Source organism: Lathyrus oleraceus, chromosome 1, assembly GCF_024323335.1.
Source record: "Lathyrus oleraceus cultivar Zhongwan6 chromosome 1, CAAS_Psat_ZW6_1.0, whole genome shotgun sequence".
NCBI classification, from domain to species: Eukaryota; Viridiplantae; Streptophyta; class Magnoliopsida; order Fabales; family Fabaceae; genus Lathyrus; species Lathyrus oleraceus.
Genome location: NC_066579.1, coordinates 448,978,155 through 449,045,598, shown reverse-complemented (window position 1 = coordinate 449,045,598; position 67,444 = coordinate 448,978,155). Strand labels below are relative to the sequence as shown.

Below are 67,444 nucleotides of genomic sequence, written 5' to 3'. Positions count from 1 at the left end.
TCATATTTTTTGAGATGCGAGAAATGGTGACTCTGTTGGAGACTATGCTCCAAGCAAGATAGAGTTAAGCCTAAATTAGTTAAATTTACGATGAATGTTAACCTTGTTTATTTTTTTTCTCTTGTCTTCTTATCTTTATTGTTATTGCCTTTGCTTATCTATTATTGGTTCTCATGATACTTTGGAGATCTGTGACTATTGATACTTTGTGAGTTAGGCTTTCCACCCCGAGTATGAGGAAAACCATATGATTAAGATGGTAGTTGTGTAGTATTGACTTGCGAGACATCAAACTTGTTGGGTTGATACGAGAACCCCACTCAAATGAAATCCTTTGGAAGTATTATTCTCTTATGATTGGTCGTTCTGGCGGTAATATTTTCAACATCGATCCATGATTCTGAGGACCTTTTTAGAACCATGGAGTCTATGGTTGAGTAGTATGGGCCCGTGAGTCTTATGAATTGTTGGGTCGATACAAAGACCTTACTCATAATAGATTCTCTTGGAAATATGATTGTCGAACGATTAGTCATTACAACGGCTATATTCCCTAAGAAGGATCCATGACTATGGGAACCTACCACCTTATAGCATACCCCTTGGTAATTTCAGTAATCAGAGACACCTATATTTTCCTCCCGTTATTACCTTGGCTTACATGATATACCAGTGATTCTGAATCATGCATTGCATCACCATTATCATAACATTTAGCATTTTCATTTTTCAGGGGATCTATATAAGGGACAATTGTTACAAGCATTCAAAGTTATGGGTTCAGAGAGAAAGACTACATAATCATTCAAGTATAAGGATCATAAACTCGAAGGGCTAAAATAACTAAGTTCTAGATTACCCCTTATTAGCAGAGATAAATCTAGGGCCAAATATGGAAACCTCTTGGCTTTGCTCAGCACAAAAATTGATCCTTGGGTTCTTTCGACTCTATCTCAATTTTATGATCCTCCTTTGAGGTGTTTTACCTTCCATACATGGGGATCCCAATGAAAGACAAGTCTATGTTCCATGGTTTGAAAGAGCTTCTGAAACCAGAGGTGGTAGCTATTAATTTACACATGACCAAGCAAGGTGTGATGGCAAATGTATGGCCCAAGGGCAACACTGTGGGTTTCACTAGCAAGTTCTTGATGACGAAAGTATCAACCTTTGAAGATGAAGAAAATTGGGATCCCATCAAGGTAGTGTTGGCACTACTCATTTATGGGGTCATTCTGTTTCCCAATATTGTTGACTTTGTTGACATACCAGTTATTTGTGTGTTCCTGACTCAGAATGTGACACCAACATTATTGGCATAGTTCTACTACTACCTTACCCTTAGACATGAGAAGAAGGGTAGGACAATCTTGTATTATGCTTTATTACTATACAATTGGTTCCTATCCCATTTTCCAAAAGAATGAGACTTTATGGAGAACAAGGCTAAACTAAAGTGGTCTCAAAGGGTGATGTCCCTCACAACCAATAACATTGCTTGGTACTCTCGCGAGTATGATGGTGTTGGGATTTTCCTTATTTATGGAAACTTTCCAAATGTTCCACTCATAGGAACTAGAGAGTACATCAATTATAATTTATTGTTAGGACTAAAAGAACTTGGATATTCTATGGTAGATAAACCAGAGGAAAGGTCGGTGGAAGGATTCATCATATACGAAGGGGCTGAAGAATCTGATATGATAAATATGATTAGAAGATCATGGAAAAATGTCCATTATAAGGGGAAGACCAAGAATAATTTAATTTCTAAGGAGCCATATACATAGTGGGTTCAAGAAAGAGTTCTCACAGTTAAGCATCCAAGTCCTTACGAGTGTACCTTGCGTTCTAGCCTACCAAAGCCCACACATATCCCTATAGAGAAGGAACAAAAACTCAAAGCCATCATCGTTGGGTTAGAAGAAGAAAATAAAAGGTTGTTGTTAAACCTTCATCAAGTTACTGAGGAAAAGAATAAAATGAAGTGGGAACTCGGACGGAAGAAGATATAACTTGAGGAAAATGTGGAAATGGTTGACAAGGAAGAGTATAAGAGGAAAATGGTCAAATTGGGCATGGAGAAATCCGACCTTTTCATGGATACCATTAAGAATTAATTGAAGCGGAATGAGATGGACTGCCAAGAAAAGGGGCATTGGTATAAACTTTCCACGAAGGGAAAAAAAAGGAAATGAGAGAAGTGTTAGGAGCACATATATAAAACCTAATTATTTCTCTCTGTAACTCATAATCTAGAGTAGAGAAAGAGCGCCAATTCAAAGAGAGGGCTCTGGTAGCTTCTCAAGTTTCACCCGAGGTTTGGGAAAATAAGCGCCAGGAAGTGGAGAACACCAGGGCATGGGCCCAGCATTTGAAAGACAAATTTGAGGTCTTGCATGGGGAAAGATTGACATGGTTGGGTGAAAGGAAACATATGAATGTGAACTTGGATACTTACGAGAAAACCATATGTTTTCCTTACAAAGATATAGATGAATACCGCGTAAAATTCACGAGTCTGGTGGAGTTCTATAAAGGCTGTCTAGAGACATGCCCTATAAGCTAAGGGATGTCCAGATACATATCTTGTATTGGATTAGAAGTTTGTATCTTTGTACTATGTACTTGGTTGGAATGAATGAATGATAAAGTTTAGCCTTTTTGCACTAATCTTGGGTTCCTCTTTATTTTTTGTTCTCGTGCTCTTTTGAATGCTCACTAATAAAAACATTTATAGTGGTTCCCTAAAATTAAAAACATAAACATAAAAAGTTTTATTTTCATCCACATGCATTCAATGCGCATCATGCATTTCACTTAAAAAAACAAGACTTACATGCCTTCTGCCCTTTGTTCGGACAATCTGACTACTTAACACATATACGAAACACGCACTAACTTCAAAATGACGCTTGAACATATAAAGGATAATCAAGAAACAATGAGGTCAAACATTGACTCGATAAAAATGAAGATATATCCTTTGCTCGAAACCATGGTATCCTTGGCTCATAAGGAAAGTGACGTTGGAATTAATGTTGAAGCCAGAAGAATTGTTGCTCAAATTGGTTCGTCTTCGCTTAACATTCCTGGAGTAACCAACCCTGAGTTTGGTTTTGTTCGTCCTGAAGAAGGTCATATCCCTATTCTTATACCAACAGTCAATTTGGAAACCCTGAATCATTATGATGTGTCTGCTTGACATGGATCTGTGACAGATGATGAAGATTAATATGATGTTTTCTTTACGCCACAACCACTAAGGCCTGCTATTGGAGCTCTTCCAGACCCAGTTGTTGAGAGACTACGTACTTTGGAGGAAAAATTCAAGTCTTTAGAGGTTCACACTACTCCCTGCTTGGATGTTGTTGATATGTGTCTTGTACCAGGACTAGTGATTCCTCATAAATTCAAAGTTCTAGATTTTGATAAATATAAGGGGATCAATTATCCTAAGACTCACCTAAGAGCTTACTGTCATAAGATTGCAACCCATATCAACAAAGATCAACTATTAATCCATTATTTCCAAGATAGCCTTAGTGGGGCATCCTTGGAATGGTACATGCAATTGGAGAAAGGACGGGTCCAGGCCTGGAGAAACCTTGCAGAGGCATTTCTTAGACATTATCAGTATAATATTGATTTGGCGCCTAATTGCTCTCAGCTATAAGATATGACTCAATATAGTAATAAATCATTCAAAGAATACGCCCAGCGAAGAAAGCTTGCAACATGTGTCGAACCTCCTATCCTTGACAAAGAGATAATTGACATGTTCATGGGGACATTTCATGCCTAGTATATGGAAACGATGGTAGGATCCAATTTTCCAAATTTCTCCAAGGTTATTTCTATTGGAGAAAGAATTGAGAGTTAAGTGAAGAGGGGAAGATACCTTGTGCTGCCAGTGCCTCAAATTGAGGGAAGAAACCATACTCTAACATCCATTAAAATCCAATAGGCCAGGCCAATACCATAATGGAAGGAAAGGGAAATAGAGCCCAACCACATATTCTCGTTCATTACCATCAAGTTGTTGCAATTGCACCTTTGTCATATCCACATCAATAACCATATCAACAATCGGCTTACCAATAACAATAGTCATACCAACCACAAGGGTATAAAAAACAACACTGAAATCAACAATAACACGCTCCACAACAACGTCAACCTAACCAATAGAGGGAAGGAGGCCAGAAAGACAATTTGATCCTCTGTCACTCCCATATAGCTAAATCCTTCCTTATTTGTTAAAAGGTGGATCAATTACTTTGAAGGAGTTATCACCTCTGATTCTTCCTTGTCCACCAGGCTTCGATGCCAATGATCATTGCAAGTATTATATGGGTGCCCCGTGGCACATGATGGAGAATTACAAAGCTTTAAAACACAAAGTTCAAGACTTAATTGACTGCAAGGCAATCACATTCATGCCAGCACGCCCAAATATAGCAACAAACCCCATACCGGCGCATGCAGGTCGTCAATGAATGCCATTTAAGAAGTTGTTGAGGATAGGCATAAGGAGATCATCATACCAGTTTGAATATCCAGAACAACCTCCAACTTTAGAGAAAGGCTATCCCAGTAGCAAATCAAAGAAAAGCTTGTTTCCTCAATGAAGGCAATCATTATCCATATTACTATTTCCCATTCTTGTAATTTTTATTGTTTGTCCAAGTATTGTTTGCTTTAAACATTATTGTTTGCATCTGGTCTTATTAATGAAATAATTATGTATGTTTTGAATAAGTATTTTCATACTCGCTCTTCTTTTTTGATTTATTGCAAAGCACAAACAAAAAAATTTCTTCACTTTACTCTCTTTATAAAACTATTATTTTAGCAAAGATTGGATGAAGGATGATGAGAATAAAATACCCATAATTTCTAACGGTGTTGCTTTTGGATAAAATCCGGCTAATGATGTACATGCATTATTTCAAATCCCCAAACACTAGGGAGATAAGGAGTTAATCCCTAGTTATGTACTTTGAGCCTAGAAGTTGGTGTTTCTTTCAGATCTAAAAACCCTTATGCTTAACTTGGGGCAGGGTAATTTATTCAGTTAACCTGACTACGCATTCGAATTGCAAGAAAAGACATCCCATCTAGGGATCAACCATATGCTATTATTCACACATATCATGAAGTTTCGAAGGAATCATACAAAATCCAAAGGTTATGATGATTATTCTTCAATTACCAATGACTTGGCAGTCACAATCCTTTCCAAACCAAAAAAATAAAAAAATAAATCCCGCTAAATCGAATACACAAAGAGGCGACTTAGGCAAAAATTAGGGTAATCCCGATGGATTAAATGCTTAAAAAAACAGTTCTAGAAAAAATTAGGGATCAAAAAGAAAAAAAAACAATCAAAAGAGATAGTGTAAATCCTCAGCATAAACAAAACATAAGATTAGGTGACCACATATCAAGAACCAAAGGGTCATCGACATCCATGACAAAATCAAAACAAGATGACTTCCATTTCAAGAAAATCTTGAATCTAGTGTCATCCTTTTGGTGTCGGTGATCTTTCAAGTCATTGTGATCTAACCATCGTTCTTTCGGTGATGGCGATCTTTGTCATTACTATGTTACCATCATTCTTTTGGTGATGTCCATCATACTTTTGGTAATGGGAAATCCTTGTCAGTTTGATCTAACCATCATCCTTTTGGTGATGGCGATCTTTTCAATCATTGTGACTTACTATCATTCTTTTGGTGATGAAGGTTTTTGTCATTGAGTGATTACTATTTTCCTTTTTTCAATGGAGATCTTAGCAAGCTTTGTTGCTGATCTTATCGTCATCCTTTTGGTGTCGATGATCTTTTTCGTTATGATCTCATCATCGTCCTTTTGCTGATGACGACCTTTACAAGTTATTCAATGTCCACTCGAGGGTCGACATTGATCTGATATCCCACCCCTAGTATATTGTTTCCCTTAAAAGCTCATTACACTTTCTTTCTCTTAAGACAAATTTTTGGTTTTTTCGTATCTAATTAACTTCTACCCTGAAAGTATCAACACCGTAATATTTCACCTTCTCGGGTTTAAGGCAATTAGATATGGGCAGCTTTCATACTCCAAATTTATCCTACCTTATTGGCATTTCATAGCATTTGTTACATGCATCAACATGACCATTTTATTTGGTTATGCCTTTGTCCATTAGTCAAAGTAACTCATCTACACTTGGTCCATGAAGTCAGGGGTCAAAGGTTTTTAACACCTTATTTAGTGCCTTTTTCATTTGGTCTTGTTATTTTTCATATGCATCCTACATCCTCTTTTTAATTTTTTGCATCCAAACAAAGTCAAGGTCATTATTATTTTCTTGATACATCTAGGTGGCCTTTGTTTTTAGTCTAATTAAAATTTAGTTTTTACATTAGATTTTAGTATCTTAAAAAAGGTAATAAAAAGAAGAAGAAAAACATCATTGTCATAAAGGATTTAATTACATTTAAGTTTCTTTTTTCATCTCTTTTGTTCTTTTTAAATATCCTTTTTGACATCATTCTAAACTTTACTTTAAATATTTGATATCATTTTATGTATTGTTTTTTAAGTATCATTTTAACATCATTCGGGGTCATCACTATCTTTCTATATTATCACTAATTCAAAAACATCTTTACAAATAAAGTTTAATTTAGTTTTACACTTTTATTATTTCACAGTAAATAGAAAAGTACAAGAGAGATAAATTACAATTTTTTTTATTAAAATTACAAATATCACAAAGTAATGTTGAGGAAAAAACAAAAAAATAAATCTTGGAGCTAGAGAGTGTCTTCACGCGTATCCCTTTAGTCAGCATGACATGTCAATGCTTCACCATCATCATCAATATCTTGAGAATGAAAGAGCACGAGCATCGTACTACATGACTAAATCATACATAGGCATGGTAGAAATAGGGTTCAGACAATAAAAATGCAAAGTTTGCCGCAACTACACCATACATATCACATGAAAATAGTAAATGCATACCACATACATGAAGTTAAAAGCAAGTGATTGAAATATCTCAGCAAAGAGGAAAACACGTTTCACAACACATTCATAAATAATCCCTTGAATTCAGGGATTTATTGCAAAACTCGTAATGGAAAAATTCTCTCCAAGGAAACCTCACCACATTCCCCAATTTTTTCATATGAACGATAAAACAATTATTGAATACATAACCAAATTCACATGAGTTTCAACCCACCTCAACCTCGTTTCCACTCCCTATAACTAGCACTCTTCACTCATTCATGAGAATAGGAGAATTAGACTACTAGTATGCAACAAAAATAATCCATGACCACCTACACTAAAAGACCACATACTCTAGAATCACTTAGAGTTTCTTCATTAAAATGCTGGGTTATTTGAGCTAGCTAACCTACACTACCAGATCAACAATTTTTTTAGCATTACTTAACACAGTGTCAACCGCAGAAGGGGAAGGAGAAACAATTGAACAAAGAAGCATCAAAAGTTAGGGATTACCCTGAAGTGTCATCCCTCTGAGTATTTTGAGTTGGTAAATGGTCTCATCCTTTAGCATCATTTGTTTGTGTTGGTCGGTATCTTATTTAACCGAGTTTGTTGTGATTGACTTCTGATTGATTTACCCCATCCATTTACATTGATTAATTATGTTTTCTTGCTTGAATTGATACTTGTTTGGGTGTGTATTTTCATTCGTGGTTGTTCTTGATCTGGTTTGTGAGGTTAGGGTTCAGATGTTAGAATGTCATATATAAGCTCATAAAACAAATTTTGAGAAAGGTGTGATTGAATTTGAAAAGAGGATGAAAAATAAAGGAGGGTTCATGTTTTAGGTTCTTAGATTTGAGGAGGTAAGTCACCGGAGGAGACGGTGGTCTCGCTGTCAGCCGCCACCTCTCTCCGACGAGGTTGGTCGGAGAAGGCAATTGGAAATCACCCTTTGCAGATCAAGGAAGTAAGAGAGAGAGAGAGAGAGAGAGAGAGAGAGAGAGAGAGAGAGAGAGAGAGAGAGAGAGAGAGAGAGAGAGAGAGAGAGAGAGAATAAGTACCATGAATGCTTAGTTTTTTCCATTTCATTTGTTTATTTCGTGTTCAATAGGTCAGCTGGACTTAGTGCCAAGTGGAGAGAAGATTGTGAGATACAGATAGGCAAATGGGACACCTTTCCACTGCGTGCTTTCCCACTGTTATTCCCTGTTATGTTTTTTGTTGGAACCTGATTGACTTTAATTGTTAGCCGACCAAGTTATTGATGACTTTCCATGCATGTGGAAGGAGTGACAGTTGGTATTTGTTTGAAATATTTAATTAATTAATGGATGATTATAATGATAATTAAACCTTTCAAAATTCACAAACCCTTGGTCTAATGCCAAGTTAATTTTATCTAAAAACATTTTCTTACCCCGATTCAACGCAAATTAAAACCTTGATCAACATCAAAAACATTTCTTTAATCAAATTAAAATGTCTAATCAAACTCCTTTTTGCAGTAACTTGGACGAAAAAGGAAAGATGGGTGTAAACTTTTTCTTTCCCTGAATGTTTGGGCAACGTTGTAGAGCTCTATGTCCAAACATTCCTCTTGCATCCTAAAACACGTTAACTATTATAATTAAGTTTGGTTCTCATATAATAGGAAAAATACTGATTGAGTTTAGATATTCCTCAATCTAGGATTATTTGGACATTAATGTAGAGCTTCCTGTGGGAATAATCGTCTTCCGTTAATGTATCATTACTTAATTTGCCACATATTTTTTCATAATATATGAGAGGAAAAATGATTGATTGGGTTTAGACCTTCCTCAAACTCTGATTATTCGAGCATTTCTGTAGAGATCTATGTTTGAATAATCGTCTTCCGCCTAAAAGATATTCAACACATTGAACCTAATTTCTCGCCCCTGCGCGATCAACAACTAAAACTCTTTTCAAGAGAACATTGTTTACTCCATTCTGATGTGAACACAAACTAGCGCTTAAGTCCCTACCGCGAGTAAATAAACAAATGTTTAACCATTGGAATACGATATAAACACGTGCTTAATAAAATAAACTAATAAACCATATCACTCTCCAAACTATGAAGCTTTAAGTTCCTCATTGTACCCGAGGATACGTAAGAGTGAGACTCACAATCTCGTCAAACACCCTAATAAAAACTTTTTTACAACTCCCTTTTATTTTCCTTTCGCACTTTTTATCATTCAAAGAAAACAATTAACATAAGCTAACATTCAATCACAAATTTAACTAAAAGGTTCTTGTCGAGTACAATAGGCTTGTGGGGTGCTAATACCTTCCCCTTGTGTAATCGACTCCCGAACCCGAATTTGGTTGCAACGACCATCTTCTTTCTTTTGAAAGGGTTTTATTGATATTTTCCCTTTTCTCTTTTGGAATAAATAAAGTTTGATGGCGACTCTGTTCGAATCATTTTTCAGTGACTTCGCGAAGGATCATATTTTTTTCGAGATGCGACATATTCCACTAAATTCAGTAGGAGAAATACTAGTTACTATTCTAACGAAACATTATGCCTGATTCATGTACCAATTCTTATTATTTGATTAAAATGTACCAATTAGGACCTTAAATCCTGAAACAAAAATCATACTCTTAAAATAAACTCTCTAAGTTTTTCCAAAGTATATTCATTTTCTTGATTCCAACTCCATTTGATATTTTAAATAATTATTCAAATATGATTTATGACTAATAGGAAACATGATTTTGGGCTGTTTTGATAAGATGTTATATGAATTTAGTTGTTAATGTTTTAGGACATTGACTCAATATTTTTAGAGTTGAGTTTGAGTTATTTGATAGGTTTAGAGTCGAGTTTGAGTTATTTAATATGTTTAGAGTTGAGTTTGAGTTATTTGATATGTTTAAATTTGAGTTTGAGACTTAAATGAGTTGAGTTTGAGTTATTAACATGTTTATAGTTAAGTTTGAAATGTTTAGAGTTGAGTTTGAGAAGTAAATGAGTTGAATCAAAGTTGTCCTTGAAATCTTAAAGGATATTCCTGTAACCTGATAACACGAAATTATACCATATTTTAGGACTTAATTCCATTAAATTCTATGACTATTTATTTCGGTTTACTGCATTTTATAAGATATTATGTGGTATTTTCTTCCTATTTGTCTCAGGTAGCCTATTTTGAAGCACAAGTAAAAATGGAAGAAAAGGAGGTGCAAAAAGGAGAGAAAAAGAACCAAAGGCCAAAGCCCAGCCCAAAGCGCACAAGAAACCAATGTTGTGCCTGTGACGGACGTCACAGGGGGCGTGACGAGCGTCACACAAAACAGCCTTGTGACGGACGTCACACATGGTGTAACGAGCGTCACACCATTCCACTATCTTTTTGGCGCAAGTAACGCCCTCAGAAGACTTGAAGAGACGTTGAGGAGTTTGTGTCCTATATCCACGCCATGCATTTAGCCACGTTGAAGACCCTGGGGAAACGAAAAGCAGTTACCAACACCAATATAAATAGCTACTTCAAAAACCTAAAAGGGTTCCTCGGTTTTTCCACGCTCACGCTGCCGAAGCTTTTCAAATTTTCTTTCTTTTTACGCTTCTGCAATTTTCTTTTCCAGCAACTTAACATTGTTTATTTGTTTATTTCTTTTGCAAGTTCTACATTCTTTTTCCCTTGCAATTTACCTTTCCCTTTTTAGCATTTAGATATTTTTCGCATAATAGTTTCTACACCGGAAACTATTGTGTAACTTTTTATCGGATCTAACCTTACGTTAGATTCTAGTTTTATTTCCTTGGTTTAATTTATTGTTTAATTGAAGAATCCAAGAACAAATCCTACCGGCTTGTGGTGGAGTGTTCAAGACTATTATTTAACGCATTCAGGTTCTTTAATCATTATTTAATGCTTTGTTTTATTATTTATTTATATTATCTGCGTGTGATGAGTCTGTTTATGCATGATATGTATTTCTGTTTGTTTAGCATGTCTGGCTAATTCGCCTAGATATCGGTATGTAAAGTAAGCGAAATAAGGGATCAAGACTAAGTCGGTCTAATTAAACTTAAAATTAAAATCAATCTTTTTACGGTCTCAATTTACAGGTTTAATAACAAGATTTTTTACAAAAGTAAAAGACATAAAGAAGTTAAAATCAATAGAGCGAGAGTTTGAGGTTTTAACTGGACAGTGTAAATTAGGCATTAATTCTAGATCAGGGCGAGAGCAAGTTTTAGAGTTAATTAAATTCTGACCTTTTCCAAAAAGTATTTTTAAAGATTGAATGTGAGGACGAGAGTTAAGCATTCGGGTTTAATTGTATAACCTAAGTCAACAGAGCGAGAGTTTGAGATAAGGGTGTTTAAAACGGTCAGTGTTTTCTTAAAAAGAGTTTCTGCAACTTTATTACTTTCAAAAAGTGGTTTTTGACTTAATTATAAGTGACAGCTACATTAACATAAAATCATGGTTTATTCAACAGAGCGAGAGTTTGAGATAAAACCTTTAATCAATAAAGTTAACTGAAACGATTTATTTTAAAAACCAAGAAACCGACAAAGAATTGAGTCCCTAATTACGACGAACTGCATACCGATATCCGTTTTATTAATATATAATCTAGATCTTAGTTTAGCTTTTAGCTTCGCCCCCCAAACAATCAACCATTATTCACCTTAGCTTTACGTAGTAACCCTAGATAACGGTATATCGATTCATAAGTCCCTGTGGGATCGATATCTTTTAAAACTACGCGATAGAACTGTGCACTTGCAGTTTGTACCCCAACTCGACTCATAAAGTCGAGCGATCAAGTTTTTGGCGCCGTTGCCGGGGAACTTTTATTTAATCGATATCGTAACTCTTCCATTATGCTGTAGAGACTAAGGTTTCTTTTTCTTCTATTCTTTCTTTCGTTGATTTGTATGCCACGCACTCGCTCACAAGGCGAACCGCTCTATTTACGAATCAACGATATCGAACTATATCTCCGAGTCTTACGACGAATTCGGGAATATCGTGCTGCAAACAATCTCCCTCCTATAGAACTTCCTGATTTCAAAAACCTTTTTCCTTCGATAACCGAGATGGCAGAACCAGCTCGTGCTCTTAGAGATTACGCCGCTCCATCGCAAGATGAGCCGCATTCAAGTATTGCTCCGCCCGCAATCGAAGCAAACAACTTCGAACTTAAACCTTCGCTGTTGCAGGCGGTGCAACAGAACCAATTCTCTGGAAATCCTACCGAGGATCCAAACCTTCATTTATCCGTATTTGTCCAATACGCTGATACTGTTAAAGCTAATGGTGTCACTTCAGAGGCAATTCGACTTCGTCTTTTTCCTTTCTCATTAAGAGATAGCGCTAGAAGATGGCTTCAATCTCTCCCTTCCAACTCAGTCACCACATGGAACGAGTTGAAGAAAGTTTTTCTTGCCCGATACTTTCCGCCAAGCAAAACAGCTATGTTAAGAGCCCAGATAAACGGATTTAAACAGAAAGACAACGAGTCTCTTTTCGAAGCATGGGAAAGATACAAAGACATGATGAGACTTTGCCCACACCATGGTTTGGAAGACTGGTTAGTAATTCACACATTTTATAATGGTCTCTTATACAACACAAGGTTAACAATAGACGCCGCTGCAGGTGGTGCATTGATGAACAAACCTTATGCTGATGCTTACCAGCTTATCGAGAGCATGGCCCAAAACCACTATCAGTGGGGAACCGAACGAACAACGGTGGAAAAACCTCAAACGAAAACTGGCATGTACGAGATAAGTAACCTTGATCACGTTAACGCAAAAGTGGATGCTTTGGTCCAGAAAATTGAAAGTTTAAACGTATCACCTCCAGCCGCCGTGGTTGCTATAACTCAGAATTGCGAGGTCTGTGGAATCCAAGGCCACACTCCTACGGACTGTCAACTCTTGACAGGAATCCAAGCAGAGCAAGTAAACTATGCTCAAGGAAGCCCCTACTCGAATACCTATAACTCAAATTGGAAGAACCATCCAAACTTTTCATATAAGAGTAATAACGCTTTGTACGCACCTGGACAGTCTCCAAATCAAGCCCCAGCTATACCTCCGGGATATCAGAAACCGAACCCATCCATGCCTAACAATAACGCCCCTAGGAAATCCAACTTGGAAATCATGATGGAAAACTTTATAGCTTCCCAACAACAAACCAATAAAGATTTCTTAAACCAGAATGTACACACTGGCGAACAACTTAAACAACTAGCAAGCAAAGTAGATGCCTTGGCTACCCATAACAAAATGCTGGAAACACAAATATCACAAGTAGCCCAACAACAAGCACCTACTGCTGCCCCAACTGGTACATTCCCTGGACAGCCCCAACCAAATCCGAGAAGCCAAGCTCATGCAATTATATTAAGAAGTGGAACGGAAGTGGAAGGACCGTCTGATCCAAGGATAGAAAACCAAAACCCTAAGAAATCAACTGAGGAAAGTGAACCTAAGGAAAAGGAAGAGAGTAATAAGGGAACCCTAGAAAAGAAGGAACCTTATGTACCTCCACCACCTTACAAACCACCTATACCTTACCCTCAAAGGCTTGTTAAAACCAAAGATGCGGGCCAATTTAGAAAATTTGTTGATCTCCTTAAACAATTAAACGTTACAATTCCGTTCACCGAAGCTATTACGCAGATGCCCTCATATGCTAAATTCTTAAAAGAAATCCTTTCTAATAAGAGGAAACTTGAGGATAGCGAAACCGTTACACTCCCTGCCGAATGTAGCGCTATAATCCAAAACATGCCCCCTAAACTCAAGGATCCAGGTAGTTTCTCTATACCCTGTCACATAGGAAAATTTGTCATCGACAAAGCCTTATGCGATTTAGGAGCCGGAATTAGCGTTATGCCTTTATCCATATGCAAGAAACTGGAAATGGGAGAATTAAGACCAACCAAAATGCCTGTGCAACTAGCAGATCGTTCCATCAAATATCCTGTAGGAATCCTTGAAAACGTTCCTGTACGCATAGGTCAATTCTACATTCCCACTGATTTTACAATTATGGACATTAGAGAAGATGATATTACGCCCATTATACTGGGAAGACCATTCTTAGCAACTGCCGGTGCAATCATAGACGTAAAACGAGGACGACTCACCTTCGAAGTAGGTGAAGAGAAAATTGAGTTCATTCTTTCCAAATTCTTGAAAGCACCTGCAATAGAAGATACATGTTACTTCATGGATATCATCGATGAATGCATAAAAGAAGCAGAGTTAGGAGAAGACAAATCATCCGACTGCCTTGTAGAAGACAGATCTAACCAATGTTTGGCAATAACACCGGATCCTACGCAATGTCTTAACAAACCAACCCCTGACCTGAAAACACTTCCCAAAAATCTGAGATATGAATTCCTAGACTTAGAACTCGAACGACCTGTGATAGTTAATGCAGATCTAGGGAGACTCGAAACAGAAAAACTCTTACATATCTTAAGGAAGTATCCAACCGCACTAGGGTACCACATCACCGATCTTAAAGGAATAAGTCCTTCTATTTGTATGCACCGCATCATGTTAGAAGAAGACTGTAAAACCTCTAGGGAACACCAGAGAAGACTAAATCTGATCCTGAGTGAGGTAGTAAAGAAAGAAATAACCAAGTTATTGGAAGCAGGTATTATATATCCTATATCTGATAGCAAATGGGTTAGTCCTGTGCACGTTGTACCAAAGAAAGGAGGCATAACCGTTATTGAAAACGAAAAAGGGGAAACGATAACTAAACGAATCGAATCAGGATGGAGAATGTGCATTGATTATAGGAAACTAAACAAAGCAACCCGAAAAGATCATTTCCCTTTACCATTCATTGACCAAATGTTAGAACGATTAGCAAAACATTCACATTTCTGTTATCTAGACGGTTATTCAGGCTTCTTTCAAATACCAATTCACCCTGATGACCAAGAAAAGACGACATTCACGTGCCCTTTTGGTACCTTCGCTTATAGACGAATGTCGTTTGGTCTGTGTAATGCCCCTGCAACCTTTCAAAGATGCATGATGGCAATTTTCGCCGACTTTCTCGAAAACATCATGGAAGTATTTATGGATGACTTTTCTGTATACGGACAAAGTTTCGAAGAATGCCTTGAAAACCTGGAAAGAGTTCTTGAGCGATGTGTAAAAGTAAACTTAGTACTTAATTGGGAAAAGTGCCACTTTATGGTACAAGAAGGAATTGTTTTAGGACACATCATCTCGAACAGAGGAATTGAAGTAGACAAAGCCAAAATAGAGGTAATCGAAAATCTTCAACCCCCAAGAACCGTGAGAGAAGTACGAAGCTTTTTAGGACACGCCGGTTTTTACCGACGATTCATCAAAGACTTCTCTAAGATAACTAAACCTTTAACCGGACTGTTAATGAAAGATGCCAAATTCATATTCGACGATAACTGTTTAAAAGCATTTCAAACGCTTAAGCAAGCATTGATCTCCGCACCCATAATGCAGACACCAGACTGGAATGAACCATTCGAAATAATGTGCGATGCTAGCGATTATGCTGTAGGTGCTGTGTTAGGACAACGCCAGGATAAAAAGCTTCACGTTATATATTACGCAAGCAGAACCCTGGATGAAGCGCAAATGAATTACGCCACTACCGAGAAAGAACTCCTAGCAGTGGTATTTGCGCTAGATAAATTTCGTTCTTACTTGGTTGGAGCTAAAATAATAGTTTACACTGATCACGCTGCTATCAGGTACCTCTTAACAAAAAAAGATGCTAAACCTAGACTCCTAAGATGGATCTTGTTGCTACAAGAATTCGACTTAGAAATCAAGGACAAGAAAGGAACTGAAAACGTAGTAGCAGACCATCTCTCTAGACTTGAGAACCTTGAACCGGAAAGAACATCAATTAATGATGATTTCTCGTATGACAAACTTATAGCTACTTTGGAAGAAAACAACTCCGACATGCAAGTAGGAACCACTTTAGCTATATCTGCCACACCATGGTACGCTGATCTCGTCAATTATTTAGCTGCCGGAATAGTTCCACCTACTCTATCTTACCAACAGAAGAAACGATTCTTCTACGACATAAAACACTATTACTGGGATGATCCCTTACTTTTCAAAAGAGGCCCCGATGGTATTTTCCGTCGATGTATACCCGAAGAAGAGGTAGAAAATATAATCCAACACTGCCACTCCGCTCCTTATGGTGGACACACAAGTACATCCAAGACCTGCTCTAAAATCCTACAAGCCGGCTTTTATTGGCCAACTATATGGAAGGACGTACATGCGGCTATTAAGGAATGTGACAGATGTCAACGCACGGGAAACATATCTAGACGTGACGAGATGCCACAAAAAGGTATTTTGGAAGTAGAGATCTTCGACGTGTGGGGAATAGACTTCATGGGACCTTTTCCATCCTCTTTCGGTAACAAATACATACTCGTGGCAGTTGACTACGTATCAAAATGGATCGAAGCTGTAGCATCCCCAACAAACGACACCCGAGTAGTAACTAGACTCTTTAAGAATATAATATTTCCGAGATTTGGCATCCCAAGAATAGTAATCAGTGATGGTGGATCGCACTTTATATCCAAGGTACTCGAAAAATTGTTATTTAAATATGGAGTGAGACATATGATAGCGACACCTTACCACCCTCAGACCAGTGGACAAGTGGAAGTATCTAACAGAGAAATCAAGCAAATACTAGAAAAAACGGTCGCCACTTCAAGGAAAGATTGGTCATTGAAATTACCAGAAGCTTTGTGGGCATACCGAACTGCTTATAAAACCCCCATAGGGACGACCCCATTTAAGCTCATTTATGGAAAATCCTGTCACCTCCCGGTAGAATTAGAACATAAAGCCTATTGGGCTATTAGAAATCTGAATCTAAACTATAAAGCCGCCGGTGAAAAGAGAATCCTTGACATAAATGAATTAGAAGAACTCAGAAGAGACGCCTATGAAAATGCCAGAATCTATAAAGAAAGAACAAAACAATGGCATGACAAACGTATGTCAAGGAAAATCTTCAAGCAAGGCGACGCAGTCCTTTTATTTAACTCTAGACTAAAGCTATTCCCGGGAAAACTACGATCCAGATGGTCAGGACCTTTTCATATCACTAACATCTTCCCCAGTGGAGCAATAGAAATCAAAGGCAAATCCACAGAACCGTTTACCGTAAACGGACAACGTCTAAAACACTATCATTATGCGGAAACCAATGGAGATTCGCAAATCCTACACTTAGACGAAATGCCCCCAGGACCTACAGATTATACTTAACAGTTTCTTTGTCGAGCTTGCGACATTTAAACAAAGCGCTTAGTGGGAGACAACCCACAATTATTTTCTTATTCTATTATTATCATTTTCCTATTTTTTTTTCTTTTTCCTAAATTATTCTTTTAATTTATGTTTAGTATTAATTCCTGATTTATTTTTAATTCAAAAAAAAAAAAAAAGAGAAAAATAATATATATATATAATAATAATTTTTTCTTCTTTCGGCATTTGGCCAAATCCTGACTAAAACTCATGTTTTCTTTTCTCTAGCTAACACTAACCAGATGGGACATTTTGATCGTATGAGTATCAAATTCAGAGGAATGGCTCAGAAACAAAAGTTTGAAGAACTAGCCACCAGAGAGATGCTACCTAGTTTATATGCTGATGATTGGGCTATGACTGCCCTTGGACTTAGACAGAGTGTCATGTATTTGCTGAACCAGATAGGATGGGAGACATCCCCTATCCTGAGACATTTCACCACCTACCGGAGACTCACACTAGAATTCCTTAGCTCATTTATCTATCTACCCAGCCATGGAAAAGGAATTAGCAGAGGTTTTATCCAGTTCAGAATGTTCAATATGGAGTACCAATTTAATATTAGAGACTTTACCAATCTTTTGGGTTTTCCTACCTCCTTTGACACATTCACAGTAAGCCAGGAAGAACTTTTTGAACATAGAGAACTTGAACACTTTTGGGGTAAGCTGTCTGGAAATGATGAGCCCGAAGAACATGAGTTTCTCTCTGGAAACATACACAACCCGGCCTTTCGCTATTTCCATAAGATCCTGACCCACACTTTATTTGGGAAGAAGCCAAATAGTACTTCAGTTTCACGTGATGAACTCTTCATCATATTTTGTGCTTCCCAGAACCGTCCAGTAAACGGTGCCACTTTTATGTTAGCTAATTTGGACCACCTTATCCAGGATGAGCGAGCACCCATTAGAATAGGCGGTTTGATAACTATGATAGGTAATGCTATTGGATTACGTCAGCCTATGCTTGACCTTAGCCCTTTTTGTGGCATTACCACTATGAGTATATCTTTCCTCTTCAACACTATGTTTATAGCGAACCTTGGGACTGATGAGTTTGAGCTTATTATTGATAACCAGGTTCTCTGCCTATTCACCATGCCCGATCCTAGGACTAGCATTCATAACCGCAGTAACTGGCTCTATAACCTGAACGAAACTCCCACTCCTGCTGGATCCACTGAATCCATCCAGGACTATGAGATTTGTGATAACTATGAGACTTATGATGACCAGATCCCTCATGCTGAATCTGACCCTCAGACACCATCCGGCTATTATGATATTGACCCTCCTCCTCAGCCTGTTCAGACCGAAGAATCAGCCATATCTGACCTCCGGCATCATATGCCCGAAACTGATTATAACACCGCCATTGAAGCTTTGATGTCAGAACAAGACGCCCTCAGAGGAGAATTTACTAACATGAGACACGAAGTTCTAGGATACATGAGCAGTATGACGAATCAGTTCCACGAGTTGCTACATCATGTTAACTCTTTTGCTCCTCCGGCCAGAGATCGTACAGAGGGATAGAATTTAGTCATTTTTCTAAGTTATTTAGTTTTAAGTTAGATTATTTATTAATGTTATTTGAATTCATGTTCACATTTATTTCTCTTTCATTTCATTGTTTATACATTATGATCATTTTATTGAAGCTGTTTATTTAATTTTATTATGCAAAAGCTATTATGCTCTACTGTTGCTACCTATGACTTATTATTATACAAAGCAGATTAAGCATGCACGATAAATTAAATTGCAGAATAAACCAATTATAAGCAAAGCAAAACAAAATAAATAACAAAAATAAAATCCACGCTACTGAAGCCTTGCCAAAATGGAATGTGTGACGAGCGTCACACAAATCCATAACGGACGGCACACCAAGTGCCTGTTACGAACGTCACACTCCTGTGACGAGCGTAACACCCTTCAGACTAGTGAACGTTAAGGAGCCGTTGGAGACGAACGTTACACCTTTTAACTTTTTACTTTCCCCATTAATTTCCATTCAACCACACTTAATTACTTTTCAACCACTTCTCCTTTCCAACTTCCAAATTCTTCTCCTATAAATACCCACCAAACCTCCCTTCATTCACCACAAACCATTCTCTCCTATCAAATACATTTCTTTTCTTTCCAAATCACCCCTTCAAGCTTCATTCATCACAATGGCGGGAAACCAGAATTTTGGAAATATCATCTTCCGATCCGAAGATGAAAATTATCAAAGGGAGCAATTCGAGCGTTTCCAACAGCGAGGCGTCGTTTCCACCAGGTACCCCGATTTAACTTGTTTACAACAATTAGGATTACTCCAAGGTATCGAATGGATGCTCCGTCAAGCCAACCTAACCTTCCTTTGCACTCATAATCAACCCACCTACCCATCCCTAACCTTAGAATTCTTAAGTTCATACGACTACACCACTCCCGCCGGTGAAGACGAATTTTTAACCGGTACCGCAACCTTCCGTATGTTCAACACCGAGTACTCCTTAACCCAAAACCAATTGAGTACCATGCTACATTTTCCCATAGAAGGTCTGCTACACCCCAGAATCCCTCCAAACTCAAACTGGAACACAGTTGGCGTTTTCGGCCTTTTTAAGAAAATTTCCGGTATAGATACCTACAACTGGGAAGAGCTCCTTCTCTCCCATATACATAACCCCACCGTCCGGTACTTTATCCGCATCCTGCAAAACACAGTTTTTGGAAGGCCAAACAACAGCAAGGTAAACTCAAAGGAACTATTTTTCCTCCAATGCGTCTTCGAACCGGATACTCAGGTAAACGCCGCCTCCTTTCTATTTCATCATATCCGCACCTTATGTGCTAGAGGCCGGCAACCTTTTATAATTGGTGGATTAATCACCACCATAGCACTTGGCCTAAACCTAGGGGATAAACTCCAAACTTTAGAATCTCTACCCCCCCTATCTATGGATATCAGCTACTGTCGATCCAGCCGCTTGATTAAGAACAGAGTAGGCGGAGGATATTATCTTATGGTGAACAACCAGGCAGTCCCAAGCGTTGTTCTACCAAATATCGCCCTAACTGATGTCACAAACCCCGACTGCCACCTCTATGATCTAAACGCTCCCGAAGCCACCGAGCCTTCACAAACAAACCCGCACACGGACGAGTTTGAAGCAATGGAGCAAGGTGATCATCCGCCTACACAACAGTCAGTCCCGCTCAACCCTTCCGGCAATACATCTGGCCCATCCTCCCAACGTCGTCGACGAAGAAGGCCTGCAACCAACGACGACATCATGGATGCTATTGAGGGTATGCAGGCACAGAATGTCGAGATGATGCAGATAATGCATCAAATGCAACAACAACAGGATGCTAGGAATGCCATAACCGACCAGCGGTTTACTGAGTTGTTCAGCAGGTTCGACAACTTAGACTTACGTCCGAGATCACCAGGTCCAAGAACCAGAGGCGGAAGACAACCTTAGTTGTAGTTTCTTTTTCCTTTCCATATTGTATTTCATTTCCTTAAAACATTGGGGACAATGTTTAATTTAAGTATGGGGGGGAAAACTTGTTCTTCCTATTTCCTTTTCAAGTATGTTATTTTCCCTTTCATTGTTATTTCCCTTTCTTATTATGAAAAAAAAATTATTATAATATATATTTATTTTAAGTCAAGTCCCTAGTGTGAAAAATTCTTATTATCTATTCCCCTCAATTTTCTTGAGCCATAACAAAAATTCAACACACTCAGTAAGTATAAAGGTCGCTTATTTTATAAAACTTGAGTGAAATCAAGACAAAAATTATTACCATAACAACGCTCTAAGAACCTCAACATGTTAGATCAGGATAAGTACCTATTATACCAATCCCTTGAACTTTTAAGTTTTATAGTAACCCCGAGTAGTTTATACGAGAAGTCAGCACCATCTTAATAGCAAACTACGTGGAGAGCCGATGAATATAAGTGAATGATCCCCAAAGTAACATAAAATATACGAATATATCAGGAAATACACTGATTAAATTAGGTGATCCTTACCAGATCATTTAATCTAAAGGTTGCAGATCATACAAAAAGCATAATATGAAAGATCCATTATGAGTTGGTTCAGTAGGTATCTGGTACTGAACTTGGTAGGGCGGACTACGGTTCGATCCCCCGCAATTTGCAATGGACTGAATAACGAAGTTATCCGACTTATGTACCAGAACTTCTAGCTAAAAGCGGATCATAATCACTAACCGGTTACTCCACTATGTGCGCGAAAAGATAAAGGGCTTAATGTGATTTCGCTAGAATGAAAACGGGTGAAATAAGAGTAAGGGAACTAGGATAGCTATAATAGGGTACTTGAACTGATTTGCACAAGGCAGGGTTATCTGAGGTTGTAACGGTAGTTGTTGATGTCAAGGTTAAACTCAAGTTGCTCCTAAACAAAATCCATTTGCAACCTATTACGAATTGATGTGTGTTTTGAAAACTTCATCTGGCTAAAATTTTTTAAAAAACGAGTTCTATACTGAATTTTGCTTGAGGACAAGCAAAGATCTAAGTATGGGGGAGTTTGATAACACGAAATTATACCATATTTTAGGACTTAATTCCATTAAATTCTATGACTATTTATTTCGGTTTACTGCATTTTATAAGATATTACGTGGTATTTTCTTCCTATTTGTCTCAGGTAGCCTATTTTGAAGCACAAGTAAAAATGGAAGAAAAGGAGGTGCAAAAAGGAGAGAAAAAGAACCAAAGGCCAAAGCCCAGCCCAAAGCGCACAAGAAACCAATGTTGTGCCTGTGACGGACGTCACAGGGGGCGTGACGAGCGTCACACAAAACAGCCTTGTGACGGACGTCACACATGGTGTAACGAGCGTCACACCATTCCACTATCTTTTTGGCGCAAGTAACGCCCTCAGAAGACTTGAAGAGACGTTGAGGAGTTTGTGTCCTATATCCACGCCATGCATTTAGCCACGTTGAAGACCCTGGGGAAACGAAAAGCAGTTACCAACACCAATATAAATAGCTACTTCAAAAACCTAAAAGGGTTCCTCGGTTTTTCCACGCTCACGCTGCCGAAGCTTTTCAAATTTTCTTTCTTTTTACGCTTCTGCAATTTTCTTTTCCAGCAACTTAACATTGTTTATTTGTTTATTTCTTTTGCAAGTTCTACATTCTTTTTCCCTTGCAATTTACCTTTCCCTTTTTAGCATTTAGATATTTTTCGCATAATAGTTTCTACACCGGAAACTATTGTGTAACTTTTTATCGGATCTAACCTTACGTTAGATTCTAGTTTTATTTCCTTGGTTTAATTTATTGTTTAATTGAAGAATCCAAGAACAAATCCTACCGGCTTGTGGTGGAGTGTTCAAGACTATTGTTTAACGCATTCAGGTTCTTTAATCATTATTTAATGCTTTGTTTTATTATTTATTTATATTATCTGCCTGTGATGAGTCTGTTTATGCATGATATGTATTTCTGTTTGTTTAGCATGTCTGGCTAATTCGCCTAGATATCGGTATGTAAAGTAAGCGAAATAAGGGATCAAGACTAAGTCGGTCTAATTAAACTTAAAATTAAAATCAATCTTTTTACGGTCTCAATTTACAGGTTTAATAACAAGATTTTTTACAAAAGTAAAAGACATAAAGAAGTTAAAATCAATAGAGCGAGAGTTTGAGGTTTTAACTGGACAGTGTAAATTAGGCATTAATTCTAGATCAGGGCGAGAGCAAGTTTTAGAGTTAATTAAATTCTGACCTTTTCCAAAAAGTATTTTTAAAGATTGAATGTGAGGACGAGAGTTAAGCATTCGGGTTTAATTGTATAACCTAAGTCAACAGAGCGAGAGTTTGAGATAAGGGTGTTTAAAACGGTCAGTGTTTTCTTAAAAAGAGTTTCTGCAACTTTATTACTTTCAAAAAGTGGTTTTTGACTTAATTATAAGTGACAGCTACATTAACATAAAATCATGGTTTATTCAACAGAGCGAGAGTTTGAGATAAAACCTTTAATCAATAAAGTTAACTGAAACGATTTATTTTAAAAACCAAGAAACCGACAAAGAATTGAGTCCCTAATTACGACGAACTGCATACCGATATCCGTTTTATTAATATATAATCTAGATCTTAGTTTAGCTTTTAGCTTCGCCCCCCAAACAATCAACCATTATTCACCTTAGCTTTACGTAGTAACCCTAGATAACGGTATATCGATTCATAAGTCCCTGTGGGATCGATATCTTTTAAAACTACGCGATAGAACTGTGCACTTGCAGTTTGTACCCCAACTCGACTCATAAAGTCGAGCGATCATAACCCTTAACCTTTTAATAAAAGTTGTTAGAGTTAATTATGATATTTTATTGTTGTTATGAACATGCCTTGTTGGGTATTGAAGTTGCTTTATGTTGTTTTAGTGATGTCGATGAGTAGTGATGAGAAATTAAATAATTTTAATTATTATATTGAGATTATGATGAATGTCTCACGAGGAGGAAAATTATTGAGTTTATGCTGAGATGTTTAGGTTTAGTGGAATCATTGATATGACCTTGCATTGGTGACAATTTATGATGAGTTTTAGGTTCAAGAGGAACCATCGACGTGGCCTTGTATTGGCAATCATTTGATGATGATGTGTTTAGGTTTGAAAGAACCATTGACATGTATGCCTTATGTCTAATGACGAGTATTGGAGTTGGAAGATGAGACGAGTATTGCATTTGTTTGTTGTTGCACTCATACATCATGTATACCGGAGATAGGTAAGACTTCGGTCCAATGACGAGTTAGAACTTTGGTCCATTGATGAGTGTCGGGTTCAGAGAGGAACCAATGACGAGTTTTAGGTTTAGAGAGGAACCAATGTTGAATGAATTAATCAATAACATACCTCTGACATCCAAAACCTTGATACCACATGCATTGATGTAGATTAGATGAATACATTACACACATAATTACATTTATGAATGATTATTGTTGTGGATGAATTATATGAATGATTATCTATGTTAATTATACTATCCTTGTTATTTTATGCAGTGTTAACATATGTGAATGTATTATAACTCCCTGTTTGTTCTTTGTGTTGTCTTTACGCCTATGATGTAGATACTCAGGTAGAAGAGATTTAGTTTATGCTTGTGTTGGAGGATGGCAAAGTGTCATTCTTCGTTGTTTATCATTTTGAGTTATTTAATTTTCGTGTGTCGCTCTGATAGTGTAACCTGGAATAGGAATACCATTTTATGTTTTGTATTCTGCGAGTTGTTAAGCTATTTATTTTATGACAATTGACGTTGTGTTGAGATTTATTTTCACTACTGTAATTGATTTTGAAAAAGATGTTATATTAAGAAAATGTGACACCCTTTTGAGCAAATTATTTTGTATATTTTATAAATTAAGTGTTTGAGGTTTGGGGTGTTACAATAATCGCCTAACTTGTTGGGCTTAATCCACCCAAACTCTTTGCCATTTGTCTAGCAGACGTGGGAGATGATATATCCCATTATATTTGGTTAGAAAAAGGGGCCAAAAGGAATAACCTCATTCTTTATGATAAAAGAGGAATAACCCATTCCTTCATATGATCTAGTAGTGAAGTGAAAATAACTTTCCTTAATCCTAGTCTAAAAAGGTTCTATAAATACCTCAACTTTATAATTAAGGGACATTCTGGTTATTCACCAAAGAATACCCCATAAACATAGTTTCTCATCCTCATGAGCTTGCTCTAACTGCATAGAAAAACCATCAGAACATGGTTCCTGACCCTCGTGAGTATGTCGTAACACCCAAAATATTTCATACACACACACACGCACACCATAACACAATTTTGAACAAAATAAAAACCATATATAAATCCTAAAAAAAATATTTTGAATTAAATAATTGTTATCTAATTAAAAAAATGTGAGCTAATATTTTTATCAAAAATCAACCGTGTATCTTTATTAAAAATATATGGACAATAGTAGCATTTGTGTGTTAGAACTTTTGTCGATAAATAAATAAATTAAAGTCTTAAATAGTCTTCTGGTCCCTATAAGTTAACGTGTTTTTGTTTTTCGTCCATGTATCCTTTTTTTCTGGATAAAGTCCTTAAATGTTGAATTTCATTTAGTTTTAGTCTTTAAAGTTAAAATTCGCAGGTTTTCTGCGGATTTTTCTTCCGATTTTCCTGTGGACTTTAACTTTAGGGACTAAAATCAAAAGGATTTTAGCATTCAAGAATTATTTCCAAAAAAAAAGATACATGGACGAAAATAAAAAACAAGCCAACTTACAAAGGACCAAAAGATTATTTAAGCCTAAATTAAATAAGATGGTTATCCGTAATTCGGTATGACTTTCCCGATTAGAGTTCAGGAGTTTAACGAATCAGACTTGAAAAAGCTCGAACAATAACCTAAATAGACTCTAATATTTTTATTTAAAATTTGAGTTTTTTTATCGGCTGTAGGTCCAACCAAGTTTCTCGACCCGTTTTTCTAACTATACGCATAAATCATATATTTTAGTTGTTGAGATAGAAACAACTATATATAATATTTTCTAATCGCTATTGTCATTTTGATATTATTATAAATCCAAGAGTGAATTATTCGTGAACCTTGTAAGATATACAAGTTGCAAGTTGAGTCCATGATAAAATTTTGGTATAAAAGATTGCAAGCTGAACTCGTGATAAAAGCTTGATGCAAATGATTGTAAGTTGAACTCGTGATAAAAATTTGGTGAAAAATTTATGATTTGAACTCGTGATAAAAGTTTGGTGAAAAATTTATGATTTGAACCTATGTTAAAATCTTGCTTTATAGTGGAATATCTCAAGGTTAGTTGGGGGCTAGCCCTAGGCCTCATGGTTTTGGACCGAACCATAAAATTCCACAAGAATTGGACCGGGGGGGGGGGGGGGTTGAATTATGTATCTTAATTCTTTTCTAATTTTGAAAATCAACTTTAGAATATGAACAAGTTCAGAGTCTGATATCAGAATGTTAATAGCAACGGAAGAATAATATTCAAAAGAAAGTAGTAAATTAACATACATAGTTTATCCTAGTTCATCTCATAAACAAAGAGTAATCTAGTCCCCATATTCATCAATATATTTTCACTATAACCAAACTGATTATACTTTGCTCAAGCAAACTAGTAAGATACTTTAACTACTCAACCACACCAGAAAGAGACTTTCGCTCAAGAAATCCAGCAAGAGACTTCTGCTCAAGCACACAACCAAAAGGCTTCCACTGCTCAAGCAAACTAGTAAGATACTCCCACTACTCAAGCAAACTAGCAAGATACTTCCTCTATTTTAAACAAACAATTTAGTAGAATAAATGACAACTATACTTTGTTGTACAATCAAAAGTATATAAGTGTTACAATAACCACAATGATTCTTAACACTTAAGATTTATAAGATATACAAAGATAAGAAATGTTAAGAGCTTATGCAATAAACATACAAAATATTTAGGCTCAAAGTTATTCTTGTTAGACTATTTGTGAGTTGTTAACCTTCCTTCAAATCTTCAGCTCGTTTTTATAGAGGTAGAAAAAGAATCGTTGGAAAGTAGCTTTCACAGGTGATCTTTGAAAAGAAGCAGTTCCAAGAGAGGGACGTTGGAAGATGAATCCTGTTAAGATCTTCAACCAATGTGTAATAACATAGTCCAATGATTCATTTTCATACTAGGTATAAAGCAGACATTGGGGTAGACTAGAGAAATCACATCATCTTTTCTTGAGCCTTTCACTAAGAGACTCTAGTTGACTTTTTCAATAAGTATGGTGTTGATAAAATAAGTCTGCTATAGAGATAGAGTACGGACCAGAAGCTGAGTACCTTAAGCTGAGGTCTCCAGAGTCTGAGTTGTCACAAGAGGCACGAATACCACAATCGGATGTTGTTCCTTCAGAAGTTGAACTACACATTCAGAGTTATCAGATTCCGATCCTTCAGAATTTGAGACATTCAACTTCTTTACATATGCTTTCATCATGATCAATTTTGAGTTGAATTTTAAGTTTATGATCTTGCACACTTGAACATATGTTAGTATACCCAAATGTTCTTTAACTACTTTGTTATCATTAAAACCCAAGGGTTGTGAACAATTTTTTTCCAATAGAACATGACAACTTTCATAAATTTTCAGCACCAAGGACTCCTCAACAAAATGGAGTGATTGAAAGGAAAAATTGACCCCTAGTTGAACTTGCTAGAACCATGTTAAGTGACTTTAATCTACCAAACTAATTTTGGGTGGGTGCGGTAAGCATGGCATGTTATGTAAGCGATCAGGTAATCATAAGACTAATCTTGAAAAAGACTTCATAATAACTCTTCAAAGGAAGAAAGCTAAACATCTTTCACTTTTATTTTGACTCTATCACCATCAGGTAGCCCCTTCATTTTGCCTTATACATACGAAGCTCCAAAAGCACTGAAGCTCCCTCCGAACACCTCAACATAAGGTTGCATACATGATTTAGTCTCATATGAAATTCTTAAGTAGAAATATAAACAAGGATAAACTCTAAGTACCGAGCTTCAGAATCAACAAGAATAAGAAAATATTCACATTCCAGCATACATGAATTCAAAAGTTTTTTGGGTGTAACCTTAGGAGAAACAAAAAAGGCCTTCAAATCCTACAAGAACTTGTACCCATTCCTTCAAATACTTGGCTATTGTTATCTATCTACAAATGAAAATAAATATTCCTATTAATAAAAAAATTTGAAAAGGAAAATTTTAAAAAATAAATCATATTCATGTACCTGAAATCGATGCTTGAAACAAACAGTTTTTGACTCTTTGAAACCACATTAATTCCTCTTCATTTTAACTCTATCACCATTAACTAGCCACTTCATTTTGACTTTATCACCATCAACTATCCACTTCATTTTGAGTCTTTGAAACTACATTGATTCCTTTTGGTCTAGAGTTTTTGTGAGTTCAGTTTGGAGTTGGCTTTCCAAATTTCTAAGCCCCTCACGGGCTCTACCATACTGTCTAGCTTTATGAATACATTGAGTATACTCATAATTTGGTTCTTTTTTTTTTGCACACTTCTTATTATATTCTTCTTCCACTTGGTAGCTTGAAGCCTAGTATTTTCCAGATTGTATTTAAGATTATCATCTAGGTTTATGTTGTAGTAAACATTTCCTCATAATTCTCCTCTAACACCCACACACACTCGAATTTGAACTTGTAATCAAATCTTATTTTTTATTCCTCCCTTAAAGTGATGAGCAGAGGATAATGATACAAAAAATCAACCGGAGTCAAAACTTTAACATTCACATATGGAAATTAGAGCCTTCAATTGCTGTTACATAAAACTTTGTCCAATTTCTCATAAACTCTTACTCAACCTTGATTAATATGGCCTTTCTAAGTGAACTTGTGACTCGTGGAATCAATGTTCATCATATTGTAAGAGTTGATCCTTTCCATGAATAAGCCACACCTCTTTCTAAAATTTGAGCTCCGACCCTCTTATCCACCACCTCCAAGATGTAATTGAAATATCCCCTAGTAGTCATCCCTTATTATTGACCTGAGATGCCATATGGTAAAGCTCATCCCATAACTCCTTTCTCCCATCTTCGCTAAGACTAGCGTACACCGTCGTCAGGAACCACTATTCTCCATCTCTTTGAGTCACCTTATAATGGATGAACTAGAAGTGATTATGGTAAGTTGTGATAGAGATCTTCTCAGTCTTCTAGGTTAACACTATTCCCCTAAAAAAACCTCTAACCTCCGTGTAATTGAAGCCATCAAACCCTAAAAGCTTAAATTATTTGCTAAGCTTTTAGGGATCTACTCGTGTTTCTACCACAACAAAAATGTTAGGATTAACTTCTCTGAGATAATTCTTATACACGCGAGGAAAGGATTTGTTAGCTACACCTTTACAATTCCATATGAGAATTTACATTGGTACTGATTCATAAAACAAAATCAATATAAGTAATGATTCCTTGCTCCCGACTATTCATTTTCGCAACCATTTCCATATCCAAGTTTTTTCCATCTTTGTCATCCTTGCTTTTCTGTTCCTAGTAAGATGCTTAAGTACCTTCGATATTCTTTGCAAGTGACAATTGATGTTCAAATTTTCGAGACACCACATCATTGTATGCTTTACTATTTTCTTCTATGACTTGGGCACTTAGCACCTTAGGGCCAAATTGCTCCAGATTATTTCCTTGCCTCCTCATTAAGCCGCATTCACTATGACTTTTTTAAGCCTGTTGAAATTCACTTTTTTGCCCATATTCAATTCTCGTATTAGTTCCCCTACACTTTTGCCGTCCCTCTATTTCTCTAGATTTATCCTTCATTTTCCACATTTCTCCTTTGTGATACCATGTGACCCTATTTTGAAGCTCGCTTGGACATTATGTTTTTTTTCTCTTTCCTTATGTCTCTCTTGGTTTTTTCTACGTGCTACTTATTTTCCTTCCCATTATTGTCCTTGTCATCACATGTAATCTCCTTCGTTTCTTTGCAAGTAGCATGCTCTACTTCCTCTACAATATTATAATTTCTTCTTCAATTGGTTCCACAACTTCATCTGTAGTGAGCCCTTGAAAATCCATGTTGAGTTTCTTCTGCCTTTCCGCCGTGATACATACTTTCTTTCACATCACAATTTCCTTCATTATCCAGTGATCCTTTGGTTTTCCTTGGGTGCCATTGTTTTTGCACCATTGTTCACGAACCCACTATCATAATAACCGTTTCTTCTTATCCTTTTCCTTTATGTACTCTATACATCAAATCATTTCCTTCCTTGTCCACTCTTGTTTGTTATTTCTCCAAGCATCCTACAATGTAATGTCCAAACCGACTAGAGGCAAATCATAATAAGTGAAATCTTTCATAGTCTACCTTGTAATTTTGTCACTTTACCCAAAACATTTCCAATATAGGTTTTGTCAAATCAACTTGGTTACAAACATGAGCATACTTTCCTCTATCCTTTGATAATGTGTTCTCATCCACTTTCACAGTATTTCTTATTCGATTACCAATGAGGGCCAACACACAATCATCATGATACCTAATGGGAGGCCTAGATATTCTAACCCATACATCGAGTTTCTCAATGGCTTCTCTATTTGAGAAAAAGTTTGTAGGACTTCGCTATTTGAGTAGAAGTTTGCACTCCATTCTTTGACGGATAGGTAATGATTATAGATAAGCCAATGACCCTTCATTATGGCATGCGTCCGATCCTCTGAGCTGGCGAAGGTGAAAAGGTAATACTTTCGCCTTAGGTCCACCATGTGCAAGATTCCTCTCCGCACCCGTAGTTGTTGCAGCTTGTTCCCGAAAGCTTTATACCATATTCTTATTCCTAGCATCTTGATGATAACTCCTCCTTTCCATGGCTTTGTTATTCTATGTTCATATTTCTCGAAAAATATAACCTATGGACAGTTGTCCTCCTCATGCTTCCTTTCTTCAATATTTAACCCTTATGCATCTTCTTTATCAAAGTCTTGTTGATTTCCCTTATTCTCATATTCTAATGTTTCACCCTCCACCATGTTCTTGTAGGATGTTATCACATTATCGAGTGATTCCTTCAATTTTGATGTTTCCAGAAAACTAGAGATTAAGAGTTCCCCTTTTCCTTTGACCCTTTTGGTGATGCACTCCTTCATACCATCTTCTTTATCTTGATTGTCGTGGTTTGCAGAGGCAAACTCCACCGAGGGAGACTAATCTCCATAAGACCCTAGCAGAGTGTAATAGCAATTTTTGATCATCCATGTTCTAAATTTACCTTTTATTTACATACTTTATCAAGTAAAATTATGAATATATATGCATGGATAGTTATCACATTTTGATGTTTTGGTTTTTACAATAATAATAATAATAATAATAATAATAATAATAATAATAATAATAATAATAATAATAAATTTATAAAAATATTTGTTTCATCTAATAATTTTAAAATCGATTTAATGAAAATTGAGGATGTTATAAGTTGCAGATGTTATAAGTTGCATATCGTATAAGTGTTTTAGAACCATCAACCACAAATATGTCAAAGATATTGATTTGTATTATGTTGTCATGGTGGTTTAAAATTAAAAAAATGGTATAGACCATTATTAAAATGTGACAAGTGACGCTAAGACTTTGTTTAGCTTAATGGAGAAGTTGTAAAGAAAGAAAGATGTGAGAAAAAATATGAAAAGAGAGAAAATGGTGAGAAAAAGAATAAATTTGTTATATTGTTTATTATAAGAAAAAAAGAGAAAAAACATTAAAGAAAGAAGTGCGTTCTTTTCTGGAAAAACAAAAATATCCTTAAATTGATCTACTTGTAAAATTGTTATTATTAAATTTTAATTTCTAAATTTTAATATGTGTAAATCATAATCTAATCAAATTTATTTTATAAATTGGTTTAATTTTATAATTTAATAATAATAATAATAATTATTATTATATTTTAAAAAAATATTCATTTTCATAAAATATAATTAATTGTGACTATTCACCATAATGATATTAAGGATATACGTAAATATAACTTTCAAAATGGATTACCCATCCTCAGCGGGCCGGACCTAGCAGGCCTCAGTCATTTAGGGATGAGTAAAAAAATCTTGTTGTAATATGGGCTTGACAATTACTACACGAACCCGATTTTAGATGAGTTTGAGATACTCGACTATAAATGAGTTTTTTTAAAAATAAAAATTTTATAATATTTATTATAAATAAAATTAAAAATTATATTATTTTAAACATAACACATATTTAAATACTATATTATCTTTTATAAATATTATAATATATTTTTAAATACAACAAATGTCTAAATTATATAAAACTTTACTCGAATATTTAACATAAGAGAAACTAATATAATACAAGAAAATAATGTTGATTTAAAAAATAAAGATTGAATATAATATAATTAAAATATATGGAGGTGAAAAAAGTCAATATGTTATTTTAAAATAAAATAATATATATTAATATAATTTTTTAAATTTATAATGGACCTAACAAGCTACTCATTGATCATATAGATTAATCTTAACAAGCAACGGACTTTATAGAACTGGACTAAAAAACCTTAAAAAATATGAACTTCAATTTTAAAGCTCAAACCTTTTCGTTCTTCGGTCCATATGAGTTTGAAAAAAAAATGACTTCCCATATATTTTTTCTCATGTATGAAGAAAAACAGAAAGACGTGAGACCTACCAAATTATATCACTCGTCTGTATTTCTCCAATCATCCAAACAAGGAGAAGTAATGTATTTCTCAACTTACTATCCCTCTTGTATTTCTCTCGCATGCAAATCATATAAAACAAACACACTATAGATGGACAAAAGGAGTTGAAAATGCATCGTTATATTGTTAATTATGGAAAGTACATTGTGAGAAGGTGTAAATATAAAATGTTAAAAGATCAATTAAGGACTAATGGAGGCATTGCATTTTCTTAAATAGAGGGTTGATTTACTTTAAATTAATATATTTGAATGATTATAATATACAAATGGTGTAAGAAAATTTACATCACAATAAAACTCTTAAATTTAATATAACAACATTATAATAAAATTTAAATTTCTACAAATTGAGTTTAAAACGGAACTAGTTTCTAGGATCTGCGTTCAAGTACGCGTAGTTGGGAAATTTACGTGATTGCGTAGCAGCGTGGGCTCGGGGACATGCAACATAACTGGCCCACGCTCCCCACTTTCAGCGCGTCGTCATAAATTTCCACGCGCCCACTTCCATTTAATTCACGTGCATCCATACTACTATTAATCTTAGTTTGACCACTCAAGCCACATGCTCAGCTTTTTCTTACAAAATCTCACACCCTATGCATAAAAACAACATGCATATTCAGAGAAGAAATATAATTTTATTTTCTCGTGATGCAAAAATGTTACTAGTGGTTATAGAGATTAGAGTGTTTTTAGCACCCTCCTATCAAATCATCAACATTCTTTTAAATATTTATTTAATGTTCCAACTCATATGGTTGGATTACACCTTTCAGAATAAATTTTGAAATACTGTATAGGTAGGTCTAAGTAGAGTTATTTCAAAGGTCGACAGACATTTTTGGTCTCACTGGGATTTTTTTGTCGCCACATGTCATGTTTTTACTCTATTTACTGTATTTCTTGTAAACACATGATATACTACTTCTAAATACTTATTTAATGAAACTATTATTAAAAAAAATAGCTAAGCACATCCATTTTTGTTATTTTTTTAATCAAACATCCAATTCATTATTGCATTAGATTTTTCACAAGTTATCTTTCGAAATTAAAATCATGAAGTTTATTTTTACGAGATAGACAAAAACCTTCAAAAATAAACTTATAAAGTGAATAAATTATTATATTTAAGTATATTTCATCTGATTCAATGTAATTTATCAACTTAATTCAAAAATAAATATTTTTAACTTGCCCTAAATTATCATATTTTTATAAATTAAATTATAATTTATAAATTAAATATTTAAGTATATTTCATCTGATTCAATGTAATTTATTTAAGTATAGATAATTCAAAAGTTTTTGATTTAGATGATAATGATCTTTTTTTTACTTCATTAAAGATTCTGAATTTGAATTTAATCATATTTTAAATATTTAACTGTATTAAATTTTTTAAGTGAGAATTTTGTGCAAAAAAAATAGTCAATTTCAATGATAGAGTCGGAACTTTTTAATAAAAGGAACAATTTATCTAAATATTTTTTCTATTTAACTTTAAATATTAAATTTAAGTTTGTGTAACTTTTTATAAAATAGTTATATTTAATAATAAATTAATATTATTGATCAAAATATATTTTTTAATTATAATTAACATATGTAAATTAAAATTTAGTAAATAAAAATATAGTAATGAATATATATTATATTAATACTCAAAAGTTATAATTATTTTGTGATTAAAAAAAATGAAAATATAATATTTTGAGACAAAATTCCACATTAAATTTTGAAAATATTTATATTCGTAAAAATTATCAACAATTAAAATTGTAGCAATTTTAAATATAACTCTCATGACACTATGCAAATTTTAAGCTTTATATAAAAAAATTGATATCACTATAATTTTAAACTTTTAAATTTTAATATAATATAATATATAATAATAGTTATTATTATATAATTAAAGAGAACTACAAAAACAATATTAAAAAAATGTTAAAATTTATGTTAAACTCATATTTAATATAAAATAACATGTATATGTTTTAATTAATATATATATATATATATATATATATATATATATATATATATATATATATATATATATATTAATATACAAAATAAAATTAATTATAAACAAGTATTAAAAGATAGTGGGGGCACTAACCCCACTTCCTTGTACTTGTCTCAGTCTCAATTTATAAAAAAAAATGAAAATATACTTTTAAATTATCATTCAATGTCAAATTATACATTTTTTATTTTGAATGAGTTAAATTTTTATCTCAAAACCAATGCAAACCGTAACACAAATCCCTTAATAAGTAACCTCACTTAGTGGGCCAAAAGTTTGGGATTTAACTAAGTAACACACCCGTAGGTCAGCCATGTATATACTCCAATAAACGTAACGTGAAAGAAAATTAATGTATAGCAAAAAATAATAGCTGAAACCAAAAGCACCCAATGTTTTGGTAATGTTAATGCTTTTTGTAGATTCCTTATATACCCTGCGAAATTGCCACATGTGAGTTGATTATGAATCCATAGACGCAGTTCTTTCCATTCTTGCACACGTTTCACACATATTATTAGTACCAAATTAAAAAAAAACACAAACATAGTTTTTTTTCGTAATGAACGAAAAAATAGCCAAGTCAAAGTATTGATTATTGGCGTAGAATATGATAGTAAAAGTTTGGTTGTGTTTTGCACAAACGAGATAGCATTAAATAAAATAAATAAAGAATGGTACTAGTACTACAAATAAGCTGAAATATATTTGCATATATTTGGTGGAAAAGTTGCAACAAAGAGATACAAAGAAGGAAAAAAGTTTAGAAAGAGAAACGAACGACGCCGAATATTTACTAGACTACAACACTTCAACCAACAACTACTCTTTTTAAAACCCATTCTTTTTTTCTCTCTCTATCTCTCACTTCAACACACACACTCTCTCTCTCTCTCACTACTATTCATTCTTTCTCTCTCTAGAAAAAAAACCCATTTCATTCTCTCTCTATTCTCTTCCGTTGTTGCGTATGATTACAGATCAGGCAGCACCAACCATTTAGCCTCTAACGGTTCTCTCATCTTTCCATGGCTTCTGCTCCTTCGTCGTCTTCTCCTTCTTCTTCCTCCAAACTATGCTTCAATTCTGACTGTAAAGACTTCAAGTCTGAAAGACCTAAGAAAGGTTGGAGATTACGTACCGGTGACCTAGCCGAACTCTGTGATCGATGCGGGTTCGTTTTCTTTCTTCCTCTCACTGTTTTGTTGACTTCTATTTTTTTTATTTGATTTTTTTATACTAAATAAATTAGCTTTTTAAATTTATTTTATCATAAAGCTTTTATTTTTTTATTCACTGTTTATTTTTTGTTTTTTTTGGGAATTTTGATTTTGGAACAATTTACACGTGGCGGGTTGCTTTGATAGATTGGGTAATCCTTATGCAAATTTGGTTAAAGTTTATTGATTAACTTTGTCGTGTTAATTTTCTTCTTCTTATGATTGAGTCGATTACGTAGTTCTGCATTACCCAATGGGTTTGTGTTGTAAATTATGGATTGGCTATGAAGGAAAAGAGACAAAGCTGTGGGTGGTAATGTGATTGAAATTGGATTGGCGGTTTTTTTATTCTATAGTGTGTTCGTTTGGGGGTAAGTTGAGTGTATATAGACCGGGCTAGTGCTTTTCAAGTTATGTGACTGTGGATTCATAACTGTTTCTTGTTAATATGTTGGCCTGGACAAAGGTTTTGTATGAGCAGTGTGGTTAGTTGAGTGTAGGCCTGTGGTGGCATAGTTGTAGGAGTAATGGCATGTGCCCTTTTGCTATGTGTTGGTGTAGTGTGGAAAGTTTCTTGGTGTTGCTAAGTTGGATGCAATGTGATCCATATGCATGCTATGGAGGGCCGTCTTTAAGGGCGTATAGGGTGCGCTACAACACATTGTCTCAATTTCCACGGTTAAATTATGACTAAAAAGTGCCTCATAATAGATTTGTCATAGTTAAACCAAGATTAAATAAGGCCCATAGTTGTTTTTAACGGTTGATCTGTAGCTAATCTACACAGTGCCTCCAAAAACTTAAGACGGCCCTGATGCTATGTTTGTTATTTTTTACTATTCTTAAAGTCCATGGATTGGTTCGAAACCCCCTTTTCCCCCCTTGCAACACTTGTAGTTGTATAAGATTGTCAACCATGGAGTTTGCAGCTTGATTTTGCTGTCAACTTCTGCACCTCTGGTTTGTTGTTGCTCATCAAATTATAGATTGCCATAAGATCCGTAATAATTTTATATTTGTGAATGTTGGAAAAGGAAATGATATCTAGAGAAAGAAAAAATATAGTTTAGTTAAAAAAATAGGGAACTTGATATAAAGATTCTTATTCAATGAATCTAACAAGAGGAAAGGTTCTCTTCACAAGGGATTTCTCACTGCACAACTGTCAAGTCTACTGAACAACTCGATTTCTAACTATTCTGCCCGCCTCTTCTACAACCCCTTTCAATCGTAACAGTTTGTAAGCTAATGCTTTAACTCATACAACAAGATTAGTTCACAGTTTGCAAATGTAGGTAACTCCTGTAGAGAGCACTTTCCATACCTTATCCCTTTTGTTGCCTCAGGCTCATTCTTAACATAGTTTGAGTTCATCATTTCTTCTTCTGGTTATGATGGCTCTGATCTATCATTTTCTATATTCACCTCAGAGCAGTTGTGTATGATCAGTTAACATGAATAAAATGCTTTTCTGAATACACATCTCAAATCAAACTCTCCCATACTCATCTCACGCCAAGCAGGTTCCCTAGATTTTCTGTAATTCTTAACCTGCAGTTGGATTGGATTATGTACAAATTGAGTGGACTCCTTAAGGTTCCTATGTAATATTTGGTTAAGTTTTTTTTGCTCTCAGTGCCTTAAGAGTTTTTTTAGGTTTCAATAATAAAAGTTGACTGAATTTTTAGATTAACCATTTGTTTTCACTGTCCGTCAATGATGAAAGGAAGAAAAAAATATTGTAATTTGTTGTACTACAAATTGATAACAAATGTCTTGATCAATAATTTGACCGGTCATATGTAAGTAATTGTGTTGGTTGCTTATCATATTTTTTTGTTCTGATATTGTTTTCTATTCTCACATGATGCATATGTTCTCCTTCAGTAAAAATTGATTGTTTCTGTGATACTTAGTTCTGCTTTTGAAGAAGGGAGATTCTGTGACATTTTTCACGCAAATGCTTCCGGTTGGAGGAATTGTGAGACTTGTAGGAAGGTGACCTATATTTATTTCAGTAGTTTAAAATGCTTGTTGATGCTACCTTGTTAGATGCAAATAGATTTAAAATAGGTCCCCTATGCTAAGTTAGAGTTTCTGAATTTTAACTAACGGCTAATCATTCTTTGCAGCGAATTCATTGTGGGTGTATTATTTCAAGTAACACCTTCGTGTTGTTGGATCCAGGAGGAATTGAGTGTTTTACATGTGCCCGCAAAAATATTATTTTGGTATGTTTCTATATCATTGTGAGGACATGTGGTCCCCTCCTTCTCCTGCTTGGGATTGAATCATCATGCACTGTGTAGCATGAATTTCTTGTGGGTTATATGCATCCCCTTTTTCCTCTTTTTCTAGTGAAATGAACTCTAGAAGTTTCCATTTCATAGTTAATGGAGAATAAGGGGAAGATCATTCTCATGTGAAATAAAAGTTTCCTTGACAGTTAATCTGAATAGAACCGGTTTATGCAAGAAATATGCTGAAAAATTGAAATAAATTGAGGATGAAATTCTTGTTTTGAATATTCTCAATAAGGCTTGTTATATTGAATATTGCATTTGTTACTGCTTCAGATATTATTTTATTTTCTTTCCTCGCTCTTCCGACTAAGTTAAGGTCAGACATGTCTGCTATGTTGATATTTTGTTTTGACATAGTCTTACATTGAATTTGTCCCTCTCTTTCCATTTTGGCTTCTTTTCTAGCCAATTTTACAATGGTGCCTTTTGTTTACTGCCCAAGATCTAAAAATCTTCTTTTCTAGCCATTTTTAGTTTATATCTTTAAATTGTAAATTCCATGGCAGGCAAATGGTTTGTAATTTCTGGTTATGCCATGATGCTTGGATTATGTTTTATTATTAAATCCAAGTTGGATGGAAGGTTTTTGGCATAGTGACTGCTCTTTATCTGTTATTTGTGTCTCAGCCATCTAATCTGCCATGGCCACAATCTTTATCTCTTCAAAATCGTTTATCGGAGAGACTTAGAGACATATCTGCCAAAAATTGGAGTCAGTTAGCTGGATCAGGACCTGTACCCTGGAAGCAAGCACCCAGTTTATTCAATTCAGCTTCTTCATCTGACCAGCATCCAGACGGGCACTCTGTCGTTGAGTTATCAAATAACTTTGACACAAATTACGGCGGCAATGAAAGGTTACCCACCTCATCCTTGGAAAAGAAAAATGAAGATTTTTCTGGAATATCGGCTAATTGGAATGTCAAACTTGGTTCAAGGGAAATGGTCCTTATGAATGGTAATACATGTGTAGACCTTCTCTCAACTGTTTACTTTTTCAGCTATCAGATATAGGAGGTAGATGAATGCATTAATAACTTGGAGATGGCTACATAACCGGATTCTGCGTTATATTGCAGGAATGAGGAATGACGACAAATCAAGTCCGTGTTTAAATATGTGCCAACAGCATCATTCCCTGAAGGAAGACTCATCTTCTCAGCCATTTGGTTTATCTGTACCTTATTCTTCCCCAAATGAAAGAAATGGTCTGATTGGGGTAACTGGAATTCATTCACAGCAAACTCCACCTCATCCAGGCAAGCAATTTAGTGGCACTATGCATTTAGCTCTTGACTCATCAGGTGAAGCTCAGGTTCGCAATGGGCGACCTCGAGCAGATGCCCGAGGAAGAAGCCAGTTGTTGCCACGTTACTGGCCCAGGTGTACTGAGCTGGAGCTACAACAAATATCTATAGAGTATCCTTCAAATCACATAATTATTACGTTGCTTTACATCTCTTTAATGCACTTTATTTATCAATTATGTATAAATCCATATCAGAATGTGTATCTTAACTAAACCCAAGCTCTAATTCTGTAATAACTCCCTTGTTCCAAAAAACTTTGAGTGCTAGTGATGCTGGGCGAATTGGGCGTTTGGTGCTACCCAAAAAGTGTGCTGAGGTTGGTCTTGAGATCCTCTCTTAAAGCTATTGATTAGAAAGTATATTTGGATTGAGTACGTGTTGTGTGGATGCTTTATGACTGTAGTAAATTGAATTTACGGTGATTAACAATTGGCTGTTTTCCTTTTGTAATGTCTGCATGTCATAAATCTGTTGTTCTGCCTTGTAATTACGCACACTGATAAGCACCTTGTCTGGAATGTAAATTAGTGTATACTGTCCAATGAGGTGCTAGTTTTGTGTCAAATTCATGTCATGATAATATTATACTTCTATCACCTGTATATCTAGAAAATAATAACTTTCAATAGATTGTAGAAACCGGGAAGGGTAAACTTGCATTTAAAAATTCATGAAGATTGTCTTTACCTGGAGCAGTAGAGAGTAGAAACCAAGAAAACATCAGAATGAGAATGCATGCATTAACCAATTCCACCTAAATGATCAATCTTTAATGTATTGTATGGAAAAGGATTGTTGCATTGTTTAATCCATGTAGCCAACTCTACCTAATGAGATAAGGCTTGTGGCAGTTTTTATCGTATGATTTATGACCAAATATAAATGTCCTAGGTTATTTATCATCTCTGGCAATTTTGGATTGTTCTATAGATTTGTGGGGTTTCTTCCAGGCTTTAACAATAGTCTTTTTATGTTCTGCATGGCATGGCCACCTTATTTTTTCATGAATATTTAATAAAAGGTTATACTTTAATAATATTATTATATTTGTTCAATGAGACAGACCTACTTCCCACCAATTTCTCAGCCTGAAGGGTTGCCACTTAAAATCCTTGATGCAAAAGGAAAGGAATGGATATTTCAGTTCCGCTTCTGGCCGAATAACAACAGCAGAATGTATGTTTTAGAGGGTGTAACTCCATGCATACAATCCATGCAGTTGCAAGCAGGTGACACGGGTAAGACACTGCCATGAAGGAAGTTCATTTGTTTGATGATTTATAGCTCTTTTTTTGTTTCCTTCCTGCTAAGTAAAACTTCAGGAGTCAGATTTGCATGAAGCTTCCTTATGGCCCTCGTTTAGGATCATAGATTTAGGTTGGAAAAAAGACAATGAAATAAAGATGGCATGCATAGTACTGAATATGTTATTGGTGTGTATTAATCTAGATACATCTTTTATAGGCTTATGATATTCTTAGTATCTCTAGCAACCTTATCTACTTTTTAAGGACAACAAATAGGCTCTTTATAAGGAAACAAAACAATCAACAAATTCATATGATATTCATAAGATATTCTCAGTATCTCTAGGTCAATGATAATTTTCCTTTTGTTGAATCCTATTTTCTTGCATGCCTTTTGTTTTCTCCCCTCCCATTTTATACTGTGCTGTACCACCATCTTGCTGCGATTGATAGTTTTGAGTTAGTGGTCTTGTATTGTGGCTGACCTGAAGTGATTTTCTCAGTAACATTTAGCCGGTTGGAGCCAGAAGGGAGGTTGGTTATGGGATTTAGAAAGGCTACAAGTGCCATACCACCTGATCAGGTAATATTTGTTTTGTATACTTATCTGGTGTACATAATTCGAGTGTGAATTGTATGGTTGAACGGAACTAACTTTAACCGGAACATGTGTTGATAATTAATGCATGAAATTGGTTAGAAATTGTATGGAATCAGCATTTGCTTTGATATAGGTTTTTATATGGTGACTGTTATGCTCTTTTATAGTTTCTAATTTCAATTTCCATATGCTATCTGGATTCTGCTCAGGTTTCTAAGGCTAATCTCATAGTTGTGGATATTTTCTAATAAAGGATAGTTAATGATTTTAATAAATCTTTTTTATTTTTGTTGCATGTTTTGTATATTTAATACATCCTATATCTATTTGCGTGGGTGTGGGTGTATTAGTTATTTTAATAACTCTTTTTTATTTTTGTTGCATGTTTTGTATATTAAATTTAATACATCCTATATCTATTTGTGTGGGTGTGGGTGTATTAGTTAGGTAAAAATTTGAGTGTCTACTGAAAAGATGGATATTTTTCTTTTCCAGGATAATGAAGCTAATAAGACTGGAAATGGATTTTCTGCACATGAAGTTAGTATCAAATAGCTAACTGCATTGTAATTGCTATTTTTTTTTTAAAATTTAAGTTGTCTCATACTTGGTTGCATCTGTTGCTTAGGTTGAATTGGGTGATCCTAGTTCTTGGTCAAAAATTGATAAGTCGGGATACATTGCAAAAGAAGCACTGGGGAGCAAATCTTTAATCTCTAGAAAGAGAAAGAACAACATATTGGGTTCAAAAAGTAAACGTCTAAAAATTGAAAATGAGGATATAATAGAGCTGAAGATTACATGGCAAGAAGCTCAAGGCCTGCTCCGCCCCCCTCCTAACCATGTTCCAAGCATTGTGGTGATTGAAGGCTTTGAGTTTGAGGAATATGAGGTGCCTTTTCTCATGCTCCGCTTCAGAAGTGGTTTTGACCTGCTAATTTTAATTGAACTTTTAGTGATGGGTGCCTATCAACCTAAACTTGCTTACTTAAAGTATACCGAAATTAAAAATAAATACTATTATCTTCGGATAGAGTAATTCTTTGAATCCATTGGTTATATAAAACTAACCAAATGATGATTACAATGTGTCCATGATGCGTGTAATATTGTTCTTCAACTATGCTGTCATATTTGAAATATAGCCAATTCTTCATGAAATACAGTCAAACCTAAGTTACAGACTGAGCAAACAGGGATGAAAGTGATGAAGGACAGTTGCTTTGTGCCGGTGAACATAGATATTTGAAATACAGTCAAACCTCGCCATCTTGTAGCCGGTGAACATAGATATTTTTATTTGTTCATGTCACTTCACTTGTACTTCGAATATTGGATTGAAATTATTGTCTTTGTTGCCATCTTTCTTGGTATTTTATTTGATTGAAAATTTTATGAGTATGATTATGCATTGTGGAAACCTTTTATGCTGAGAATGCTTTTACAGGATGCTCCAGTGCTTGGGAAGCCAACTATTTTCACTAGTGATAATATGGGGTAAATAACTCATCCAACACTATTTAGGCTTATTATTATGATCTTATCATTGTTGTTGTTATTATTAATTGATTGTGTTGCTCTTAACTAAGACTGTCACATTTTGATTTTTGAGTACTTCTGATGGGATGTTATGTATTTTTTTAATTGATGTGCGTATTTTATGGGGTAGTTTCTAAGAAAGACATGTTTTTTACACATAATTTATTTAAGTTCTCTGTATACACTGGGTGGTTTATTTTTTGTAATTAACCCAAATAAATAATTGCAAGCAATGTACTTTATTTTCCAGTGAAAGGATTCAGTGGGCTCAATGTGAAGATTGTCTGAAGTGGCGCAAATTGCCAGCATGTGCACTTCTTCCATCAAAGTGGACGTGTTCTGATAATTCTTGGGATCTAGAAAGGTACGAGAGTGATCCATTCTCATGTAAACATATCCTTCCACCTGTAGGACAAGATTGGTTAGGAGAAAATATGAGTGTACTTGGTGTTTGAAAATTTGACGACGTACCATACCATTTATCATGTCAAGATACATTGTTAAATTTCACGCTCTTCCAGTCTTCCTGTCAACTTATTCCATGCTTATTTGCACAAAGCACACCATTAATCTATATAAACATATATGCACTACATTAGTGCATTATTTTGATTTGCAAATCCTCTTTGCTGTCAGGTCTTCTTGTTCAGTCGCACAAGAGCTTACAGCAGAACAACTTGAGAATTTGTTACCCCCTTGTAATTCAGGTTTGAATTGTTTTATTTCTTTACTTTAACCAATGTCTCAGATTCCTTGTCATGGATTGTGTAATCTTTGATATAATAAATTGTTAAACAAGGGTATGAAAACTACTTGTTATTAATTGCATTTGTTTGGCTTGGCAGCTGTTTCCAAGAAAATGAAGGCTGCTAAGCAGGATCCTGATCATGCTGAAGCTTTGGAGGGACTTGATACACTTGCAAATCTAGCTATCCTAGGGGAAGGGGAGGCTCTCCCGGCATCTTCCCAGGCCACAACAAAACACCCACGACATAGACCTGGCTGCTCCTGCATTGTGTGCATTCAGCCTCCAAGTGGAAAGGGCCCCAAGCATAAGCAGACGTGCACATGTAATGTCTGTCTAACGGTGAAACGTCGTTTCCGTACCCTTATGTTACGGCGTGAGAAGAAACAATCAGAAAGAGAAGCAGAGACAACACGGAAAAAGATGCAGCAACAGAATTCCCAGCAATTGCCTTCATCCGAGATTATGCTTGATGATGATTCTTTGCATAATAGTAATAATACAGGTGATAGTAGCCCAAACATGAACAAGGAGGGTAATGACGGTTCTGATGATGATCCTCACCGGATAAAATCATCTGTGTCTCCGTTTAAAGGCAGAATTGACCTCAATATCCAGCCAGAGCGAGAAGAAGAATTGTCACCTGGTTCAGATTCTGGTGGTGTAATGAAGCTGCTCCACGATGCTACTGAGATATGCCTCAAGCAGCAGCAGAATGTTTTGAACTCTGGCACTGGAGATTCATCAGGTAGTCAGTCACAGCAGGTAGGAAATGTAGTGAGGGAAGAGAAGCTTAGCAATGGTGTTATCCACGGTAGCAGTAGTCATAATGCAGATAAGGAACACACTCAGTCTTTGTCTATGAACGTGTGAACGGCATAATTTGACATGTTCTTGCAAAGCTTGTTGAAGTGGGGAAATATTTTGCTGTAATTCATCCATTTCGGCATATCTTATTATTCGTGTTTGTACATAAAGAGGGGTAGGAGGAAAAGGAATTGGTGAAAAAACCAAAATATTCCAGAGTGGACGACATAGTGTTTTGTGTAGGGAAAATATGGAATGCAGCTGAATCAGGTAGTGGGTTGAAGCTATTTATTTTCATTTTGGGGGCTCACCGTGCCACCTGATTTTGACAACATTGAAAATGTAACTATGCTTAATTTGTTCTCCCAATTGATTTTTAACCCTTGAAATTTTTCTAGTTAGTCTAAGTTCTGTTGTCTGTTTCTCTTTATTTGAAGCAGAATTTTGCCCATACTTTTAGGCAAGCTACCTTTGCACCAAAGTTTGCTGAAATATATTGGTTGTCTTATCCATTGCCCAGTTCTTAATAAGTGTTTTTATCCTGATCCCCAAAAAAGCTTTAGTTAATTGTTTATACAAATAACCAGGTAACACAACAATCGGGCAAAATCATTATTTTTTTGTGAACTTGACTATCTTATTTCTATAAAACTGGCTTATAGGCTTTACAAAGCGAAAGGTATTCAAATTTTATAAAAATTATACTAGACAATGTTGGAGGTTGTGATGAAGTCAAATCAAAATGCTACAATTATGCATTACTCCAAGCCCTAAATAATGTAGGTGTTAATTTGAGATTAAATTTACTCCAAACCCTAGACAATGTAGGTATTGGAGGTTCTGATGAAGTCAAATCAAAATGCTACAATTAGGCGAAACAATGTGAGATTAAATTTACTCCAAACCCTAAACAATGTAGGTGTTGAAGGTTGGGATGAAGACAAATAATTAGGCGACTACGGGCATACATAGTAAAGATTTCTAACACACTCCATAATGCTCAGGTTTCAATGAGTCAGAAGTGTGAACAATGCGGTAAGTCCAACAAAAGATCTATGATAGATTTTTTATGACATCTAAGAATGTGAGTTTGATAATGCGGTAAGTCCAACAAAAGATTTATGATAGGTTTTTTTATGACATCTAAGAATGTGAGTTTGGTCTAATTCATTCCCATGCTCAGGTTTCAATGAGATTGAAGTGTGAACGATGCAGTAAGCCCAATAAAAAATCTAAGATAGGCTTTTGATATCATCTTAGGATAATTTCTTAATGCACTCGATATGCTTCTTACACATCCTACAGAATAACATAAATGTCCTCAAATTTCGGAGATGCATCTCCGGACCATCCAAAGGTCAGTGTTAATGTTAAAAAATTTCAAAGATGATTCTCCAAAATATTTTGGAGGTTAAATCACGACAAATCCTTCTCCTTTCTCACTTCTTATTTTCCTCAAAACACTTCTTCAATACTCTCAAATTTTTCTTTGCACCAACGCAAAACTCAACCATCAAGGCTTAAAGGAACTTCAATCATCATCTCTAACATCACAATTAACATCTGAAACATCAATTTCTTGTAAATTTTTTGAATTTTTGATAAATTTTTGAGTTTTTTTGTAAATGAGTATAAATTAATGACTAGAGTTAGAAATGAATAGAAATAGCATTTAAGATAGTTTAGACATTATTATATTAAATGTTTTCTGGTTGAAAATGATGATCAAAATAAGTTTTTTTTTACATTGCACGGGATACATTGACACCATTGACGCAATTTCCGAGTTGCAGGAAATTCCGAAGATGCATCTCTGAAATTTTTCAGCGTTTTAGTTTTCTAGTTTCCGGAGATGCATCTCCGGAATTTTCTGCAGTATTTTTTTGTTTGATTTTCTTGCTTGTGTTGTTTTCCAGCACACTAATGGTCTGTCTTACTTTAACTTATAGGCATAATGGCTGATAGACACGATAAATTAAGGCACGAGAAATTGTTCAACACACATCCATGTGAAGGAAGAAAGTAGGTTCCGGAGGCTCCTGGATCCTATGGTCAAGCAGAGCCATCTACTTCTAGGGTCCATGCTTCTCCTCATGCCACTCCATCTTCTTCATCCCATAGGAGACAAAACTCACCATATGACGGATCTCTCCTTCCATCCTCCCGCAGACGTCAGGTTTCACCAGTGCCACCTCCTACTGTAGATACTAATGATCTAGTGCCACCTCCTACTGTAGATGTTGTTGATATAGTTCCACCTCCTACTGTGGAGGCTGATGATCCAGTCCCATCTCATACTACTGATGCTGCTGATTCAGTGCCACCTCTGAAGGGTGAGGCTGCTGCGCATGCTAAGCCAGAGACATTTGGAGGATGCCTAGTTGATTTATCATTATTGCCTTTGTATCCAGACCATACTACTAGACATATCTAAGACGAAGATGTAACATTAGTTGAATTCATTATTTTTTTACGTTAATTTTAATTGACAAATTTCTGAAATTGATTAGTTTTGACAAATTTCAGGAGCGTGATCCACATAAGTTTCTTAACCACGGGAGGAAGATTGTTGCGTTGCCTCATCCGAATGAGGAATGGTTTCAGTCAGTTTTGTCCTTATCTGGTCTGAAGAACTTTTGCATGACCGATTATACTACGGTCAACCATAGGACGCTTAATGCATTCGTGGAGACATAGAACTCAGAGATTTCGTCGTTTCATCTCCCACACGGTGAGATGTCTATCACACTTGATGATGTCTCGTGTTTACGACATCTTCCGATCAAGGGGAGATTCCTAGATCATGAGAGGATAACCAAAGACAAGGCATTCGAGATGATGGTAGAGTATCCGGGGGATGATCCAGGGGAGGCGATGAAGTAGTTGGATAAGACCAGGGGTGTTCATGCTAGATTTGTATACCTGAAGAAGGTATATGAGGATGCGATCCTGAGTGCAGAACATGCTGCTGATGATGATGAGCAGGTGGCACTCCACAGATCACATGCATTGAGAGCATACTTGCTTTATTTGGTTGACACTGCGATTTTTATGAACAAGAGTTCCACCTATACAGACGTTGTCTACCTACGTTACTTCATGGAATTCGAGCTAATCCATGAGTATAGCTGGGGAGCGGCTTGTTTGGTCTACCCATATTCGAAGTTGAGAGAGGGTTGCATGTGGAAGACAAAGTAGGTCATTGGTAGTGTCACAGTACTTACATTAATAACTATTGATCTTTGAATGTTTCTTTATCATTTTTATTTCATCTTTGCAAAGCCATTACTGATGATTCATGTGTTTCAAACTTTTCATTTCATGCTTGGATCCTACAACAATTCCCGTGCATCTCTAGTTGGATGAATGTACTTGATTACATTAAGGATATGCCGCTCGCTACTGCTTTTATCCCGCTTAGAGGGAACCAAGCGACCAAGCCTTACAGAGTCTATCTTGACCATTTAGTTGCCGAGGATATGCACTTCAACAACTATGTTGATCACCGTAAATCATGACCATTTGACGAGATAGTGTTATACTCTGGATGGTTGGTCAGTGGATCGCGTCTCACTGCTCTTCATCTGTCCGAACATGTCATGCGGTAGTTCGGCTACACTCAGACCATTCTCAAACACCCTGTTGTCTTTGTTCTTCCTGCCTTGACACGTAGACAGATAGATGACATGTTTGATGATTATGAGAGTTATCTGGTACTAGAGGAGGCACATGCTACCATAGTTGAGAGCGACTAGACCTACGTCGAAGGGTACATCAGATGGTTCTTCAGGGTGTCACATGCGGTGCATGCTGCTCTAGGATATCCGTCGAGACAAGCTCATCAAGAGATATTAGAGGAGGAGTGAGCACATCTAGATCATTATGAGGATGTCTTACCTAGGTGTCATCACATAGTGGAAATTGCGCAGTCATACATTGACATATGTCACTTCCCTGACGAGTCTGGTGTGAGGCAGGTCCTAGATGCCATCATGACAGAGGCACATAGGGCGTTGTTGTACCGGAGATAACGCCGGGGGACGAGGGGGATTGATGACCGAGGAGGTAGACGAGATAAATAAGGTAATACTATGGTCAATATTTTTATTTTGACGGTCTTTCTACTTTATTGGTCTCGATTGTAAGATATTTTTGACATTTATTGGTATTTTATTTATGTAGGGTTTTTTGGACCATCTGGAATTATGTACGTAGATTTTTGGTTTTCGATTGTATGGAATGATTTAAATCTTCACTTGAATACTGATAAACAAAATATAACATGAAAGACCAAGTTATGAGACATTACAGAGATATATCTTTGGAATATTCACGGAGATGCATCTCCAGTCAAATTCAAGAGTATAATGACTTCTGAGCGGGATATATCGGATATTTTAAATTGTTACAGAGATGCATCTCTAGAATATTTCAACGTTCATTCAGAATTTGATGCGTCCGAAGATGAATCTCCGAAAATTAAAGATATTTAAATAATTTTGCATAGTGACTAAGAAACATAAATGATGCAATAATAAATTTTCTCATCTTAGAATATATGTGTTCAATCTAATTCATTCATCCAAAATCAATTTGTAAGGTGTGAACTACTAAAACTTTATAAATATTATACATGTCTTTAAGCAATATGTGATAAAATACACTTTAAATCACATAAAATACACTTTAAATTCAACACAATGTAGGGGTTAGAGGTTACAACGTAAACAAAAATAAATATCGCAATTAAGTAATTAGAACGGACAATAATTGAGGTAAATTTCCTTCGGTTTTCAAATATTTTATTACATATATAATTGTAACATTTTTAACCTTCTAATGTGAGATTTTGGATAATAATAATAATAATAATTATTATTATTATTATTATCTTAAATTTTTTTATTGGATTATATGAGAGCATTAATAAGTTTTATATATATATATATATATATAATGCTAAAGATAAAAATAAATATTTATTCAGATTTATAAACTTACTTTGTTCTTTAAGTTTTAGACAAGTTTCATTATTTCTGTTAAAAATATGTATAAAATATTTGATGCAATGATGACTCAACAACCCAAATTTCCTGTAGATTTCATCACCTAATAATAATCTTTTATGATAACTTTATGATAGAGATTTTATTAATAATTAAATGAAATTTGATAGATAATTTTAATAGTTCTATTTATACAAATTTTAATTTGAGCTCAAAAGTACCCCTTAAAAAGACAAAGTTGACTGAGAGGACAGGAATAAAAGTGAAGAAGTCATTAATAGAGTACAAGAAAAAACAGCACTGCCACGTGTTCATATAGGAGTAACCTTTGGTATATCCAACATCTAAACGCCTTTCTTTGATTAGTATTTTCTAGTTAATTTGTCTGGTCCCCGTTTCACATCAACCATGAACCTCTAATACATCCACCCCAAGAAGAAAAACATCTTGTTTTTGCTTCTTACCGTTTTGTTGGTAACAATTAGTTTTTTGTGCCTTTTGTGACCTTCTTGTTTCCTCTCCATTAGTAAAAATAATTGATCAAATCCAAAGAAGGATGAGGACGCATTAAGGAAACACAGAATTGTGTTACATGATCAAACAATCGATTCTTCTTTTGTCAGGTTTTTCTGTCACAGGATTTACCAAGTACCTAAGAAACCAATAAAAAAACAAGGAGAAAAAAGAAAAGAAAAAAACAGTGTTGGTCATTGTTCATTAAAAATTTGCAAAAATGAATGACTTGTTTTCAAGCTCCTTCAAGAAATATAGTGACTTGAAGGAGCAAGCTCACATGGATGATATAGAAGCAGGAAAAGAAAGCATCAACCTTGATAAATTCTTTGAGGATGTTGAGAATGTGAAAGAAGACATGAGGCTAGTTGAGAAGCTTTATAGAAAATTACAAGAGGCAAATGAAGAAAGCAAAATTGTCCATAATGCTAAAACAATGAAAGATCTTCGAGCAAGGATGGATCAAGACGTTGAACAGGTTCTCAAAAGAGTTAAAATCATAAAGGGTAAGCTCGAAACATTAGAACGTTCGAATGCCGCGAATAGAAAGATTGCAGGGTGTGGTCCAGGTTCATCGGCAGATAGAACAAGAACTTCAGTGGTTAGTGGATTGGGAAAAAAACTCAAAGATATGATGGATGATTTTCAAGGGTTAAGAGCAAGAATGCAACAAGAGTACAAGGAAACAATTGAAAGAAGGTATTTTACAATAACAGGTGAGAAAGCTGATGAAGACACAATTGAGAATTTGATATCAAGTGGAGAAAGTGAAACTTTTATGCAGAGAGCAATTCAGGAACAGGGTAGGGGTCAAATTATGGACACGATATCTGAGATTCAAGAAAGACATGATGCTGTTAAGGAAATAGAGAAAAACTTGATTGAATTACATCAAGTTTTTCTGGACATGGCAGCACTTGTTGAATCACAAGGACAACAACTGAATAACATAGAGAGTCATGTCGCACATGCTAGTTCTTTTGTTAGGAGAGGTACTGAACAACTTCACGAGGCTAGAGAGCATCAAAAGGATTCAAGGAAATGGACATGTTATGCCATACTTCTTGGTCTTGTTCTCATCATTGTGATCCTGTTTCCATTCTTGATGTCAATTCTACCTCACTTGATACTGTAGAATTAAAAGGGTCAGTCAAGTCACCATCATATCATTAAACAAAGAATCATACAGAGTATTAGATTTTCTGCATTCTGAAATGTGCTTGAGCTAGCAGCAGAAAATGGGAAATTGTTTGTTGAGGCATTTCTTCAAGCATTTCGTGTGCACAAAGATAAAACCAAGAAGCCATAGAACTGTGTTTTTCTGATTTTTCTTTTTTGGATTTCCATGGAACTGTAATAATATAGCAAGAGAACAAGTCCAAACATGACAATGACGGCATTGTAATAGAAAGTTGACACAAGATTTCTGTAATCTTGATCAGCTTTTTTTTTCTCCTCTTTTCTCTTTTTGTTGCTAATGCCTGTTTACTGACAATGGTAGAAGAACTTTGACATATCATATGCAGTGTCTTAAAAGATGATCCTAAAAAAACCCTGACAAATCTAGTATTAGATACCATAAACATAATATATGACACATTTTTAAGGATACTATGTTAAATGTGTGTCATAGAATTCTATAAAATAGTTATAAATAAATAAAAATGATAAAGGAAAAAGAGTATCATAAAGTATTACTATGGTAAAATTGCATTTCTGATTAAATCCTTAAATATATAAAATGGAAATCTTCTAATTTTAATCATAATTTATTTTAACTATTTTTTTAATCCTAACAAAAAAAATGATACGTAGCTTTAATTCATTCTAAACTCAAAGTTTTGTTTTCTAAACAAAAATGTATTATATACAAACTTCTTAAACATAAAATGTTTACAATAAAAGTAGCACAAATTTGAACTTATAAATCAAATTTCAAATTATCTTTTTACTGATAAATATTTTATATTGTGTTAAAATAAAATCATTTATATTGACTTAAAAAGTTAGAAATTAAAAGTAATGATCATTAAATAAGAATTCCTCATTCAACCATATTATATTATTAATTTAAAAATATTAATGTTAGTTATTAGTTGATAGTATAAATTATTTTATATTTGAATGCATATTTTATTTTCTCAAAAGTTATAGGTAAAAAAGTTTTGTAAAAAATGTAAGAAATACTCATCATATTTCAAAATAAGCATATTTTTCTTTACCAAAATCAAAGTATCTTTTTAACTTAAGAAATTTATCATAAATGAGGTCTAATATAAAATCAAAGCATATTTTATTTTACATTTATTCTTCTATTGTTTATTATTTTTTTAAATTCAAATATAACAGTTTTAAAAGATATATATTTTATTTCAACATAAATGAGGTCTAATATAATTACAGTTTTTCCTTGTATATGTTAGGTCTGGTTTTCTTCTCTCCTTTGAAGTCGGTTTTTCAATTCATTTTTTAATGGCGAGTCTGAATATTGAAGGGTTATCTATACAAGAGGAGGAAGACGATGGAGGATTTTGTTTCGATGTGGGGGAAGTAGGAGACGAATCATGCGACTTACAATGGTGCTTGGTGGGAAGGTTCTTGTGTGACAAATTAATTCACTTGAGATCGATGAAAGTAAGAGTAGCAGGTATATGGAGGCCATTGCAGTGAGTCACTATCAAACATGAAAAGGATGGGATGTTCTTATTTCACTTTGCCCACAGTCTCGACATGGAAGTAGCATTGAAGGGAGGACCATGGACTTTTGATAGTCATCTGCTTATCATTGAAAGGGTGAAATCGGGTGTTCATACAGAGAACACTCCACTCTTCCATGTTGATTTTTGGGTTCAAGTCCACAACCTTTCGTCAGGGCTTATGTTAGAGAAGGTGGAGAGAACTATGACTAACTTCATTGGTTCTTTTGTGGAGTATGATCGCTCGACTGTGTGAGTCGAGAATGGGATACAAACTGCAAGTGCACAGTTCTATCGCGTAGTTTTAAAAGATATCGATCCCACAGGGACTTATGAATCGATGTACCGTTATCTAAGGTTACTACGTAAATCTAAGGTGAAAATGTTTGATTGTTTGGGGAAGGGAGCTAAGAGCTAAACTAATATCTAGATTAAATATCAATAAAACGGATATCGGTATGTAGTTCGTCAAAACTAGGGAATCAATTCCTTGTCGGTCTCTCGGTTTTAAAATAAATCGTTTCGACTAACTTTATTGGTTAAAGGTTTTATCTCAAACTCTCGCTCTGTTGAAGAAACCATGATCTTATGTTAATGTTGCTGTCACTTATAATTAAGTCAAAAATCATATTTTGAAAACAATAAAGTTGCAGAAACTCTTTTTAAGAAAATACTGACCGTTTTAAACACCCTTATCTCAAACTTTCGCTCTGTTGACTTAGGTTATACAATTAAATCTAAATGCTTAACTCTCGTCCTCACATTCAATCTTTAAAAATACTTTTTGGAAAAAGGTCAGAATTTAATTAATTCTAAAACTTGCTCTCGCCCTGAGATAGATTTAATGACTAACTTACACTGTCCAGTTAAAACCTCAAACTCTCGCTCTGTTGGTTTCAACTTCTTTATGTCTTTTACTTTTGTAAAAAATCTTGTTATTAAACCTGTAAGTTAAGACCATAAAAAGATTGATTCTAATTTTAAGTTTGAATAGACCGACTTAGTTTTGATCCCTCTTTCTGCTTACTTTACATACCGATACCTAGGCAAATTAGCCAGACATGCTAAATAAATAAGAATCTATATCATGCATAAACAGACTCATTCCAGGCATGCAATGTAAATAAACAGTAGAATAAAGCATAAAAATTAAATAACAATTAAAGAACCTGAATGCGTAATACAATGGTCTTGAACACTCCACCACAAGCCGGTAGGATTTGTTCTTCGATTCTTCAATTAAACAGTAAATTAAATCAAGGAAATAAAAAAACTCGAAAATAACGTAAGGTTAAATCCGGTATAAAGTTGCCCAGTAGTTTCCGGTGTAGAAACTACTACGCGAAAAATATCTAAAAGCTAAGAACGGGGAAAATAAATTGCAAGGGAAAAAGAAAACAAAGCTTGCAAAATAAAATAAATAAAGTGAACGATGCTGGAAAGGAAGAAAAATAGGCAAAGGCGTGAAAAAATAAATTTGGCAGAGCTTCCGCAAGACTGAGCGTGCAAAAACTGTGTGTCTGGAAGTTCCCAATTTGCTGCTATTTATAAGCTGCTGGTGTAACCACTTTTCAAGGGTTTCCGCGTGCATGGTAGTAGGCTTCCGAGGGTTAAGCGTGAGTGGAAGTGGGCTTCAACGTGGTCAGTTGAGTTCCTTGCGCCAAAAATATAGAGGACTGGTGTGACGTTCGTCACACCATGTGTGACGTCCGTCACAAGGCTGCTTCGCGTGATGCTCGTCACGCGTCCTGTGACGTCCGTCACAGGCACAGCATTGGTGACTTGTGCGCTTTGGGCTGGGCTTTGGCCTTTGGTTCCTTTTCTCTCCTTTTTGTTGCTTTTTACCCCTCCTTTTCTTCCCTTTTTCACTTTTGCTTCAAAATGGGTACCTGATATAAATAGAAAAGAAATACTGCATAATATCTGATAAAATGGGATAAATTAGCGTAAATGATAAAATAATTTAATTGAATTAAGTCTTAAAAAGCGATATAATTTCGTGTTATCAAACTCCCCCATACTTAAATCTTTGCTTGTCCTCAAGCAAAATTCAGTATAGAACTTGTTAAAAGTTTTAGCCGGATGAAATTTTAAAGCACACATCAATTCGTACTAGGTTGCCAATGGATTTTTGTTTAGGAGGACTTGAGTTTAATCTTGACATCAACAACTACCGTTACAACTTAGATAACCCTACCTTATGCCGATCGGTTCAAGTACCCTATGATAGCTATCCTGGTTCCTTTAGTCTTATTTTGCCCGTTTTCATTCTAGCGAAATCACATTAAGCCCTTTATCCTTTCGCGCACATAGTGGAGTAACCGGTTAGTGACTATGATCCGCTTTTAGCTAGAAGTTCTGGTACATAAGTCGGATAACTTCATTATTCAGTCCATTGCAAATTGCGGGGGATCGAACCGTAGTCCGCCCTACCAAGTTCAGTACCAGATTCCTACTGAACCAATTCATAATGGATCTTTCGTATTGTGCTTTTGCATGATCTGCAACCTTTAGGTTAAATGATCTGGTAAGGATCACCTAGTTTAATTTTCTTAGGTTACTTTGGGGATCATTCACTTATATTCATCGGCTCTCCACGTAGTTTGCTATTAAGATGGTGCTGACTTCTGTATAAACTACTTGGGGTTGCCATAGAACTAAAAGTTCAAGGAATCGGTATAATAGGTACTTATCCTGATCTAACATATTGAGGTTCTCAGAGCGTTGTTATGGTAATGATTTTGTTTTGATTTCACTCAAATTTTATAAAGTAGGCGACCTTTATACTTATTGGGTGTGTTAAAATTTTTGTTATGGCTCAAGAAAGTTGAGGGAAATAGATAATAGAAACTTTCACATTCAGGACTTAACTTAAAAAAAAATATTTTGTTTTTATAAGGAAATAACAATGAAAAGGGAGAGTACAAACTTGAAACAAAGATGAGAATGGAAAGAATAATTTCCCCCCCATACTTGAACTAAACATTGTCCTCGATGTTTGAAGGGAAAGAAATACAAAATATAAAGGAAAAAGAAAAATACAACTAAGGCTGCCTTCCACCTCTGGTTCTTGGTCCTGGTGATCTTTGACGTATGTCTAAGCTGTCGAATCTGCTAAACAACTCAGTAAACCGCTGGTCGGTTATGGCATTCCGAGCATCCTGTTGCTGTTGCATTTGACGCATCATCTGCATCATCTCTGTATTCTGTGCCTGCATTCCATCGATAGCATCCATAATGTCATCGTTGGTCGCAGGCCTTCGTCGTCGACGACGTTGGGAGGATGGGCCGGCTGCATTACTGGAAGGGTTGAGCGGGACTGACGGTTGTGTTGGCGGATGATCACCTTGTTCCATTTCTTCAAACTCATCTGTTTGCTGGTTTGTTTGTGAAGGGTCGGTGGTTTCAGGAGCGCTAAGATCGTAGAGGTGGCGGTTCGGGTTTGTGACATCGGTTAGGGTGGTATTGGGTAGCACAACACTTGGGACAGCTTGGTTGTTCACCATCAGATAATAGCCTCCGCCTACTCTGTTTTTGATCAGGCGGCTGGAGCGACAATAGCTGATATCCATAGACAGGGGTGGTAGGGATTCTAAAGTTTGGAGTTTATCCCCTAGGTTCAGGCCAAGTGCTATGGAGGTTATTAATCCACCAATTATGAATGGTTGCCGGCCTCTAGCACATAAGGTGCGGATATGATGAAGGAGAAAAGAGGCGGCGTTTACCGTAGTATCCGATTCGAAAACGCACTGGAGGAAAAAGAGTTCTTTTGAGTTGACCTTACTGTTGTTTGGTCTTCCAAAGAGTGTGTTTTGCAGGATACGGAGAAAATAGCGGATGGTGGGGTTATGGATGTGGGAGAGAAGGAGTTCTTCCCAGTTGTAGGTATTGATACCGGAAATTTTCTTAAATAGGTCGAAAACTAGAACTGTGTTCCAGTTTGAGGTTGGGGGAATTCTGGCATGGAGCAGACCTTCTGTGGGAAATTGCAGCATGGCACTCAATTGGCGTTGGGTTAGAGAGTACTCGGTGTTAAACATACGGAAGGTTGCTGTACCGGTTAGAAATTCGCCTTCACCGGCGGGAGTGGTGTAGTCGTAAGAACTTAGGAATTCTAAGGTTAGGGAAGGATAGGTGGGTTGGTTATGGGTGCAAAGGAAGGTTAAATCGGCTCTACGGAGCATCCACTCGATACCTTGGTGTAAGCCCAATTGTTGTAAACAAGTTAAATCGGGGTACCTGGTGGGAGCGACGCCTCGCTGTTGGAAGCGCTCGAATTGCTCTTGCTGATAGTTGTCATCTCCGGATCGGAAGATGATATTTCCGAAGTTTTGATTTCCCGCCATTGTGATGAATTTTTGAATGAGTGATTTGGAAAAGAAAAGAATTGTATATTTGATATGAGAGAGTTGTTTGTGGTGAAAGAAGGAAGTTTGGAGGGTATTTATAGGTAAAATGTGGGAGGTGAAAAGAAAAGAGTGGTTGAAAAGTAATTAATTGTGGTAAATGAAAAATGAATGGGGAATGTAAAAAGGTGGGGGTGTAACGTTCGTCTCCAACGGCTCCCTAACGTTCACATGTCTGAGAAGCGTTACGCTCGTCACAAGGCTGTGACGCTCGTAACAGGCACTAAGTGTGCCGCCCGTCATGGGTGGTGTGACGCTCGTCACACTTCCTTTTTGGAAAGGCTTAGTAGCGCTTCACAGAATCACTTGGTAGCGTAATTTAATATTTTATTCTGCTTATGAACGTTTTAGTCTGTAGCTTAATTTAGTATGCATGCTTAATTGCTTTGTATAATAATAATAATAAGTAATAACAGTAGAGCATAATAGGCATTGCAAAATAAATTAACTAAACAGATTCAAATAAAAATTGATCATAATGTATTACAGGAAGGGCAAATAATAAAATGAAATAGAAATAAACATGAATTCAAATAACATTAATGAAAAAATCTAGCCTAAAACTAAATAACTTAGAAAGAAAAATAACTAAATTCCATCTATCTTCGGATCTCTGGCCGGAGGAGTAAAAGAGTTAACGTGATGCCGTAACATACGTAACTGACTTGCCGTGCTGCTCATGTGTTCTAGGACTGCAAGTCTCAAGCTGTGGAAGTCTTCCCTGAGGGCGTTTTGTTCTGACATCAAGGCTTCAATGACGGTTTTAATATCTGTTCCTGGCATATGATGTCGGAGATCAGGCATGGCTGATTCTTCGGTCAGGACAGGCTGAGGAGGAGGATCAATATCATGGTAGCCGGATGGAGTCTGAGGGTCAGATTCAGCAAGAGAGATATGGTCAACATAATGCTCATAGTCATCACAAATCTCATAATCCTGGATGGATTCAGTGGATCCAGCAGGAGTTGGGGTTTCATTCAGGTTATAGAGCCAGTTCCTTTGGTTATGAACACTAGTCCTAGGATCGGGCAGGGTGAATAGGCAGAGAACCTGGTTATCAATAACGAGCTCAAACTCATCAGACCCTATGTTTGCTATAAACATAGTGTTGAAGAGGAAAGGTATACTCATAGTGGTAATGCCACAAAAAGGGTTCAGGTCAAGCATAGGCTGACGTAGTCCAATAGCATTACCTATCATAGTTATCAGGCCGCCTATTCTAATGGGTGCTCTCTCATCCTGGATAAGGTGGTCCAAATTAGCTAACATAAAAGTAGCACCGTTTACTGGACGGTTCTGGGAAGCACAAAATATGATGAAGAGTTCATCACGTGAAACTGAAGTACTATTTGGCTTCTTCCCAAATAAAGTGTGGGTCAGGATCTTATGGAAATAGCGAAAAGCCGGGTTATGTATGTTTCCAGAGAGAAACTCATGTTCTTCGGGCTCATCATTTCCAGTCAGCTTACCCCAAAAGTGTTCAAGCTCTCTATATTCAAGAAGTTCTTCCTGGCTAATAGTGAATGTATCAAAGGAGGTAGGAAAACCCAAAAGGTTGGTGAAGTCTCTAGTATTAAATTGGTACTCCATATTGAACATTCTGAACTGGATAAAACCTCTGGTAATTCCTTTTCCATGGCTAGGTAGATAGATTAATGAACTAAGGAATTCTAATGTGAGTCTCCGGTAGGTGGTGAAAGGTCTCAGAATAGGGGAGGTCTCCCATCCTATCTGATTCAGCAAAAACAGGACACTCTGTCTCAGTCCAAGGGCAGTCATAGCCCAATCATCAGCATATAAACTAGGTAGCATCTCTCTAGTGGCTAGTTCTTCAAACCTTCGTTTCTGAGCCATTCCTCTGAACTTGATACCCATACGGTCAAAATGTCCCATCTGGTTAGTGTTAACTAGAGAAAAGAAAACATGAGTTTAAGTCAGGATTTGGCCAAATGCCGAAAGAAGAATAGAATTATTATTAATATATATAGATATATATTTTTTTCTTTTTGAATAAATCAATAATGAATACTAAATAGAAATTAAAAGAATAATTAAGAGAAAAATAGAGAAATGATAATAATAATAAAATAATAAAATAACAAATTAATTTGTGGGTTGTCTCCCACTAAGCGCTTTGTTTAAATGTCGCAAGCTCGACAGAGAAACTGCTAAACATTGTCTATGAGTCCTGGGGGCGTTTCGTCTAAGTGTAGAATTTGCGAATCCTCGTTGGTTTCCGCATAGTGATAATGTTTCAGACGTTGCCCGTTTACGGTGAACGGTTCTGTAGATTGTCCTTTAATTTCTACCGCTCCACTGGGAAAGATTTTAGTGATATGGAAAGGTCCTGACCATCTGGATCGTAGTTTTCCCGGGAATAATTTTAGTCTGGAGTTAAATAAGAGTACTGCGTCGCCTTGCTTGAAGATTTTCCTTGATATACGCTTATCATGCCATTGTTTTGTTCTTTCTTTATAGATTTTGGCATTTTCATAGGCGTCTCTTCTGAGTTCCTCTAATTCGTTTATGTCAAGGATTCTCTTTTCACCGGCGGCTTTATAATTCAAATTTAAATTTCTAATAGCCCAATAGGCTTTGTGTTCTAATTCTACCGGGAGGTGACAGGATTTTCCATAAATGAGCTTAAATGGGGTCGTCCCTATGGGAGTTTTATAAGCAGTTCGGTATGCCCATAAAGCTTCTGGTAATTTCAATGACCAATCTTTCCTTGAAGTGGCGACCGTTTTTTCTAGTATTTGCTTGATTTCTCTGTTAGATACTTCCACTTGTCCACTGGTTTGAGGGTGGTAAGGTGTTGCTATCCTATGTCTCACTCCATATTTAAGTAGTAGTTTTTCGAGTACCTTGGATATAAAGTGCGATCCACCATCACTGACTACTATCCTTGGGATGCCAAATCTCGGAAAAATTATATTTTTAAAGAGTCTAGTTACTACTCGGGTGTCATTAGTTGGAGAAGCTATAGCTTCGATCCACTTTGATACGTAGTCAACCGCCACGAGTATGTACTTGTTACCGAAGGAGGATGGAAACGGTCCCATGAAGTCTATTCCCCACACGTCAAAAATCTCTACTTCCAAAATACCATTTTGTGGCATCTCGTCACGTCTAGATATGTTTCCCGTGCGTTGACATCTGTCACACTCCTTAATAGCCGCATGTACGTCCTTCCATATAGTTGGCCAATAAAAGCCAGCTTGTAGGATTTTAGAGCAGGTCTTGGATGTACTTGTGTGTCCACCATAAGGCGCGGAGTGACAGTGTTGGATTATATTTTCTACCTCTTCTTCGGGTACACATCGACGGAAAATACCATCGGGACCTCTTTTGAAAAGTAAGGGATCATCCCAGTAATAGTGTTTTATGTCATGGAAGAATCTTTTCTTCTGCTGGTAAGATAAAGTAGGTGGAACTATTCCGGCAGCTAAATAATTGACTAGATCAGCGTACCATGGTATGACAGATATAGCTAAGGTGGTTTCTACTTGCATGTCGGAGTTGTTCTCTTCCAAAGTAGCTATGAGTTTGTCATACGAGAAATCATCATTAATGGATGTTCTTTCTGGTTCAAGGTTCTCAAGTCTAGAGAGGTGGTCTGCTACTACGTTCTCAGTTCCTTTCTTGTCCTTGATTTCTAAGTCGAATTCTTGTAGTAACAAGATCCATCTTAGGAGTCTAGGTTTAGCATCCTTTTTTGTTAGAAGGTACCTGATAGCAGCATGATCAGTGTAAACTATTATTTTGGCTCCTACCAAATAAGAACGAAATTTATCTAGCGCAAATACTACTGCTAGGAGTTCTTTTTCGGTTGTGGCATAATTCATCTGTGCTTCATCCAGGGTTCTGCTAGCGTAATATATAACATGGAGCTTTTTATCCTTTCTTTGTCCTAAAACAGCACCTACAGCATAATCACTGGCATCGCACATTATTTCGAATGGTTCATTCCAGTCTGGTGTCTGCATAATGGGTGCGGAGATCAATGCTTGTTTAAGAGTTTGAAATGCTTTTAAACAGTTATCGTCGAATATGAATTCAGCATCTTTCATTAATAGTCCGGTTAAGGGTTTAGTTATCTTAGAGAAGTCTTTGATGAATCGTCGGTAGAAACCGGCGTGTCCTAAAAAGCTTCGTACTTCTCTCACGGTTCTTGGGGGTTGAAGATTTTCGATTACCTCTATTTTGGCTTTGTCTACTTCAATTCCTCTGTTCGAGATGATGTGTCCTAAAACAATTCCTTCTTGTACCATAAAGTGGCACTTTTCCCAATTAAGTACTAAGTTTACTTTTACACATCGTTCAAGAACTCTTTCCAGGTTTTCAAGGCATTCTTCGAAACTTTGTCCGTACACAGAAAAGTCATCCATGAATACTTCCATGATGTTTTCGAGAAAGTCGGCGAAAATTGCCATCATGCATCTTTGAAAAGTTGCAGGGGCATTACACAGACCAAACGGCATTCGTCTATACGCGAAGGTACCAAAAGGGCATGTGAATGTTGTCTTTTCTTGGTCATCAGGGTGAATTGGTATTTGAAAGAAGCCTGAATAACCGTCTAAATAACAGAAATGTGAATGTTTTGCTAATCGTTCTAACATTTGGTCAATGAATGGTAAAGGGAAATGATCTTTTCGGGTTGCTTTGTTTAGTTTCCTATAATCAATGCACATTCTCCATCCCGATTCGATTCGTTTAGTTATAGTTTCTCCTTTTTCGTTTTCAATAACGGTTATGCCTCCTTTCTTTGGTACAACGTGTACGGGACTGACCCATTTGCTATCAGATATAGGATATATAATACCTGCTTCTAATAACTTGGTTATTTCTTTTTTCACTACCTCACTTAGGATCGGATTTAGTCTTCTCTGGTGTTCCCTAGAGGTTTTACCGTCTTCTTCTAACATGATGCGATGCATACAAATAGAAGGGCTTATTCCTTTAAGATCGGTTATGTGGTATCCTAGTGCGGTTGGATATTTTCTTAAGATATGTAGGAGTTTTTCTGTTTCGAGTCTTCCTAGATCTGCATTGACTATCACAGGTCGTTCAAGTTCTAAGTCTAGGAATTCATATCTCAGATTTTTGGGAAGTGTTTTCAAATCAGGGGTTGGTTTGTTAAGACACTGCGTAGGATCTGGTGTTATTGCTAAGCATTGTTTAGATTTGTCTTCTAAAAGATAGTCTGATGATTTGTCTTCTCCTGACTCTGCTTCTTTTATGCATTCATCGATGATATCCATGAAGTAACATGTATCTTCTATTGCAGGTGCTTTCAAGAATTTGGAAAGAATGAATTCAATTTTCTCTTCACCTACTTCGAAGGTGAGTCTTCCTCGTTTTACGTCTATGATTGCACCGGCAGTTGCTAAGAATGGTCTTCCTAGTATAATAGGTGTAGTATCATCTTCTCTAATGTCCATAATTGTGAAGTCAGTGGGAATGTAAAACTGACCTATGCGTACGGGAACGTTTTCAAGGATTCCTACAGGATATTTGATGGAACGATCTGCTAGTTGTACAGACATCTTGGTCGGTCTTAATTCTCCCATTTCCAGTCTCTTACATATGGATAAAGGCATAACGCTAATTCCGGCTCCTAAATCGCATAAGGCTTTGTCGATGACAAATTTTCCTATGTGACAGGGTATAGAGAAGCTACCTGGATCCTTGAGTTTAGGGGGCATGTTTTGGATTATAGCGCTACATTCGGCAGGGAGTGTAACGGTTTCACTATCCTCAAGTTTCCTTTTATTAGAAAGAATTTCTTTTAAGAATTTAGCATATGAGGGCATCTGCGTAATAGCTTCGGTAAATGGAATTGTAACGTTTAATTGCTTAAGGAGATCAACAAATTTTCTGAATTGGCCTACATCTTTGGTTTTAACAAGCCTTTGAGGGTAAGGTATAGGTGGTTTGTAAGGTGGTGGAGGTACATAAGGTTCTTTCTTTTCTAGGGTTTCCTTATTACTCTCTTCCTTTTCCTTAGGTTCACTTTCCTCAGTAGATTTCTTAGGGTTTTGGTTTTCTATCCTTGGATCAGACGGTCCTTCCACTTCCGTTCCACTTCTTAATATAATTGCATGAGCTTGGCTTCTCGGATTAGGTTGGGGCTGTCCAGGGAATGTACCGGTTGGTGCAGCAGTAGGTGCTTGTTGTTGAGCTACTTGAGATATTTGAGTTTCTAACATTTTGTTATGGGTAGCCAAGGCATCTACTTTGCTTGCTAGTTGTTTAAGTTGTTCGCCAGTGTGTATGTTCTGGTTTAAGAAATCTTTATTGGTTTGTTGTTGGGAAGCTATAAAGTTTTCCATCATGATTTCCAAGTTGGATTTTCTAGGGGTATTATTGTTAGGATTTGGTTTCTGATATCCCGGAGGTATAGATGGGGTTTGATTCGGAGACTGTCCAGGTGCGTATAAAGCATTATTACTCTTATATGAAAAGTTTGGATGATTCTTCCAATTTGGGTTATAGGTATTCGAATAGGGGCTTCCTTGAGCATAGTTTACTTGCTCTGTTTGGATTCCAGTCAAGAGTTGACATTCCGCAGGAGTGTGGCCTTGGATTCCACAGACCTCGCAATTCTGAGTTATAGCAACCACGGCGGTTGGTGGTGATACGTTTAAACTTTCAATTTTCTGGACCAAAGCATCCACTTTTGCATTGACGTGATCAAGGTTACTTATCTCGTACATGCCAGTTTTCGGTTGAGGTTTTTCCACTGTTGTTCGTTCGGTTCCCCACTGATAGTGGTTTTGGGCCATGCTCTCGATAAGCTGGTAAGCATCAGCATAAGGTTTGTTCATTAGTGCACCACCTGCAGCGGCGTCTATTGTCAACCTTGTATTGTATAAGAGACCATTATAAAATGTGTGAATTACTAACCAGTCTTCCAAACCATGGTGTGGGCAAAGTCTCATCATGTCTTTGTATCTTTCCCATGCTTCGAAAAGAGACTCGTTGTCTTTTTGTTTAAATCCGTTTATCTGGGCTCTTAACATAGCTGTTTTGCTTGGCGGAAAATATCGGGCAAGAAAAACTTTCTTCAACTCGTTCCATGTGGTGACTGAGTTGGAAGGAAGAGATTGAAGCCATCTTCTAGCGCTATCTCTTAATGAGAAAGGAAAAAGACGAAGTCGAATTGCCTCTGAAGTGACACCATTAGCTTTAACAGTATCAGCATATTGAACAAATACGGATAAATGAAGGTTTGGATCTTCGGTAAGATTTCCAGAGAATTGGTTCTGTTGCACAGCCTGCAACAGTGAAGGTTTAAGTTCAAAGTTGTTTGCTTCGATTGCGGGCGGAGCAATACTTGAATGCGGTTCATCTTGCGATGGAGCGGCGTAATCTCTAAGAGCACGAGCTGGTTCTGCCATCTCGGTTAAAGAAGGAAAAATGTTTTTGATATCAGGAAGGTTTATAGGAGGGAGATTGTTTTCAGCACGATATTCCCGAATTCGTCGTAAGACTCGGAGATATAGTTCGATATCGTTGATTCGTAAATAGAGCGGTTCGCCTTGAGAGCGAGTGCGTGGCATACAAATCAACGAAAGAAAGAATAGAAGGAAAAAGAAACCTTAGTCTCTACAGCGTAACGGAAGAGTTACGATATCGATTGAATAAAAGTCCCCGGCAACGGCGCCAAAAACTTGATCGCTCGACTGTGTGAGTCGAGAATGGGATACAAACTGCAAGTGCACAGTTCTATCGCGTAGTTTTAAAAGATATCGATCCCACAGGGACTTATGAATCGATGTACCGTTATCTAAGGTTACTACGTAAATCTAAGGTGAAAATGTTTGATTGTTTGGGGAAGGGAGCTAAGAGCTAAACTAATATCTAGATTAAATATCAATAAAACGGATATCGGTATGTAGTTCGTCAAAACTAGGGAATCAATTCCTTGTCGGTCTCTCGGTTTTAAAATAAATCGTTTCGACTAACTTTATTGGTTAAAGGTTTTATCTCAAACTCTCGCTCTGTTGAAGAAACCATGATCTTATGTTAATGTTGCTGTCACTTATAATTAAGTCAAAAATCATATTTTGAAAACAATAAAGTTGCAGAAACTCTTTTTAAGAAAATACTGACCGTTTTAAACACCCTTATCTCAAACTTTCGCTCTGTTGACTTAGGTTATACAATTAAATCTAAATGCTTAACTCTCGTCCTCACATTCAATCTTTAAAAATACTTTTTGGAAAAAGGTCAGAATTTAATTAATTCTAAAACTTGCTCTCGCCCTGAGATAGATTTAATGACTAACTTACACTGTCCAGTTAAAACCTCAAACTCTCGCTCTGTTGGTTTCAACTTCTTTATGTCTTTTACTTTTGTAAAAAATCTTGTTATTAAACCTGTAAGTTAAGACCATAAAAAGATTGATTCTAATTTTAAGTTTGAATAGACCGACTTAGTTTTGATCCCTCTTTCTGCTTACTTTACATACCGATACCTAGGCAAATTAGCCAGACATGCTAAATAAATAAGAATCTATATCATGCATAAACAGACTCATTCCAGGCATGCAATGTAAATAAACAGTAGAATAAAGCATAAAAATTAAATAACAATTAAAGAACCTGAATGCGTAATACAATGGTCTTGAACACTCCACCACAAGCCGGTAGGATTTGTTCTTCGATTCTTCAATTAAACAGTAAATTAAATCAAGGAAATAAAAAAACTCGAAAATAACGTAAGGTTAAATCCGGTATAAAGTTGCCCAGTAGTTTCCGGTGTAGAAACTACTACGCGAAAAATATCTAAAAGCTAAGAACGGGGAAAATAAATTGCAAGGGAAAAAGAAAACAAAGCTTGCAAAATAAAATAAATAAAGTGAACGATGCTGGAAAGGAAGAAAAATAGGCAAAGGCGTGAAAAAATAAATTTGGCAGAGCTTCCGCAAGACTGAGCGTGCAAAAACTGTGTGTCTGGAAGTTCCCAATTTGCTGCTATTTATAAGCTGCTGGTGTAACCACTTTTCAAGGGTTTCCGCGTGCATGGTAGTAGGCTTCCGAGGGTTAAGCGTGAGTGGAAGTGGGCTTCAACGTGGTCAGTTGAGTTCCTTGCGCCAAAAATATAGAGGACTGGTGTGACGTTCGTCACACCATGTGTGACGTCCGTCACAAGGCTGCTTCGCGTGACGCTCGTCACGCGTCCTGTGACGTCCGTCACAGGCACAGCATTGGTGACTTGTGCGCTTTGGGCTGGGCTTTGGCCTTTGGTTCCTTTTCTCTCCTTTTTGTTGCTTTTTACCCCTCCTTTTCTTCCCTTTTTCACTTTTGCTTCAAAATGGGTACCTGATATAAATAGAAAAGAAATACTGCATAATATCTGATAAAATGGGATAAATTAGCGTAAATGATAAAATAATTTAATTGAATTAAGTCTTAAAAAGCGATATAATTTCGTGTTATCAGAGTACGACAAGAATAATAATTCTAGCTTTTGGCGGCAGTATATGAGGTTGAGAGTGACAATTGATGTCCGACAACCACTAAAAAAACAAACTAGAGTTAAGAATAAGGGAGGTCAATGGTGTATAGTGAACTTCAAATATGAAAAACTCAGTCTATTTTGCCTTGTGTATGGATTGTTGGGTCATTTTGAACAGAAGTGTGAGGTGCGGCTCGCCATGCAGGAAGATGATGGAGTAAGAAGTTGGTCACCTGATATTAGAGCCGACAATAGGAGGTACGGTGGCAGCCCGTCGTCGAGGTGGTTAAAAGTGGAAGGAGGAGGAGGTGAGAATGGAAGAGAAAATTGAAATTCTCAAGTGCGTGAAAATCACGCTCAGACAGATGCGAGTAAAGGGGAGAGGGTCTCACAACCAGATGTTGTGCAACATTTAATTCATACAATGATGACAAATAATGTTGGCAGTCAAAATTAAATATTACCTAATTATACCAGCTTATCATTGTAAGACCCCAATTTTGACCCTAAGATCCCTCATGCTACCTCATCATATGCGTTAGCATTGAGATCATACCTTGGAATCCTCCTTACCCCTCATTCATTGGGTTTGTATTGGGAGAGACCACCAAGCACCATGTGATTGTATCATACCTTGTACTTTATCATTTACTAATCAAAATACCAAAAAAACATGTATTTGCATTTGTCTAACTCTTTGGTAGGAAGGGCACATGATCACCTTTGATCTATCAAGTTCATATCTAGGATTTAAGATCCTCATTGCTAAGAGTACAATAAAGATTGGTCTAAAAGGGCTATAGGCATCATATATGGATCCACATGAGCTTTAT

The 67,444-nt window shown here is 36.1% G+C and overlaps 2 protein-coding genes and 2 pseudogenes across 2 annotated transcripts; 3 read left to right on the top strand and 1 right to left on the bottom strand.

Moving 5' to 3' along the window:
- Window positions 1-12,488: 12,488 nt before the first annotated feature.
- On the bottom strand, window positions 12,489-12,588 carry LOC127116496 (uncharacterized; annotated as a pseudogene).
- A 22,948-nt stretch (window positions 12,589-35,536) lies between these two features.
- LOC127082764 (B3 domain-containing protein Os07g0563300) lies at window positions 35,537-45,040 on the top strand. The gene is made up of 14 exons (XM_051023000.1): window positions 35,537-35,930; window positions 37,893-37,974; window positions 38,109-38,207; window positions 38,907-39,237; window positions 39,359-39,698; window positions 39,809-39,905; window positions 40,653-40,827; window positions 41,340-41,419; window positions 41,933-41,977; window positions 42,066-42,329; window positions 42,885-42,934; window positions 43,227-43,340; window positions 43,613-43,683; window positions 43,822-45,040. The coding sequence occupies exons 1-14, from the start codon at window positions 35,785-35,787 to the stop codon at window positions 44,592-44,594; spliced, it is 2,667 nt and encodes an 888-aa protein (XP_050878957.1). The 5' UTR covers window positions 35,537-35,784; the 3' UTR covers window positions 44,595-45,040.
- A 4,947-nt stretch (window positions 45,041-49,987) lies between these two features.
- LOC127082755 (syntaxin-124) lies at window positions 49,988-51,522 on the top strand. The gene has a single exon (XM_051022990.1). It carries the CDS (start codon window positions 50,268-50,270, stop codon window positions 51,180-51,182), a length of 915 nt encoding a protein of 304 aa, XP_050878947.1. The 5' UTR covers window positions 49,988-50,267; the 3' UTR covers window positions 51,183-51,522.
- Window positions 51,523-64,064: 12,542 nt separating this feature from the next.
- LOC127116578 (uncharacterized) lies at window positions 64,065-64,164 on the top strand (annotated as a pseudogene).
- Window positions 64,165-67,444: the final 3,280 nt, after the last annotated feature.

What these genes read in the sequence shown, in the direction of transcription:
- LOC127082764 (XM_051023000.1), top strand. Translation starts at nt 35,785, where the DNA reads ATGGCTTCTGCTCCTTCGTCGTCTTCTCCTTCTTCTTCCTCCAAACTA. An exon ending in GAACTCTGTGATCGATGCGG is followed by an intron (nt 35,931 to 37,892) that starts GTTCGTTTTCTT and finishes TGTGATACTTAG; the next exon opens with TTCTGCTTTTGAAGAAGGGA. An exon ending in CCCGCAAAAATATTATTTTG is followed by an intron (nt 38,208 to 38,906) that starts GTATGTTTCTAT and finishes TTTGTGTCTCAG; the next exon opens with CCATCTAATCTGCCATGGCC.
- LOC127082755 (XM_051022990.1), top strand. Translation starts at nt 50,268, where the DNA reads ATGAATGACTTGTTTTCAAGCTCCTTCAAGAAATATAGTGACTTGAAG.